General features: G+C 38.8%; 1 protein-coding gene across 1 annotated transcript; it reads right to left on the bottom strand.

Moving 5' to 3' along the window:
• Positions 1-33230: 33230 nt before the first annotated feature.
• TSPAN8 (tetraspanin 8) lies at positions 33231-65863 on the bottom strand. The gene is made up of 8 exons (XM_036252055.1): positions 65472-65863; positions 53264-53326; positions 47856-47993; positions 46360-46434; positions 46152-46259; positions 41351-41473; positions 38439-38522; positions 33231-34460 (listed from the first exon to the last, which is right to left on the bottom strand). The coding sequence occupies exons 1-8, from the start codon at positions 65529-65531 to the stop codon at positions 34407-34409; spliced, it is 705 nt and encodes a 234-aa protein (XP_036107948.1). The 5' UTR covers positions 65532-65863; the 3' UTR covers positions 33231-34406.
• Positions 65864-72089: the final 6226 nt, after the last annotated feature.

The following is a 72089-nucleotide window of genomic DNA, read 5'->3' as shown; positions in this document are numbered from 1 at the left end:
GAGGTCACAGTTCGATCTTGATCAGGGCACATGCCCAGGTTGTGGGCCTGATCCACAGTGGGGGCATGCAGGAGGCGGCCAGTCCACGTTCTCTCTCATCGATGTTTCTATCTCTCTCACCCTCTCCCTTCCTCTCTCTCTAAAATCAATAAAGAAAAAAATGTTAAAAAAGAAAAAAAGGTACCTAGACCCTAATGTTCATAACAGCATTATTTACAATAGTCAAAACATGAAACCAACCTAGGTGTCCATGGATGGATAAATGAATAAGAAGTTATTTTTTATATATATACATATATATATACACACACACACATAATATATATATTATACATACATATTATATATTATATTTTACACACACATATTTTGTTATATATATTATATATTATGCACACATATTTTATATATTATATATTACATACACATTATATATAGAATATATTACATATTAAACACACATTATTATATCATGTATATGTATATATATAAAATGTTATGATATATTATGTCACATTGTATATCATATATATAATGGAATATTATTATACTATTAAAAAATGAGGAAATCCTGCAACAACATGAATGGACCCTGAAGGCATTATAACTAAATGAAATAAGCTAGACAGAGAAAGACAAATACTGAAGGATCGCATTTATATGGAATATGAAAAAACCTGCAAAACTAATAGAAAAAGTGATCAGATTTGTGATTACCAGAGGCAGGGGAGTAGGGAACTGGAGGAATTGGAGGAAGGTGATCGAAAGATGCAAACGTCCAGTTATAATATAAATAAGTGCCAGAGATGTAATGTGAAGCAGGATCACCATAGTTAACACTCCTGTATGGTACATAGGAAAGTTGTAAAGAGAGTAGATCCTAAGAGCTTTCATCACAAGGAGAAATTCTCTTTTTATTGTATTTATATGAGATGATGGGTGTTAACTAAACTTTTTATGGTAATCATTTCACAGTATCTGTAAATCAAACAGTGATGCTATCTACCTTAAACTTTTATGGTGGTGTATGTCCATTGTCTCAGTAAAACTGGGGGGATGTAGCAGTACAGAGGAGAGAGATTTTTGACGTCACAGTTATGTCTAAGATGGTCCCCACAGCACTGGATTTCCTCGTGAGTCAGAGCATAATGTTTCAATTCTTCAGGATATTAGCTTTCCTTTTCATCTGACACCACCCATTGATAAGATTACTAAGGGAATAAATGGAATTATTCTTATTTCCCGAGCCTTTTATCCCCTTTTAAAGGGTCAAGTTCCTAGAGGATGGTAATACATGAACCATGGTGGAGCAGTTTGTGAAAATTTTTACTTGACCTGTAACTTAGCTTTATAAATAATTCTAAACAGTCATAAAATGACCATGCTTAAAAGATAATTGCTTATTGAGGTAGCAAATAAACTCTGTCCATGCAATTCAGCAAGAATATAATATCCAAAATATTTAAGTATTATTTAAAATTATGCTAAGTGTCATTGTTCATATACGTGGCTAGTTATATAACTTTATATTTTAGGAAGAATGCATTATGTATACTTTAGGAAGAAGAAGAAAAAACTGTCAGTGTTCCAGGATTTTTTCATTTTATTTATAATGAGGAAATGTAAGTGGTGGGCATAGAGGAGGCAGGTGGGAAAAGACATCATTAATGTAAATCAAGGAAACAAGCTATGAGGGTGAGAGATGCCTGTGTTGCAGTCCCAAGGTGGCTGAATAATGCTTTGCTGTAAGGTAACAAAGGAAAGGAATAAAAGACTCAATACACTGTGGTTACAGAGGGTTTTATCTTTTTGTTTCTCAATGGGATCATCTTCCTGGTGTCTCTCTTCCATTCATGTATTCCAAACTATGTATTGAATTTATTGGATGCCAGTAATTTGTTGCATATTGTATCACATGTATTAGATACTAGGGTACATAAAATACAAAGCCTGACCTCACAGTCCTGAAAATCTCATTAGTCAGGCACAAAGACATGTAAACAAATAGTTTTTTATTAGCATGCATTAGAATGAGGGAAATGTTAATATAGGTCTATATAATGCACTTTAGGCAAAATCTACAAAAATGAGCAAGGGGTAAGGAAAGAGCCTGTGAAGGGTTCATTAAAAAGACCTCTTGGAGTTGAATTTAATGCAGAAAACCAAAGAGTAAGTGTTTAATCAGATTCTGATAATGCTCTGAAAGTGATATGGGTCTTGGACATGTGAGACATGTGATTAAAGATGATGCCATGGACATATTGAGTGGGAGTTTGAAACCGAAACTCCCACGCCAATGTACTGTTCTCTGGGTAAAAAGGTAGAATGATTAAAAATGGACTAATCCAAATTTACCCACCCAGAAAGAGAAAAAAGAAAAGAAAAACAAATTTACCCACCCAGTCAAAAGTCTCCCTTGAGAATTTGAGACTGAATTTACAAAGAAATGTTAACATTTGAAATTTATACTATCAAAATTATTTTAAAGTACCGGAGCCCAATAATTAATATAACATTTTTTTCTCAGATCAATGTTATCTCTGAAATATTCCCACAACCCAAAGCACAAAGAGATGCTTGCAGGAGAAAAAAAAATCAAACTCTTCTAAAAATGAGGTCATGGTAATTTTTTTTAAAGTATAAAACAATGACAAAAGAGTTGAGAAAGGATCAACAGACAAATAGAGGCTCAACAAGTTGAGAGAACAAAACAATCTGAAAGAGAATAAAAAAATATTAAAAATGGTTAAAGATATAAGAAAAATCCCTGTAATTTTAAAGAAAGAATAAGACTACCATCAAAGAAAAATCAGATTATATAAAGAAATAAGCATTATTTCTATAAATGAAAACTATTTTAATTAATATTAAAAGCAAGATGAATGTGTTAACCAGAATATTAAATACAGTCAAAGAGAGAATTAGTGAATTAGAAGATACATTTGAGATTTTATAGTGCAGCTCAGAGAGCAAAAAGCAGGAAATATAAGAAATTAAAGTAAATTGAGAAAGCAAAAAAATATACACACATACATATAAAACAATAATTGTAGAAGTAAGGTGATCACATAATTTAATATTCTAAGCAGGACGCATTATAACATGGAATAAAAAGGACATTAAAAATTAAAATTAAAATTAAAATGATAATTTTCAACATTTATTTATTGGTTTTACTCTAATGGTTGACCTACAAATAGTTCTATTCAAAAGTATTTTTTAAAATAATATTCTTTTTAAAGAATAAAATAACATATCCGTGTAAACTTTTTAAAATGTGGGTTTTTGTTTTTGTTTTTTTTCATCTAATCTCTGTGACATCACATGGTAGAAGGCACTAGAGAGCTCTGTGGGGTCCCTTTATAAGAACACTAATCTCATTTATGAAGTCTCCACCCTAAAAACCTAAGTACCATTCAAAGGTTCAACTTCCTAATAACATCACAATGGGCAGTAGTATTTCAACATATGAATTTCAGGGAACTCAAACATTCAGATCATAGCACAGAGTTATATGTAAACAGACTTACTTGTTTTTTCAGCACATATGTGTTTTTTGATATTCATATATATCACCATGGTCCCTCTGATAGATGGTAAATATAAGAAATGGTTTGTTAAATGTTCATTATCTACTTCCTTGTAAAACTGAAATTCAGTACCTAATTTTTTATTAAACATGCTCTTTCATTTATTAAATTAGTTGCTACTGTAAGAACTTATTCAGAATAAAAAGTATACATATATATTCATCAGTTTGACATAGTCACAAAATATTCCAAAATTCCCATTTGCTAACAACAACCAGAATTTATTTCTCAATCACATTGTATGTTGATAGCTACAGGTCAACTATGCTGAAACTCTATAAGGTTCTGCTCCAAGTTCCTTCTCATTCGAGACCAGACTGAAGGAGAATCCTTACTTGTCCTATTATGCCATTTTTTTACATTGTTGAAAAAGGACCAGAAATATTGATCAGCAACATTAACATCTACCGACATGCACCCTTACAGTCACCAAATATTCAGTTCCCTCTTCTTTCCACACGCAGAATACATCCAGCTCTGCCCTAAGGGAGAAAACTCAAAAGTCATTTCCAACCATGGCAGCAGGTTCAAAGTATATAATCTCCAGGTAAGAACAACTGGTTCCTTGTTCTCCATGGTCCCTGACTCTTCCTCCTCTGAGGTTTTCCCCATTTACATTGTTCTCTTTAACCACATTTGGAAAAACATAGAAGAATATGATCCACTTTGGTGTTGAACAACATTCTTGGCCCACTCTGTCCTCATAGACAATTGGAACTCAGGACTGTTTTAAGTCTTGAGCAAAGTCTCTTTCATGTTCATCATTGCCAGTCTCACACATTAATAGACTATTTTTCTATTAATTCTAGTCTGCTTTCTGTACTGGAACCTACAGTCACAGTTCCTTTTAAGAGACAGTCCCCAAATTCTGATGAAATATCCCTTTGCTTTATCACCTTCTGTTCTCTCTCTCTTGATTTAATTGTAATTACAAGACTCTGTGCCCATCAGGTTTTAGTGGGAAAGCCACCCTCTTAATCTCTTTGCTCTAGTACAATTTTTTGTGTGTGAGCTATTAAGTATTCCACCTTTAATTGAATGAATCTTTACTCAAAAATATTAACAGATTCAGGAGTTTTAATAATGGGTATTAAAAAGTACTCTTACTTTGATCCTTGCCAGCCAGGCTGAGGTTTAGTCAACTTTTACCCCTCAAAGCTTTCAAAATCTTATTAATATTTGGGTCTATGAAGCAGCTGCCTTTTCTAACCTTATTGGTCTCTGAACTTCTAGATTCTTTATTTTGTTTTATTACTGCTTACAAATCTTTGCTTTAATGCATGCCAAATGCAGAAAAAAGCAACCAACACACACTAATAGTGTTGTCAACCTTTCCCCTAGACCTACAAGTTTATTAGGTTCATCATCTGTGTTGCAAATTATTGTAAAAACCAAATATTTTGCCATTCCATAAAATAGATCACCCCTCCAATAACTTTTCTAGTCTCTAACTACTGACCCCCAAATAAATGCTCTTGGGTTTTTTGTTTTTTGTTTTTTTTAGAGAGAGAGAGGAAGGGGGGGAGAGAAGAAGAGAGAGAAGGAGAAACATCCATGTGAGAGAGACACATTAATTGGTTGCCTCCCACATGACCCTGACCGGCCCGGGGATCAAACCTGCAACCAAAGTCCGTGCCCTTGACCAGGAATTGAACCTGAGACTCTGTCTGCAGGCCAATGCTCTAACTGTTGAGCCAAACTCACCAGGGCTAAGTGCACAAATCTTAAGATAGAGCTCACTGCATTTTACACATGCATACACATGGGTAACCATTTTTCAGATTAATATGTACAACACTGATTCATGCATTCATCAGCAGATAATGGCAGCCTTGTATCTTAGGGTATTTGATCACAACCTCTTTCTAATCATTGGATAATGACTAAGATATGTTAATATAGAGGCAACCCCTAGGAGGCCAGACTTAAAAATAAAAGTATACGCTATGGGGAAAAAAAACCTGAGCAGAGACATGAGTGACCACACACCACTAGGAAAAGAGATTTGATAAATTTAGCCTCAGCAGTTACTTTAGCAACTTTTGTTCACAAACAAAAATAAAGAGCAGCTGTAGTAACAACTTTCTGAATCCAGCAATGATACAATATGTTATCTAAAATGTAAACTTTTCAACAACTAAAAACACCTATGAGACAAATATTACCTTCATTCAGGAAAAGAAGAGGTCAATAAAATCTGGCTGAGTGTCCCCAGAGGTTAGATTTAGCAGACAAAGACTTCAAAGAACTTAATTTAAATATATTCAACGAGTTAACAAAAACTATGCTTAAACAATTAAATTGAAGCATGGCAACAATAAATCAATTTACAAATTTTAAATAAAAACATAAAAATTATTTTTTTAAAAAAACCAATGAAATTCTGTAATTGAAGAGTATAATAACTAAAATACTCAGTAGAGGGGCTCAACAGATTTGCAGAAAGAATCAATAAATTTGAAGAGAGATCAGTAGAAATTATTGGTCTGAAGAACAGAAAGAACTGAAGACTGAAGAAAACTGAGCAGTCAAGAAGACCTATTGGACATCTAGCATACTAATATGTGCATAATGGGAGTCAAATAAGAAAAGAAAAGAGAGGGAAAGCAGAAAAATGTAAAGAAACAATGGTCAAGAACTTTTTAATTTTGATGAAAAGCATTAATCTACACATCCAAGAGAGTTTGTTGTAAGAGTTAAATAAGTTAAAACAAATAGAAGAATCCTGGCAAATGGTTAAGTCCCCAAATAAATATTAATTATTAATTAATCATTAAATAGATTTGTAAACATTAAGCGAACATAGCTTATTAAAGTATGATTTGTACAAAAAAAAAAAAAAAAGATATAGAACATCTCTAGCTCCCCAGGGCGTTCCTTTGTTCCCTTCCCAACTATTATCTCCTTCCTGTAGGTAAACATTTATTCTGATCTCTGTCACCATAGATTAGTTTAAATATTGTTGAGTTACATACTGGTGGAATAATATAGTATGCTGTCTTTGTATCTGACTTCTTTCGTTCAACATTGTATCTGTAATTTTCATCCATTTGTTCAATGTGTCAGTGATTTCTTCTTTCATTGAAATGTAGTATTTTATCGTATGAATATAACAAAATTTATTTATTCATTCTACTTTTAAAAGATCATATCTCTTTTTAAATTAAATTTATTGGGGATACATTGGTTAATAGGATCATATGGGTCTGAGGTGTGAATTTCTACATTATAAGATTTATGTATTGTACTGTGTGCCCACCACTTTGGATGGTGGGTCACTCTATAAAAATTTTTTTAAATTTTTATTTATTGATTGTTTTTTTAGAGGAAACAAGGAAGGAAGGAAGGAAGGAAGGAGAAAAACATCAGTATTTTTTACACTTATTTATGCATTCATTGATTGACTCTTGTATGTGCCCTGAGCAGGGATCAAACCACAACCTTGGTTTATAGAACCCACTGAACTACCTGGCCTGGGCTCCATTCTTCTTTTGATGGATATTTTTGTTGTTTATAGTTTTTTATTATTAATGATATTACTATAAGCATTCTTGCATATGTTTTTGGTATATGTAAGCATTTGTATTAGCTATTTACTCAAGAATAAAATTCCTGTGTCATAGAGAATTCACATGCTTAGCATATTTTTCTTTTCTTAAAATAACAGAAATTTATTTGTTTACCCCTCTGGAGGTCAGAGTTCAAACCCTGCCTCTAGACGCCCAGCTGTCTGAATACGGGGCAGTCAGTCATTAGGGACCTCAATTTCCTGATTGACAAGATTAGCCTGAGTTATTGGGGCGGGTCCTGCATGCCGTCACGAGCTCTGTGTTTATAAGAGAGGCAAAGCGAGATTGGTGCCCGCACACGCAGCAGGTGATGTGAAGGTAAAGCAGAGAGATCTGAAGCTGTTGTCCTTGAAGACTGGAGTGACACTGCCACAATCTAGGGAATGCTGGCAGCCACCTGAAACTGCAAGAGGCAAAGAACTGATTGTCCCCAGAGCTCCAGAGACAGATCCTTGATATCCTTGGATCCCTTCAGTTGTCCAGAGTAGGACTTAGTGAAAGATAGTTTATTGAGCCCCTCTGCAAGCATGAACCGCAAATACACAAGTGCCCATCAGACTCTTGTGCAAGATTTTTCAGAACCGTCAATTTCCCAATATTATTGTTCCCGTTTACACTCCCCATCAATATAAGGATGTTTCAGTTGCTCCACATCCTCATCAATGCTTATTAATGTGTCTCCTTAATTTTAGTAAATGGTGGCATCTTATGGTGACTTCAATTTGCAATTCTTTGATAATGATGCATATATTTATTGGTAATTTTGATCATCTTTCATATTGCCTCTTCAATTCTTTGTCTATTTTTAAATTAAATTCTTTATCTTCTAAATGATTTGAAGGTATTTCTTATGTATACTATAGTCCTTTGAGTTGAAGTCTAATTAAATACAGTCCCCACTCTCAGGATTGAAAGACATGACTATACCTGCCTAGTGAAATTTCTGAATCTTTGTAGAACAGTGACTATTTTATTTCTTTCATTGTGTCCTTTTCATAATTATATTATTCTTGTTCCATCATTATATGTATTTCAAATATTTTCCCCAGTCTGTGGTTTACTTTTTACCCTTTAAATAATGTCTTTTAATTAAAAAAAGAGTTTGTGATTTATGAAAATATATTTTATCAGTCATTCCTTTTAAAATTAATGGTGTTTGAAACTGTGTAAGAAATCTTTGCCTATAAAGATATCCTGTTGTCTTATAGAAGTTTGTTTTCTTTCAGATTTAGCTCTATGGTCCACCTTGAATTAATTTTATATATGGTTTACAATAGTGGTTAAAGTTCATTTTTTACAACACGAAAATATAGTTGCTCCAATACCATTTTTCGCAAGCATTCCATGTGTAAGTTATTAGGTTTTTGTCTTTCAGCCTCAAACCCACCTGGCTTATACATCGCTTTGTGGTGTTGGTGAAGGGACTTTACAAACCATGTTTCTGCTTTGCTAGCTTGCTTGCTATTAGACTCTACCAGTAGGGGTCGATAGAGAGAGGCTTCAAAACTAACAGAGAAGGGACTTGTTTCTTCTGTCAGTTTCTAGGTCAGTTGTTTTTTGTTGTTGTTGTTGTTGTTGTTGTTATCATCATCATCATCATCATCATCATCATCATCCTGAGAGCTTTTGTGGCTGGTGGATTCTGTAAGTGGCAACCTGTAGTGGAAGAATGTTTTGACTTCTGCAACATCACCACCCCTGTCAGTGGCCTGGGACTGAACCCACAGACCTCTTCCTCCAAAGCTCATAAACACCAGCACCAGCTGAGCACCACCCCTCCTCAGGGCTGAGTCAGCCCCCAAAGCCCTTTCTCGAACTCTCCCAGCGTTTCTCTTTGATCTTGCAGCCGAGGGGTGGAAGCTGCTTTCTGCTTTCTGCAGTTGTTACACTTAGATTCTCTGCTTACCCTTTTAGTAGTTAACAACATTTTACTCTGTGAACAACGTTTTACATTAAACTTTCTTTGTTCAAATTACTGGTGTGGTTTCCAGCCCCTGACAGAACCTCTACTGATGTACCATCTGTTCACTCAGTGCATTGGGTTGGACTGTCACCGTAAATCAGGTGACTTCATATAAATGGGCATGTTCTTGGCCTCTATTCTGTCATAGGTCTATTTGTCTATTCTTGTGCCAGTACCATACCGTCTTGATCACTGTATTATTACAGTAGATCTTAATATCTAGTAGTGTAAGTCATACAGCTTTGTTTTGTTTTTTGTTTTTCAAGCATGTCTGGGCTCTTCTAGATATTGCATTGCCACCAGAATTTTAGAATCAGCCCATCAATTTCCATTAAGAAAAGTTGATCTTTTGATTCAGATTGCTTTGAATCTTTAGATCAATTTGGAAAGAAAGCACATTTTACAATGTTGATTTGTTTAATGATAAACAAGAGGATATATTCACAAACATGATATATCCTTCTATTTATTTACAACGTCGTTTCTCACAAAACAGTTTTGTGGTTTTCACTCATCTTTCATCAGATTTAATTCTAAGTATTTGATGTTTTTGATACTGCTATAAAAGATGTACTTTTTCATTTTATTTTTCACTTGTTTGTTGCTAGTATATAGAAAAATAAGTTTATTGATATTGTAAATGCATTTATTAGTTCTAGTAGTTTATTAGCTCTATTTTTTAAAAATTAGTTGTGATTCCCAAAGACTTTTTCCTTGTAAATTATGTTGTCAAAATTATCAGCATGGCCCAGCTGGTGTGGCTCAGTGGTTGAGTGTGGACCCATGCACCAAGGGGTCCCAGTTCAATTCCCAGTCAGGGCACATGCCCAGGTTTCAGGCTTGATCCCCAGTGGGAAGCATGCAGGAGGCAGCGGATCAATGTTTCTGTCTCTTTCTCCCTCTCTCTTCCTCTCTCTCTAAAAATCAATAAAAACATATTTAAAAAAAAAAATTATCAGCATGAAGTTGTCCATTATATCTTTTTACTATTTTAAAGTCTGTCTGGATCAGTAATCGCATCTTCTTTTTCATTCTTTATATTGGAGAAATTTTTCTCTCTTTAATTTTGATCAATACTGCTGAATGTTTACCAATTTTATTAATCCTGTCAGAGAATCAACTGCTCGCTTTGTTGATTTTATTTATTAAACATTTTTTATTTCTTTTATCCTTATTATTTTTTCTTTCTAATTTTTGAGTTTAATTTGCTCTCTTTTTATATAGTTTCTTGAAAATGGAAGAACCCTCAAAACATTGCTTTGGCTGCACCCCAACAATTTTATGTCATATTTTATTTTCATTTAGTTTGAAACACTTTCTAATTTTATGTTGATATTTTAAACATTATGAATCATTTAGACTATGTTGCTTAATTTCCATACTTTTGGGGGTTTTCTAGGACTTTTGTTGCTGTTATAAATTTAGTTGAATTTTACTGTAGTGAGAGAACTTTTAGTATAATTTTAATCTTAAACTGTATTAATATTTACTATGTATCACAACGTATGGTCTATTTTGGCAAATCATCCATGCATGCTTGAAAATAATGTGTATTCTGCTATTTCTTTCTTTCTTTTTTTTTTTTTTTGGTATGTGCCCCTAGCAGGAACTGAACCTGGGACTCTTTAGTCTGCAGGCCAACACTCCAACCACTGAGCCAAACTGGCCAGGGCGAAAATAATGTGTATTCTGAAGTTATTGGGTGTGCCCTGGCCGGTTTGGCTCAGCGGTTAGAGCGTTGGCCTGCGGTCCGGAGAGACCCGGGTTCGGTTCCCGCTAAGGGCACGTGCCTCGGTTGCAGTTTGTCCCCGGCCCTGGCTGGGTTGTGCGGGTGGCAGCCACTCGATGTGTTCCTTTCATGTCGATGTTTCTCTCTCTCTCTCTCTCTCTCTCTCTCTCTCTCTCTCTCTCCTTCCCTCCCTCCCACTCTATCTGAACAAAATATGGAAAAATGTCCTCCGGTGAGGATAAAAAAAATAAAATAAAATATATGAAGTTATTGGGTGTGATGTTCTATAAACATTAATTAAAGCAAGATTAGTAATATTGAGTTTCCTATAAACTTTTTTTGTTGCTTCTGTTAATTACTGAGAAATAGTTGTTAAATTATGCAATTCTGATTGTGGGTTTGTCTAATTCTTTTTTTTTTAAGTTCTACTATTTTTTCACAGTTACATTGTACAAATATATTTTGAATCATTATGTCTTGCTGGTTAATTTCATTGAAAGACATAAAACTGATTAATATAGAGAGAGAAAGAGATGGGAAGATTTAATAACATAAAGATAGCAATTTCTGCTGAAATAATCTATAAATTGAATGCAAGACCAAACAAAATCCCAACAAATTTTCTTTTAAATTGGCAAAAAAATTGGAATTGTCAAGTTCATCCTATAAATCATACAGAAGAATTAAAACCCCAAAATAGCCAAAAAAATTTCAATGAAATAATTTAAAAAGGAATGATTCATATTTTACTATTCTTATCATTGCAAACACAGAAATTAAATGAGACTAATGCACTAATAGGATAGATAAGAAAATTAAATGAATGGAAAAGAAAGCTTAGGAACATTCTCTCTCTCTCTCTCTCTCTCTCTCTCTCTATATATATATATATATATATGTGTGTGTGTGTGTGTGTGTATACACATATATATGTATAAAATTGGATGTGATAGAGAGGTATGATTACAATTTAGTAGAGAAAGTATGGTTTAATTATTAAATGGTGCTGGTACAACTAACTACACATTTGGTAGGGGGATATATATATATGCATGTATATATATATGTATATATATATTTCTATACAGAAAAATAAATTTGATGGATTAAAGAACTAACTGTGATTTCTGTTTGGGCAAATTACAGACTAGATACTTTGAATTAAAGTATTAAATTTCTAAAAATATATCTACACGTTTAAAGTCTTTTTAAATGCTTTGCTAAGCTGACAAAAAATAAATAAAATGCACACAGAGGTCCAAAATGATGGAATGCTAGAATCCTGTGATGCAATGTGTAACTGCAAGCTTTTATCCTAGGAAATCTGGCTAAATCCTGGAGACCCTGAGCTCCCACCATGATGGCTTCATGGGGAGATGACAGAAGACAGGCCTTGGGTCTAGATAAGTGCAAAATCTAACAGAAAACCTGCACATAAAGCTGGTTTCCCAGTGGGTGCCACCCTCCATGTCAGAATGAAGAGGAAGGAAACCTGCTATGTGGTTTACCCATTTGAAACTTTCTATTGATTGAAAGCAAAAAACAAAAATATCCCCTGAGGATTTGTAACAAGTCATCATTCACAGTGGTTTGTGGTCTGAATTCATGCTACCTGTGTCGTCTGAAAAACCTCAAACCACTCAGGTTGTTGGTATCTCCAGGAAACAAGCAGAAGCAAACACAGATCATCTTAGAGAAACTCAACTGCATGTGAAGCCGCAAAGAGCTCAAACAAATAAAATGCTAAAATTCCAAGGGAATGCGTCATCTAACAAACGTGCAATCAGCATCGGTGGTGGTACAATGAACAAAACAATTATTTTGAAAACAATATGTCAGCTTGGAGCTGGGCATTCTCCTGTGGCCCAGCAGGTCCACTCCCGGGTGTATTCTGTAGGGAAACTCCCAGGTATGGGGACAAAGAGATGTGGATGCGTACAAGGTTGTTGAGTACAGCCTGTTAGTAATTCAAAAGTTCAGTGAGCTGTCTCTTAGTAGGTGAGTAAACTGGAGCCATTCAACACATTAACTTAAAGTAGAAAAATTAACTCTCCTTGAATAAGTCTCAGTATCACAATGCTGAACTTTTGTAAGTCAGTTACAAAACGATGCAGGCAAGTTGACACCCTTCATCTCAATTTTTAAAACTCAAATTACATGGTCATGTGTATATATATTTGAAAGCCTAAAAATATACAACAAAATTTTAAACACTAACCTTTGGATGATGGTAACTTCCCAGGAGGTAAGGAGGAGAGAAGTTGTGGAAGCCAGGGGAAAGTAAGACTTCAGCCCTGTCTGTAATAGTTACATCTTTGTGTGTGTGTGTGAGACAGATATAAAACAAATAATGTATTTTAGTCATAGGAGGCTGTTTTAGTCTTTCCTTGTCTGTATATTTCAAATGTTTTAAATTATAAAATTTTAAGCAGAACTAAAAGAATAGAAAATCAAAGCCAAACTCATGTTGAAAAGGAGATATTTATAATTAATTGCTTTGCTTAATTTTACTCAACAGTATATAATTAATGCCAAATAATCTTTTCTTTAAAAATAAGTCTCTAATTGGGTGTTATTTGCGGCAGAAAACCTGTAACCTACTATCTAACAAATATGTCATTCATCACCATATTTCATTCAACTTTGTATCAATCTTATAGTCTAGTATTATCCTTTAAAAATATTTTTCAAGGTTGTTATTAAAATTTTCAAAATTCATAGGAAAGTTGAAATATTATAATAAACATATGTATTTTCTCCTACATAAAAATTAATAATAGTTCCAACATATCACTTGATAGTAATACATCTATTACTATTATTAACTATTAAGTATTAACATATTTAATATTCAAATTTCCTTAATTGCTCCACAAAAGGTTTTATAGTTACTTCATTTCAATTAGGATGCAGCTTTGGTCAGTTTGGCTCATCAATCAGAGCATCAGCCCATGGACCAGAGGGTCGTGGGTTCATGTGCCTCGGTTGCAGGTTAGATCCCCAGCCCTGGTTGGGGTTGTGCAGGAGGCAACCAATCTATATGTCTCTCTCACATTGATGTTTCTTTCTCTCTTTCTCTCTCCCTCCCTCCTTCCCTCCCACTCTAGCTCAACATCAGTGGAAAAATATCTTCGGGTGAGAATTAAAAAAAAAAAAAAATTAAATTAGGACCCAGAGTCCATGCATTATCTTTGGTTGTTATTTTTATTAGTTTTTAAAAATATTAACCTTCTCCACCTTTTTTTTCCCTTTAAGACCTTCATGATCATGTCTAGGTTAGTTATTTAGTAGAAAGCTCCTCCAAGAAAAGGTTTACCAGATGCTTCTGTCTTTACTTTGGCCTCAAGGATATATGAGAAGCTGACTCTTGATGGAATCTTCCTTCCAATATTAACTCAAATAAGTGTTAAGAGTTTACCTTTACCATATCCAGAAATAAAAAGAGAATCCAGGAGAGAAGTGTGCACAGGGCCAAGCACCTATACCTCGTTTTCTAAACTGTTTATCAAGTAATGAGAAACCAGTATTGAAGAGATGTGTCCACCCTGGAGAATGGAAGCTAATTGTGTACTTCTGAAGGTATCTTAGAGCAGAGGCTCTTAGCCTCCTTGCTGGTGGCCACACATGTCCCCAACACAGAGCTGTGCTCTGGAAGTAACAAACCCTTTACTGTGTTGTTAATGTGCTTATTGCATGCTTTTCTGTCTTGAATCTTTTTGTAAATTTGGTCCTGGGTAAAGGCTTTCGAGTGTCACGAGTCTGATTGTTGATCCAAAAGCAAGGGCACCACTGTCTGTAAAGCAGAATGGGGTCGTTGTAACACCACTTTGGTTTTGTCTGCCCTTCCCACCGTGGTGCCATCTATCTTATGGCTCCACCCCATGAATGTCACATACACTGCAAGTGATGTGTAAAGACATGATGAGATTCAGATTAAAGAGTTTGGGCAAGCAACCTCATGAGTGATCTTGTTTGTTTCATTTTATATCACATCAAGGGTCACATAATGTCAATTAGCCCTACTCTTAGTAATGGTAAGTTTGATGGCCTGGTATGGGCATTTAGAAATAAGTATCTGGCCCTGGCCGGTTTGGCTCAGCGGTTAGAGCGTCGGCCTGAGGTCCTGAGAGACCCGGGTTTGGTTCCCACTAAGGGCGCGTACCTCAGTTGCAGTTTGTCCCCGGCCCTGGTCGGTTGTGCAGGTGGCAGCCACTCGATGTGTTCCTTTCACGTCGATGTTTCTCTCTCTCTCTCTGTTCCTCTCTCTCCCTCCCACTCTACCTGAACAGAAAATGGAAAAATGTCCTCTGGTGAGGATTAAAAAAAAAAAAGAAATAAGTATCTGAATGGCCGCCATCAACAAATCATCAAACAACAAGTGTTGGCGAGGGTGTGAAGAAAAGGGGACTCTAGTACACTGCTGGAATGCAGACTGGTGCAGCCACTAAGGAAGACAATTTGGTGTTACCTCAAAACATTAAAAATAGAACTTCCATTTGACCCAGTGATCCCGCTTCTAGGAATATACCCTAAGAAGCCTGAAACATCAATCAGGAAGAATATATGTACCCCCATGTTCATAGCAGCACTATTTACAATAGCTAAGATCTAGAAACAGCCCAAGTGTCCATCAGTAGACGAATGGATAAAAAGCAGTGGTACATATACACAATGGAGTACTATGCAGCTGTAAGCAAGAAAGATCTCTTATCCTTTGAGACGACATGGAGGGACCTGGAAAGTATTATCCTAAGTGAAACAAGCGAAGCAGAAAAAGACAAATACCACATGATCTCACTTATATATGGAATATAATGAACATAACAGTCTGAGGAATATGGTAGACCCAGAAACATGGAAGTAGGGTACAGACTGACAATCCCCAGGAGAGGGGGTGGTGGGGGAGAGATAAACCACAGAACTTATATGCATGTATGCATGAACAATGGACATGGACAACAAAGCTGGGGACAGGGTGAAGAGGGAGGGGGAGGGGGAATCAGTGGGGGGGGAGGAGAAACATCTGTAACAAAAATAAATTAATTAATTAAATGTAAAAAAAAGAAGAAAAAAGAAATAAAGATCTGGAGGCTCGGTGTGCTCATTGGTACTGGAGTTTTCCTGCTTCTGTTATTCCTAAACCCTTGCAGTGAGTAGAACTAGGAAACATGTTCCCTTACAGCAGCAGTTCTCAACCTGCGGGTCACAACCCCTTTCGGGGTCGAATGACCCTTTCACAGGGGACACCTAAGACCATCGGAAAACACATATTTCCAATGGTCTTAGGAACCAAGATACTGCTCCTCTATCTGTCTCCAGGCGGGTCCGCCCACATGCAGATACGCCCACATACAACATGAGGAACTGGATTCAGGGTCGCAGCATTAGGAAGGTTGAGAACCACTGCCTTACAGTATAATTGCACGTTGATATTAACAATTCAAATTTACCATTACAGACTTTCAAACTTCTTTTGCTCTATGTTTATATCTTTTTCTTTTATGCTAAAAATCTTTGTTCACATTAATGCTAATATGTTTATTTATTTGCTTTATCTTATATAGAAAATAGTTTCAAAATAGCCATGTGAATACTACTACTACCAATTAACTTATTTAATGAAGTATTCCTTTGGATTTTGTTGCTGTTTATGTCCTTAAGATATATTACACTATGTACAGTCAGAGTACTATGTCAAAGTTACTTGAAATAAATTTTTGGTTATGTTATACATTTAGATACTATGTATTTATGTTAAATTTAGAGTTTACTTTTTTTTTTCAGTTTCATTTTGCATATGTAAAGTACTGACATAGTTTAAAACCATATTAGAAAGTCGAAAGAATACACTTTTGAAAAAATATATTCAGAAGATTCTCAGCTTCACTTCTATCCCTACCCCATTTCCATACTTCTATAGGAGTAAACGTTTTCACTAGTTTCTGTTTTATCCTTCTTTAGTTTTCTGTTGCACAATTAAACAAATAGGTATATGTGTTCCTATTTCTCTTTATTTCTTGCACACAAATCTAGCACAATGTAACATTCATTGATTTTTCCTTACAATGTAGCCTGGAAATCAGTCCATGCCAACTCAAAGAGGTCTTCCTCATTCGTTCCTACAGCTGCACAGTACCAGGGAGTGTGCCACAGTTTATTTAACTTGTCCCTCATTTGTGAATTCTTGGGTCACTAAAATGTTTTGCTATTGCAAATAACACAACAGTGAATAAGTGTTGTGTAAGTTGTTTCATATTTGTGGAGGTGTAACTACAAAGTAGATTTCTAGACACTGAGATTATGGGGTAAAGGGTCAATTGAATATGTAGTTTTGTCAGATGGTTCCAAAATTCTTTCCATAGAGGTTGGACCATCCCATAATCTCACCAGCATTATATGAAAGGCGTTGTTTTCTATATCCTTGACAAAAAGACACATAGTGAAGATTTTGGACGTTTGCCAATCTGAGAGGTGAAGAATGGTATCTCAGTGTAGTTTTAATTTAGAATTCTCTTCTTTTGGAGTTATTTACCTTTCTTTTTTTACAAACTGCCTAATATTTTTGTTCATGTTTCTATTGGGTGTTACCTTTTTCCTCTTGATTACAAACAGCTCTTTCTATAAGAAGGAAATTAGCACACTGAGTAACAACCACAGTTGGAGGCAAAAGTAGGTTAACAGTCATGAGTAATTTGACATAGTACTCTGACTGTACATAGTATAATACATCAACATAAACAACAACAAAATCCAAAAAAATACCTCATTAAATAAGTTGACTGGTAAATAAGTTTCTTGCATTATCATTTATTAATTATTGTATTACTTTCCATAAGAACAACTGTAAACTTACTTTTGCCACACCCTGTATTTTCTCTTAGCTGTTCTTTATCTTTGACTTTGCTTATAGTAGTTTGATTTTTTATTTTTTATTTTTTTATCCTCACCCGAGGATATTTTTCCATTTTTTGTACAGATAGAGTGGGAGGGAGAGAGAGGAAGGAAGAGAGAGAGAGAAACATCGACATGAAGGGACACATCGAGTGGCTGCCACCTGCACGACCAACCAGGGCCGGGGACAAACTGCAACCGAAGTACGTGCCCTTAGCGGGAACCGAACCCGGGTCTCTCAAGACCGCAGGCCGACGCTCTAACCGCTGAGCCAAACTGGCCACGGCGTAGTTTGATTTTTTTTTATGCCACTTCCTACACAGACAACATTATGAATATATTTCATGCAAGAATTCTTTATTTCATGGAATTAAATTTATTAATGTTTTGACTTCTTCTGTATTTTATGAAATCATTTAAAAGAATCTCTCCACTCACTTCTAAATTATTAAAGAACTTAATGTTTCCTTTTGCCATTTGTATGCTTTTTCTTTTCTTATTCACTAAGAGTTTATCATGGTATAATGTGAAGTGTGAACATAATTTTATCTTCCAACAAATTTTATTCAGTCGTTCCAACATTATTTATTAAAATTAATTTCTTCATAGTGATTTCAGATGCCACCTTTACCATAAACCAAATTGCCAGATGTATTTGGGTCTATTTATGAAATTCCCATTATATCTTATACCCTAATACCACATTGTTTTTATCATAGAGGGTTTGTAATATACTTTAATATTTGACAGAGCTAGTCCCTGTCATTACTCTTTCTTTTCCTACCTATTCCTGTATATTAATTTGTGCATATAAACTTTCAACTTAATTTATCTAGTTCCAGAAGAAATATTTTTTTATATTTTTATTCAGATTACTCTAAATGTATATATTATGAAATAATTGACATTTTTAAATATTGAGACTTTCTTTCCTAGAACAAGCATTGTCTTTCCATTTGTTCAAGTCTTGTTCTGTGTTTTCAAGTTTTCCTCATATAGATTTTGAATATTTCATATAAAGTTTATTTCTAAGTATTTTACCTTTTAAAATTTCTATTGTAAATGTGGTCTTCCAAAGTAACTTTTAACTGCATTTATTTTTTTAGTATGAAGACTACTAATTTCTGTATGCTAACTTTTTATGTTCTGTTTCCTTGTAAATTCTGTTATCGATTGTAACAGTTTCAGCATTGATTTTCTTGAATTTCTACATTAAGTAAGATATTGAATTGAGGGTTAAAGTATGTACTAAGAGAATATCCATAGATTTTTATTTCATTAATTATTTTCTGTTGTTTTAGGAATTGGAATTTAATATTATGGAAGGCATTTTTAGTGTCTATAGAGGTAATTATATAATTTTTTATTACTCCCTTAGTAAGTTAAATACATATATTTGTATAAATATATACATATATTTATGTAGATTAATATACATATGTATGTGTGTGTCTTTAATTAACTTGATCACAGGCACACACAAAAAGTAACTGGCCAAACTATATATCATTGTCAAGTCTATTTAAATCCAAAGCCAACAGCAAACATCTTTCTCTCCAGATGGAAAAGAAAGTAGTGGTTATACACTGCTGACTGACAAATGTTAAAGCTTGGTTTTAAAATGCAGCTGCAGGAGGGTGGGGGATGGGTAAAAAAGGTGAAGGGGAATACAGTCAATAGCATAGTGATAGGTTTGCACAGTGACAGATGATTACTAGAATTACCAGGATGATCATATTGTAAAGTATAAAAGCACTGAATCACTATATTGTACATCTGAAATGGTATGCAAATGAATATATTGCATACCAACTCTACTCTAATAAAAGTAAACAAAGTCTTACAAAATAAAAAATAAAATGTAGCTGAAAAAAATCATAAATAAAATGGATAAGTAACAGATACTTTTAGATAAATGAAATTGTATATGTGTATACAAGGAAAACTACACAACATTAATCATCTATAATGACATCGAAAAATGGGGCCAAGTATCATAAACATAATGTTTTGTCAAATAAATCAGACAACACGTAGTAAACACTGATATATTTCATTAATATAAAGTCTAGAAAAGGGAGAGAACATTTATGCTGTTAGAACTTAGAATTACAATTAATATTCAGGGAAAAGGGCAGTGACTGGAAGCAAACATAACAGAGGCTTTTGATGTAATGGAGGTGGTGGAGAAATGTTCTGTTTCTTGATCTCAGTTTCTGAAAAGTCTTTGATCTGTACACTTTTGAATTAGTTATTGCTTTTTTGCATAATAAGTTACTCAAAACTCAGATGCTTAAGACAACAATAATTATATTTTGCAATTTCTTGGGGCCAGGAGGAGAGGCTCAGCTGGGTCGTTCTGGCTGAGGGTCTCTCAGGAGGCTGCAGTCAAGCTGTTGGATGGGACCCAGTCGGCCGAAGGCTTCCAAGATGATTCGCTCACAGGCTGCTGGCAGGAGGCCGCAACTCTCACCACATCGATCTCTCCATGGGACAGCTAGAGTGTCCACACACTCGGGTCTGCCTTCCTCCACAGCAAGTGTTCGAGGGCAAGGAAGAAGCTGCCATGCTTTTCTGACCTAATTTCAGAAGTCACACTGTACCTCCCATCACTGTCCATTCAATAGAAACGCATCACTGAATCGGGCCCACGTTGAAGGGGAGCGGAATCGGGCTTTACCTTCGGAGGAAGGACTAGTAAAGAATGTATGGCCCTGGCCAGTTTGGCTCAGCGGTTAGAGCGTCTGCCTGCGGTCCGGAGAGACTCGGGTTCGGTTCCCGCTAAGGGCACGTACTTCGGTTGCAGTCCCTGGCCCTGGTTGGTCGTGCGGGTGGCAGCCACTCGATGTGTCCCTTTCACGTCGATGTTTCTCTCTCTCTCTCCCTTCCTCTCTCTCCCTCCCACTCTGTACAAAAAACGGAAAAATATCCTCGGGTGAGGATTAAAAAAAATTTTTTTTAGAAGAATGTATGGACACATTTTAGAGATCTCACACTGGTAGGTCACTTTTCTGAATACATACCATACTTCAATTAAAGTTAAAATAATACACTTTAACAACATTCTTTCAAATGAGCATTGTGAGGGATAAGTGTTTCTTCCCTTTGTCTGATATTTCTTCCATATTCAGGAAGCTCTGTTAATTTAACTTTATAAGGCTCTCAGCGTGTCTCTCCCACCCTTTTCCCAGCATCACCCTGTCCTACAGCCCTGCCCTCCCCTCCCCCAGGAAGGTAGAGTGATTCATATGCTGGTCATTAAGGATAAATAAACTGGGCTTGTTTGTCTTAATCCCTCCTTTCTCTTTCCCCTTTGGAAGCCTGAATGTCTCTTAGATAATTCAATCCGTGGCAGGATTTTGTAGTCTGGGGAGTGTTATCCAAAATTCAGCATTTGGTGTTTGTGCTTTGAACACTGAGAAATAAACTTGGGAGTAGAATTTGTCGACTAAATTAACATACCAAGAGGATTCTCACTTGGCTTGAATTCATGGACCATGGACTTGAACGTGGGTAAGGAATGCCCATGGTGATTCAGAAAATTTACGTCTAGCATGCCAAAGGGTTTTTACCACTGTGTGACAGGCATTTACTTGCTGCAGCTTGACCTTGGCAGGTGATTGTTTCTTATGGCCACGTCGTCCACAAACAAGAAGCTGCTTGGCAGAGGCCGTGTTACGGCAGAAAGGCGGTTGGCGGGAAGAGACAGACTGCAACGCCCTCACGGGATTAGGAAAGGACTGTTTAACGTGCACCGGGGCTGTCCCAGTGGAGTTACCTCCGAAGGCTGAGCCCCGCGCCGCTGCCTGCCTTTTATACATGATAAGCCTCCGGGCATTTGGGGGCCTTCTAGTCCCACTGTGGTTTAGGCATTGGCAGATGTATGGCAATTACATTACAAAAGCCAAGGTTGGGGTCACTGCATTGCCTAAGGGGCTGCACCTGGCTTGCGTTCTCCCAGGAGCCAGGGCGGGGTCTTTGCACTGCCAGATAAGGGGTCTGTTCCCGGCTTGCCTTCTCAGCAAGACTGGCACGTGGGCAGCTCCACACAATCTTCGCGCCCTGCAAGCCACAGCCAAGCATGGGGGTGGGAGGACCTGGGCAGAGGTGAGGAGGTACAGCTCCCATTTCAGGAAAGGTGTGTGCGCTAGACCATTCTAAGGCAGATGGTCGAGGCTTTGCAACCCTGGCCAGTGCCTCTTACTCCACAGGCACACCTGCGGCAAAAAATCAGCTCTCAAGAAAAGATACTCATTCCACGTTAGCAGTGGAAGGCAGAACAATGCTTCTCTGCTGTCAGAGCAACGCCGCTGAGTCCTAGTGCGCTAGAGAACACTGGTGAGAAAATACCTACGAACTGTTTATTCACGTCTCCTGAAAGGCAGGACTTGATCGGTTGTTCCCAGTTCAGCTCTGAATCAAGGACCAAGACAGAATCTGTGGAAGGTCAGATGTTGAATGTATGAGATTTGTACACAGGATCGAGAGTGGCAGATATTTAACGCACTGGGTGTGTGTCAAGGTGATCCTGTTATTGCAGGTGGTATGCAGTGCTCCGAGGGAACATGCCTGAGAACACGTGGACTCCAGCAGCACAGGAAAAGAGGTCCTGGGAGCAGGTACAAGTTCTCTCTGAACTCCTCTAAGGACATGCTTCCCAACTGCAGCTGCACCTTATAGTCAACAGTTCATTCGAAATCTCTAGGGGTGGGATCCAGGAGCTGGTACTGAGATATTGACTTGGCAAAAAGTATGCAAAATATTTAGCCCTGAGCCTGATAAATAGCTGGCAGCTACTAAATAAATATCAGTGCCGGCAACAATTTCCTCTGGTACGTGATGTGGCCTTTCATTTTTCTAGGATGTTTGAATAAGTTCCATAAGGAATTTTAATTATTTTATCAACATTTTTTCATAACAATAGGCAATCAAAATTGTAATTTAATTTGGCAATCTCAGAAAAGTCTGTGTGAAAATTGAGATACACACACACACACACACACTCACATACACATACATACACATTTAGTGGTCTCATAATTTCCAACAGTGTTCCACCTGTTTCCCCTCCACTGACTAAAAAATACAAGTTTCTCATTCTCTAACCAGTGTATACATTGCTACTATTTAACCATAAAGATGCAGGATAATTACATATGAGAGCAATCTGGATAGTAGGAAAAACAGAATTTCTGCTTTATATTTGTCAAATATATGCCCTTTCCAAGATATTTTTAGATGTTTTTATGGCTGGATGCGTCCCAGGAAAGAAAGTTGGTTCTTCCATCTGAAACTTGCTCTTTCTATCTAAGGATTTTTAGACCTTTAGATCTTTGGAAAGTACTTTTCAAAGTCCAGAATTTTAAACCACTGAGGGATCATTCATGAGGATAAAGAAGGTATCGGGAGTTCAGCCGGCATCACAGGAGCCAGGCTCACAGCCCGACTTACAGCCCCTGGCTCCGGCTTCCAGAACCATGAGACGCTTTTCCCAGGTCAGCAAGTCCTCACCACATCCTAATGCGTGTTACACACATTTGATACTCATTTCATCTCAGAGTACTTATTGGGCTTAGTCTGCTTGACTTGCCTGTCTCTATAGTAGGCATTTTTTTTTTTTTTGGTTATGGTATTAAAAACACTAAGTCCAATTGCCAGTTATTATGGCTTCCAGTTATGAAGTTACCAATGATTGCTTGCTTGTTTCTTGCATTCCTAAACCATTTCATCTCAAATTTTGCCATGAGCCCTAACCTGTTTTCCAAAATCACAATTTCTGCAGAGAACAACATGTTCTATTGGAATCATTTGAAATAGTGTCACAAATTACTCTTGGAGCTGTCACGAGCCAGGTGCAATGTCATGTTCGCCTAGTTACTGCTCTTGGCTTTGCCACAACTAAGTAAGTAAATAGACACGACTTACTGGGGTCTCACCTTGGCGGCAGAGCTGTGTCTCCACTCAGCGTGATGTGTGCTGTTTAACGTCATGCTGATTCCCGGGTTAAATCTCCTTTCCTTTACTGTCTGTCATTCTATGCGGCTCGGTTCCTGGCCCATTCTCCCTCCCCCGTCTTTTTGGTTCCACTGTTTAACATGAGCGCTGGACAGCAGCCTTGCAAAGAGCTTCTGAGCAGATTTATCATTTTGTGGAGGAGTTTGTGTCAAAATCCATTTCAAAAATTCAGAGCTTTGAAGATAAAGTCCTTGACGGCCCTAAACTTTTTTTTCCCCGAAGTGTAAAGAAGCTGCATAATCAAAACCAAAACTAGAGAAGTGAGTATTTAAATTCTAAGGTTAATTCTACTCACTCATATATTATAGCTGCTGACATTTATTGAGTACTAAGTCTACTGTATGTTCCCAGTATTGTACATTCATTTCTCATTTCATCTCACAAAAGCCCTATGGAGATTGTTTTTTATCCTTGATAAGAATGAAGCAGAGAAAGCAACGATCCCAGGAACATTCAGCTACTAGATGGTGAAGCCATGATTTGAACCCAGACAATTCTGATTCCAGATTCTATAGCTCTTAACCACCACCCATTGTAACAGAAAGAGGGAATCAAAGTGGTAACTAAATAAACTCCTCTCATGAAAAAATGAAGTGATGTTCTAATCTCTATGTATCTCTTGGAGTCAATTTAATTGGTTGTTAATTTTAGAATTTGTCAATTTTAATTTATGGATGTGGCCATTTTAATGACTTTAAAAATGTAAACACTATTTCTTATTCTTTCATTCATTAATCATGGATTGGGCAACCATCTGTCAGGTATCATAGTATGTATGTGTAGGAATAAAGTTAAAAAAATATATATATTTTTTTGCTTCAAATTTTTCCCAATCAGAAAATGGCATGGAAACAAAGCCTGTAATACAGTGTGATAAGTGTTATGACAAGGGCATACACAAAGCCTAAGGATGGGGGGGAGGAGACCACTACATTTGGATTTATGGCAATTTGTTAACATACTCTGATGTTCAAGTGTCACCCTCAACAATTCAACCACTCTGGAAATAATCTAAAACTACATTCTTTAAACAAATGATCTTTTCCCCCAAGAGATGTGCTACAGCACTGTGGTTGAAGGATGTAAGCTGTGGAACTAGGGTAGCTGAGTTTGAAACCTGAGTCCATTAATTTTGGGCAATTTAACCTCCCTGTGGCTCAGTTTCATTCTCTGTAAAATGAGGATAATAATTTTAGTAACAGAACTGTTGTGAGAATCGAGTGTGATCTATGTGAATTCCTCAGAGCAGTGCCTGACATACAGTAAGGACTTTATGTATCTGCTATTGTCATTATAATTATTGATAAATATATTGGTACTCAGTGAAAGAGCTTTGTAAGGTAAACATGAATACCTTTCTTCACTGGACCAGGTGATATTAAAAACATATATGTATTGAGCCTCTAATTAATATTCTAGGCATCATTCCAGGGTCTGGAAAACAAATTCCATTCAGGAGCTCAGGAGCATTCAGGAAGTTTATATAAAATGAAGGCCACAAAATACTAGCTAAAATACATTAGGAAAAGTGATATTGAAATACACTGTGCTATGGGGAAATGCACATGAATAGAAAAGTTGATTCAGCGTGGATGGGTCCAGAAAAGCTTCATTGAGAAGGTGACATTGAACCAGATTTTGAAGGAATCCAACCAGATGGGTACCAAGGTCATCCCAGGCACAGGGAGCAGCATGGCAAAGCTACGAAGGGATAACTGAAGAACAGAAAGTAAAGGACTCATGGGTACGCACGGAGGGGTCTCTGGAGATGAGCAGAGAGAAGTGGGATTAGTTCTTATGAAAAGCCTGTAGTCGATTCTAATGTGGGGCGAGAGTAATGTAACTCAACGTCTGCATTTTAGAAATATTCCTGTGGCACTGTGGGGAATGGATTTGAAGAGGGAACTAACAAGGGTAGAAAAACTCATCAAGAGATTATTACAATTGTAAAGAGAAATGACAATGTCCTCCACTGAAGCTGTCACTAGCAGGAAAGGAAGAGAGAAGATAGAACAGAAGCAGCAACAAGATGGGATGACTTAGACGGAGTCGACGAAGAGGAGGCGTTGAGTGTGTCGCTGAGATGCCTGGCTGGGTGACTGATAGGCCAATGCCACACGCAGAAGCAAAGGCAGAAATGGCTACGTTGTCTCTATATCTCGCAACTAAAAATTCAACTCAGAAGGGCAGTCCTGAGCAGGGATTTGAATTTTGAGGACTTGGAAGTTGACTGGGATTTGGGAATAGTTAGGATCGACAAGGAAGAGGAAGTAGGATAGAAAGAAGACTCAGACCAGAAGCCTGAGAAACGCCCACCTTCGCACGGTGTCGGGGGAGGAGGGCTGGAACCCAGCGAGGTGCAGAGAGAGCAGCTTGGCCGTGTGGGGACAATGGCGGGGAGGGAGGGACGGGTCCGCGACGCCAAGACACATGTCAGGAGCGTTGTGGTGACGGGAGGGCAAAGTGGACAAGAACAGAGTAGAAGCCAGCACTTCCAATGCGTAAAAACAGGAAAAAGTCGTTAAGTAAACTCTATGTTCAGTGCCCATTGCGGGGATATATAAGATATAGAGGTGGAAACTTAATCTGAGCAAGTTTCTGGAAATCTCGGTGCCCAGCTGTGGGGGAGTGAAGGAGTCAATCTGAGTACTTTTCATAACACCCACAGTTGCACAGATAGCACCCTAAGAAAGCCCTTTTCAGTCTCGTGGCCCCTTCTGGGATATATCCACACTTGAGGTAAAGATTTGACTTCTTCTATTACTTTGGTGCCACAGTTGGACCATGAGGCTGTTTGGAACACTTCTGTGCCTGCTCTAGACATAGCCGTCATTCCTTCTCCGAGGGCTTGCTGCCTCCCCAGGTGCTCAGCCAAGAAGTCTTACTTCACACACACACACACACACACACACACACACACACACAGAGAGAGAGAGAGAGAGAGAGAGAGAGAGAGAGACTCTCTCACATTTTCTCCTCTCATTCTCTCTTGCTTATAGTTTGGGTCTGGGAGATACATGTCCTAAGTTGGTGATGGACCAGCAATGCCCCTTTCTCTCCTCCTTGCTTCTCCCAAATATTTGGCTATCCCCCAAATTCATAAATCGTCTCTGAGAAGGACACACAAACTTGAAGGTGTACCACAGCCGCACAGGTGACATGGGTGAATGGAGCAGGCCGTGGTGGCTACGCAGCCCATTCAAGGTCAGGCATTATAGAGCTCTAGCCAAGTCCTCCTTGTGAGAGTGCAGATCCCGCCGTGCCAGATCTCCCAGAGTTTGATATGAAGAATGCCAGTGTTTAAGTGCCAGGAACCATTTAAAACATTTTATACGCAGTGAAACAACACAAAACACCCTGAAAGCAAATGCAGCCCAGATCCCATAGTTTAAGATGACTGCCTTAAAATGCTAAATTCTCAAATGCAAAAGCTAGAAGCACTGCAGATTATTCCTGCTTTCCACTCCGCACCTTCCTCCTTGAACAGTGTGGAAGTTTAAGGGTGGTGGTGAGAGAGAAAAGAGAGAAAGACCAAGTTAAAAGTGAGTAGTTTAGTATGTAAAAAATATTACACAGCAGCACAAGATAAAGAGGAATTCAAACCAAAAAAATGGCAGAAAACTAACCCTTATTATACATTTTTATATAACTAGTAGCATACATATATTATCTCATTTCATCCTTATAGTGATCCCAATAAGTGTAAATCATTATCCTCAATTTACAGGTGAAGAACTGAGCTTCAAAGAGATTAAGCAACTTGGCTGTGGTTACACAATGATGGAGCTGGAATTTAAACTCTGATATTTTTGTATTCCAAAAGTAATATTCCTATTTAAACTGCTTTCCAAGTGGCTGAGTGCTCACATAATGAGAAATGTGGGTTTTGCTAATATAAAATATAAATGTGTTTAGGGCCATCTGTTTCTCTCCAGTCCAATGCCCATTACCATTTTCCTTGGGGAAAAATATATGTTTGGGGAGCTAGCCCCTGTCACTATGCCAATGATATTAGTTCTTATTTGATTCCATCCAAGCTCTTCCTCCAAATCTCTTTGTTTTTCCATATTTATGAACCAATAATCAGTAATGTTACTTAAAATGCCTTTTTCTTTATATATATCCCTCGTCCTTTGATGAATTTTAGTATAATTTTTGGTACTAATAAAACTAGCATTCCTAATTCTAAAATTTGTAAAAGAAAAAAGAAAAAGAAAACCCATATGTCTACATTGCACACCTGTGGAAGATACAACCTCTACTCAACATTGTACTGAAAGTCTTAGTAAATGCAATAAATCAAGAAAAAGAAATAAAAAGGTATAACTATTGGAAAGGAAGAAATAAAGTTGTATTACTAGCCAATGACACAGTAGTATACATAGAAAATATACAACATAATCTACAGGTAAATTATTAAAATTAATTAGTAAGGTTAGCAAAGTTACTGAATTCGAAATCTACACACAAACATTGACTTTCTATATATATATTAATTTCTCTTAGAAATGTCTTATGAATTTTGTGTTAAAGAGTCTTGCAGTTGTTCATTAGATTTATTATTAGGTATATGATATTTCATAATTCTTTGTAAGTGATTTTTTTGAAATACCAATTTGTACTTCTTGTAGTTGACATTGAAAACCAAGTTTGCGTGTGATGAGCTTGAATCCAGCAACTTTGCTAAATTTACTTATTAATTCGAACAACTGAAAGATTTCTAACAGACAAATTATAAAACATTATTAACAGCAATTAAAGGGAATCTAAATAAGTGGATAGCTATGCCATGGTCGGGGAGACTCACTTCTGTAAAGATGTAAGCTACAGATTCAAAGCAATCTCAATAAAAATTCTAGTAAAAGTGTGTGTGAGTGTAGAAATTGACAAGTTATGTCTAAAATTTCTCCAAAAACACGAGGACAAAGAATAACCACAATGCCCTGGCTGGTTTGGCTCAGCGGTTAGAGCGTTGGCCTGTGGTCCGGAGAGACCCAGGTTCGGTTCCCACTACAAGCACATACCTCGGTTGCAGTTTGTCCCCGGCCCTGATTGGTCGTGCGGATGGCAGCCACTCGATGTGTCCCTTCCACGTTGATGTTTCTCTCTCTCTCCCTCCCACTCTATCTGAACAAAACATGGAAAAATGTCCACGGGTGAGGATAAAAAAAAAAAAGAATAACCACAGCACTTAACAACAAAGTGAGAGGGCTTATTCTATTTTATATCAAGCCTTATAATGCTCAACAGCAGGGTGTTGGTCCAAGGATAAAACAAAACAGTCTAGAAACCGATCTTGAGGCAATTTGGAACACTATCCCACCTTTGCCAGCCACTCATTGTTTGTCTAGTATGGAACTAACTCTCCAGGGAAGGTGCTTAGGAATGGTTGGTATTACCAACGGACATAGTCAGCTCAGTGTCCTTTCCGGGCTGGGGTACAGAAGTTACATTTTTTTCAGTGGTGCACAGCTCAAATTATGTGACTATTGTTCAATTTAGATGATAGGCACCAGAAAGAGTCTCTTTTATCAAATACAATAAAATTCTACTTTCATGCTCTATGTGGGGTTCAATACATTTAGTCACTTAAAAGATGCTCTTACATTATTGAAAGCTTAATTTAAAAATGGGAGCATCCTCCTGCTGTGGAGAAACCCTAAAAGTATGTATTCTTTTTTTCTTTAATATGTTTTTATTGCTTTTTTTTAAAGCGAGAGGGAGAGAGATAGAAACATAAATGTGAGAGACAAACATCAATCAGCTTCCTCCTGCATGCTCTTTACTGGGGATTGAGCCCACAACCTGGGCATGTGCCCTGACCAGGAAGGGAACCAGGACCTCTCAGTCCATGGGACAACGCTCAGACCATTGAGTCACACTGCCAGACTATTGTGTGTATTCTTTGTGTGTTTGCTAGATTTGTTCAAGAGCAGTTTCACTATAGTAGGTGGTGGGAAATAAAATATTTATTGGGCTCATTAAACTCCAACAGAATCAGGGGTGTATATCAGTAAGGAAGACAAAGAAAGAAAGGCCATTGACTAGACCATTAGCTGTTTCTGCCTCAGGAGGGCTTGGGAGAGATCAGACAGGATGGTAGGCACAGGGAAGGAGAGAAATGGACAGATTTGAGAAGCATTTGTCAAATTTCAATATACATTTTATATATCTAAATGAGTGCAATTGTACAATCTTAAACATAATGGAGACATTTCTACATTTTTCTTCATTGGAAGATACATTTCTACTTACATTGAGTTGTAATTTGATCACAGTTTCTTCTTATTTTGTTCTTGCTGTGTTCTTCCATAATTTAATATACTATAATATGTTTTTCAATATTGTGATTTGTTTTGGAAAGCATGAAGGTAAAATATGAGCTTATTCTTAAATCTGACTTTAATATCCTGCCTTCATAATCACCTTCAGTACCAAAGATCAAAATTAAAACTTCAGTAAACTGCCCTGGCCAGTTTGGCTCAGCGGTTAGAGCATTGGCCTCGGACCAGAGAGTCCTGGGTTTGGTTCCCGCTAAGGGCATGTGCCTTGGTTGCAGTTTGTCCCCGGCCCTAGTTGGGGTTGTGTGGGTGGCAACCACTCAATGTGTCTCTCTCACATGGATGTTTCTCTCTCTCTCTTTGTCCCTCTCTCCCTCCCGCTCTATCTGAAGATAAATGTAAAAATGTCCTCGGGTGAGGATTAAAACAAACAAAAACTTCAATAAACTGTCACAAGCAAACAACTGTCTTCTAGATAAAATTTCTCATTTGCAGTTGATGAAACCTATGTGACTTGCAAAGATTACAAAGCCATGTGGTTTGGAGCCTGGTCTAAAATGACTCCTGACCCCAATCCAGTTCACTGTCCATGATAAGAGGCACCTTACTGCCCCCTGGCAAGAGGATGTGTTGTTATTCAGACATGGTTCTCCAAAGCAGGGTTTCACCAGCACAGCACTATGGGCATTTTGGACACTATAATTCTTTGTTATGGGGGCCTGGTCCTGGGATATTATAGGATGTTCAGCAGCCTCCCTGGCTTCTGCCCAGTAAAGGCCAGAAATGTTCCCCTTCCACACCAGTTGTGACAATCAAAATGTCTACAGACATTGCCAAATATCCCGAGAGGCAAGTGTCTCCCCATTAAGAAAAACAGCCCTAAAATTTTCTCTCTATTCCTAAAATGTTTGAATTTTTGTCAAAATAGAAAGAATCCAGGAAACTATGTACCATTTCTTGTAAGAATATTGTCTGTTACACTTTCAACAATTTCATACCCTTTAATTGACAAGCTCAGCACTTGTGTGCTTGCTCTCTAAATCCCCGATTGCTAAGACCGTCTTCCCAATCTCTCATCCAGTCCTTGCCAGGTTCAGCTTGGCTTTGTATCAGTATATTATGTGCCAGGCTCCTTTGTTTCCTGGTTTCTAGGTGATTTCAGCCAGTGGGAGGTACTGGCCAAAGACTGGAGTAGGCAGGAGGGAATGAACCAGGGCACCTCGCCCTTTCTCTGTCCTGGCAGGAGCCCTTGAGTCACCCCCACGGCGCCTACCCTGAGACAATCTTCCTTCTGCCGTCTTCCACCAGGTGGCCCTGGCTCCCGGGCTGTGGCAACATTATCTCTGTCTTTCCAGCCCTAAGGAGGGTAGCGACTTCTAACTGTTCTAACTGTTGCTCATTTCTGCTTGATCTTGCGATCCCACCTGGCTCCTTCCATCATCTGTGTAAACAGTTGCTATGAACTGAACTTTGTCCCTTCCCTCCCCAAATTCATGTCTGGGCCCTAACCCTCTGGGTAGTTGTATTTGAAGTCAGGAAATAACTGAAGTTAAATGATATTGTAAGGTGGAACCCTGATTTAACGGGATTAGTGTTTCTGTAAGACACCAGAGTTCGTTCGTTCTCTCTATGCAAGAAGGTGATCCATCTGTAGCCAGGGAGAGAGCTCTCACAAGGACAAAATCTGCCGGCGTCCTGGTCTGGGACTTCCAGCCTCCAGAAGTGGGATAAACTCATTTCTGTTGTCAAGCCACCTAGACCACAGAATTTTGTTATTGTAGCCCGAGCTGACTACTACAACAGTTCCCTGTATTATATTTCAATTATTTAAATAGCTAGAGATTATTTTGCCCTGGCTAGTTTGGCTCCGTGGCTAGAGCATCGGCCCTCAGACTGAAGGGTTGTGGGTTTGATGCCCAGTCAAGGCAACGTACCCGGGTTGCAGGCTCCATCCCCAGGCCCTGGTTGGGTTGTGCGGGAGGCAAACAATTGATGTGTCTCTCTCACTTGGATGTTTCTCTCTGTTCCTCACCACCCCTCTCTCCCTTCCTCCTTTCCATTCTATCTAAAAAGAAAAAATCAATGTAAAAATATCCTCGGTGAAGATTTAACAAAATAATAATAGCAAATAAATAAATAGCTAGATATTTTTGTTTTCCTGCCTTCCCTGACTGACGTAGTTCTTTAAGTCGTTGACACCATGAAATATCCTAATATGGCCTGACACTATGCAAAGGCACTTTCATGTCCATTCCCTTCGTTCCCTCATCTGTTCTCCCAATAACACTGTAAGGAGGGCAAAATGACATGACAGAAGGGCACAGGTTTCGAGTCCCTTAGACAGTCACAACTCCTCCACTTAACTGGCTGCTTGGCCGAAGAAAGTTACTGAATCTCACTGGGCCCTGCTTGTCCCATCTGTAAATTAGGTCTAATGACAGTACTGACCTAAGAGGGTCATTCTGGACTACATGCGTCACCCTATGCAAAATGCTTAGACTCTTTTAGGCGTATAATAAACGCTCAATATATCTAAGTTTTATTTTTAGCTACCATTCTTTGAGTGCCTACTATACGCCAAGCACTCCGATAAGTACTGGGGACATGACGACAAATAAGAAATAATCAATGCCCTTAGGGAGCTGCCGTATACCAACACAGGCAACACATGGTAAGTGTATTAATATACATATTATCGGAAAGTCAAATAGAGCACGGTCCTCAGCCAAGGTTTGGGAGACAAGTGTCAAGGCTGAAATCCCGGTTTCGCCAAGTACTAATGGTTTGGCTCTGGGCTTGGAGTTCCAGTTCTCTATTTTCTCAGCAGCAAAATGAGGCTAACAATAGATAGCATTTACCTCACAAAAATGTGGTGAGAAGAAATGGGATAATAAAGGTAGAGTTTCTGGAAGACGGCATGTGCCAGAGGACAGTTACCTTTATCGTCAGTAGGGGACACAGAATCAGGTTGTCTAACCTCACCAGGGCTCCCCCACATTTTCCACTCTTCGCTGGTCACTCTGATCTACTTGACAATGACTGCCTTTCTCTCTCTTTCTCCTGCTCCGCAGAGGAGTACATATACAAACCTAGAGACGTCAAAGAATGTTTGTAGCAGCTTTATTGACAACAGTGCCAAATTGGAAGCAAACCCAATGCCCATCAACAGGAGGATGGATAAATACACTGTGATATATATTTGTATACAATGAACTACTACATAACAATTAATGAAGTTAATGAAAATTAATTTCAGTTGCATGCAACAGTATAGATGAATCTCACAAACAACATGTTGAAGAGAAAAAGCCAGAGTGTGTATTTTACAATCCCATTTGTAGAAAGTCCAAGAGTAGGCAAGTGAATCTGTAGTCATAAAATTCAGAAGAGCGGCTATCTTTGGGGAGGTATTTGCTGAGGAGGGTGGTGACATACTAGTAACTGTTGAACAACCAGCTCTAGAAAAAAAAACAAAAATCTCTGGTTTCATACCATTGCCAGTCCCCAGGGTGTAAATTCTCCCACCAAGGTGGATTTCAAGCTACTAATGTGACGTCACTGAGCAGAGCTGGGAAGAGTCGTATGTGGACAGGCTGCTGGGAGCCGGCGTGAGCCAGCTCTGACCCAGCACTGGTAGGTGCCATGTAGGGGCACTCTGCAAAGTATACACACACAGGTACATACTTAATTAAGATCTGTTCACTTTATTGTGTGTATATTAATACCTCAATAAGAGGTAAAATGCAAAAATGTCTGTGAGAATGAGAAAGATAGAAGCAGCTGTAACTATGTTTCAGAGGAAGGTCCAGGGAGATTCGGTGGCTGGAAAGACAGCCCTGGCATCTTCCTGTGCCCGTGACAGACAGAGAGCAAAGAGAGACACCACCGGCAGACACTGGCATAAAGAGAAAAGAGCTGGGCCACGCTCTCATTCTTTCAACCTGACACTTGGTTTAATCTCATCACTAGTGGCCGAGACACCACACAGAAGCCGGTGTTGCCTCTGACGAGCCTGGAAGCACCGCCCTGCCTGTCCCTCCGAGACGGAGATTACTCCCCTGGGTGGCTCCAGGTGAATGTTTGCAACACAGCATCACCTGAACACAATGATCAGACACAAAAAAGCACCGATGTAAAGAACGTTACATTTATTTTGAGTAGAAATGCATATTCGTATCATTTTCCTAGTATCACTAAAATCCTAAATATGTTCAATATGTCTGAAAGATCTCTATAGTCTAGCTAAATGAGACATTTTAATAGGACAGCTGCTCCTAACATATACAGCCCTCAAATATTTACTGTTACAAAAGCCGAAGCAAAATTTCAAAGGAGTTTGACTGATGGCAGCTCGACACATCCACAGATTCATTTGTTCCCAATCTGGCAGAACAGGACCATAGAAAATACCAGACCAAGTATCTAGAAAACAAAACAATAGAATTAACATGGAATTTAAGGGACAATGCTGGAGACATCATAAACAGAAAGAACATTATGTATATAAATATATAATCTTGTCTATCTGTTATCTCCCTTTGTGGGAAATTAGACTCCCACAGGACAAAACCTCCGAAAGTTCTGAGTATTCTGTGTCCTAATCGGGTCTTCAGCTGGCCGGGCTCCTCTGCCCTATCTGCTCGTCCAGCAGCAGCTGCCCGGAGCACTCCACCCTTCTGTGGGGCATCTGCCCTGGAGCTCAGGGGAGCTCAGGGGAACTCTGGGTGCTCAACACACCTACTGCTTCCATAAGAGGGTGATGATCACCTGGTTTAGATCATCTGCATAAAAATCAAGGAGTCTAGAATTTCTCTTGCCATAGTTAGGGCACTGCTGGGAGGAAGGGAAAAAAAATACATTTTTTCTTTAAAAACTTCTCAATCGATGGAGAATAGCTTAATTCAGACATTTCCTTTGAAGTGAAAAAACACAACTGAAAATCTGGAGCATAGTTTCCGGCTCATTAAGTGGCTGTCCCAAGAATGAGGGACCTCAAAACTTGCCCTGTCTTTGCAGTTGGGGACTCGCATGCTGCGGCTTTGATGTAGAAATGACAGACAGACTGATGTCACCGATCAAAAGGTTCCTCCGCACCAGCCTGCTCTGAGGGCCAGCAGGAGGGTGAGCTACCATTTATGCTGAGTCACCACACGTGCTCCTCCTGTATTGAGACGTCTGCTTAACAACACTTTCCTGACAATGCGTTTTAAATGAGAGCTACTGCCCAATATTTCTCTTCTTAAAAAACAAACAAACAAACAACAAAAAAAGCAAGTAGAAACTAATTCTCTGCAAAAATAGTGATTTTCATTCAGAGTGTTCTCAGTCATTCTTTTAGAATAACTTCAAAAAGCCTTGAAATTCAGTCTTTTTGCCTTGATCCCAAGCTTCAAGTCTGGAAGACAGGTATCAGGAAAGAAGAAAGAAAATGGGCAAAATACTGGGATAAGGCAACTATCGTCTTTCACTGTCACATGCTTGAAACAGAAGCCCACCATTTATCAGCAGACTCAACAGTGAATATGCCACTTTCTTGCATCTCACTGCCTCTGAAAAGAAAATGTATCATTGTTCATAAAAATAGCAAGTAATTAAAAAGAGATCCATTGTGTGGTAATGTATGTGAAGACTCAGGACAAGTAATGTGCATGAGTTCCCATACTCTGGAGAAGTCTAAAAAAATGTAAAATTATCATTTTTCTCTCTTTTAACTATGCTATTCTTGGGACCGTCTGTCAGGGTGACTTTTATCCCCCAGTGATGACTGTCAATGTCAGTGACTTTTTTCCTTAGTTGAAATGAGAAAAGTGCTGATCATTTTTCGTGCTTCTAAGTTGTTGTAGTCAAATAAAGAGATATGATCATCTGATTATTTTACTTGGAATAATGAGAATTCCAAAAATGTCTACACATAAAATTTTCTTACAAAACAAAGCATTTCACATAGATTCATAACATCCTATCTGAGAAGAATCCCTCAGGTGTGTGGTCTTAACAACAGAGCCGGTGCCTAAACAGACTAATGCCAAAGGTCTAAATGTCGGAGGGTAATTTTTTTCGTATTATTTTTTAATGAAGATAGTTTGAATATGTTTTCTGCATGGGGATATTTGTCCCTGTTAACTTCTTTAAAATATTTATTGGAGAGATTTTTCTCTGAGTCTTTGTGTTTTCTTGAATTTGAACTTGGGAAACAAGGCCTAAGTATTAAGCCTTGGAAGTGGGCCTAAGTGTTAGGCAACTAGGATTAATGACTTAAGACAGACCAAAGTGCATTTTTTTTTTTTTGATACAATTTTATAGACCGAATATCAGAGGAATATTTTCAAAGCTACAGTTCTTTAAATCAACTATTATATCTACATGCAGTCTAGAAATCACACTAACTGGCATGACTAAAAAAGTTATATTTTATGACATTAACATATATATAAATTCCCTACCTACAAAATGGGTATTTATTAAGGTATTTTCCTAATCACATCTTTAGAACAACCAATAAAATATCTAAATATGTAGCAAACACATGTATTATCCCTCTTGTAATCTTACTTCCCATTAGGTGTATTTAAGTTCTTGGCAATGCTTTTGACTATGATATGAGAGAGATCCATCTCCCCAGTTGATTATGTCTTTATTTTTTTCTGGCTTTCCTTTTGAGAAGTTTCTTAAAAGCATCTGTGGGCTGTAGCCAGTCTTAGTGAATTTGAGTCTCCTGTGAAATTTGACAGTCACAGTGACACTTGCATCGAATGCTTTGTTTAAAGCCTGCTCTTTCAACCATCCACATCAAGTCTACTCCAGCAACATGTGTTTGTGCTGTGTGACTTACGTTTATAAACGTGTGAGTATATATGTATGTGATTCCCCGCTCACCTCTATGGCCACTAGCTCATGTTTCTAAATTAGCATTAACCCAGATTACAAAGCAGAGAAATAAATGACATTTCACAAAGGCAGAATCAAGAGAACTAGACTTAATACATAGCACCATTCAACTTGGATCCTACATCGGACGTAAAGAAAGCCGGCCATGTTTCCAGCAGAGAATGCTTCATATTTAGACCTATTCTGGGCTACCAGGAAGTAATAGTCAATATCCCAATTTATTGCTAGTTGTCCCTACCCTTCTTCTAAAGGTTGGCTGGGAAATTCCACACCAGTAAACCGAAATGACCACTTAGAACACTAAATTGCTTCAGTGCTGGCTGAAATTCCTTTCTGGCAGTGATGTGGCACAAGTGAGAGGTAACCAGCCTCCAGCAATCCCAAGGGGGACACGGTGCCGCGTTCCAGGAGAGTGAAGCTGCGGCACTCAGCTGAGCTCACCCCTCGAGGCACTAACCACGGAGACACCCCGCACATCGTTAGGACTCTTGCCAATGCCCTGAACAGGATGCAAGTGAATTTGACTCACTTGATGTCTAAATTAACCAAGAGCTAAGATGATTCCAAACATGCTTCTCTGAAATAGTTTTACTTCATCATTTTGGCAAAGTTTTTTAGGCCATGTAAGAACTATCACTCAGATTCTTCTTCCTTTTTTTTAATGCCAAGAAAGGCCATCAAGATCAAAACCCTGTACAGGATCCCCCCCCCCCCCCCCCGCCACATCAATAGTAATCAAATTGATGAGAGTAAAATACATAAACCCCGAGAAGAGTTTCCTTAAAAACTTCAAGTGAGCCCATAGTCTTTACAGTGAGAAAATCAAAGGCAACTATTTTGAATTTTTAGAACTTATTAGGTTTCTCTAGAATGGAATAGCTCCTCATACTCTTGAGTTCAGTTTTTTTATTTTTTGTTTCAAAATCAGGAGGAGAAATAAAAAATGTAAAGATTGTGTTTGGATTTGTCTGGGGTTCTTCTAATTTTAACTTGTATTAGTTTTCTTTTTCTTTTTAAAAAATCTTAAGTGTTTCATTGATTTTTAGAGAGTGAGGAAGGGAGAGGGAGAGATAGATAGAAACATCAATGAAAGAGAAACACTAATTGGCTGCCTCCTGCAGGCCCCTACTGGGGATCCAGCCTGAAACTCAGGCATGTGCCCTGACTGGGAATCGAACTGGCGACCTCTCAGTGCACTGGCGGGGCTCTTGTATTAGTGTTCAATGGGAAAAAGATATCTGGGACTAAGAACTGTGTGGAAATTAACTCCATTTTTATTTCCCAGTAGAGAGATCAGTCAGAAATAACAGGCTTAGGGCTCCTCGATTCACACGATTGTAATTCCCTCCCCAGAACCAAAGTTGACAGAGAGTGATGCTGGCCCCTGGCACTTGGTACCCAGTGCTTTTCCGAAGCACCTGGTTTTTACTTGGCTCACCATAAGTATGTGTTAGGAGAAGTAACGGACAACGAGGGAGTAAACAGAGTCAATGTAGAGAGATTATACTGTACCTCAATAACAGCCAGTCCAAACGCTATTCCGATAATTATGATAGCATGTTTTTTAATCAAGTCTTTTATAAAAGAAACGCATGGCTGTTAAAAAAAAACACACACACAAAACATAAAAAGTTACCTTTAATCACATTTTGATGACCTTATCTGAATAAGATTCTTTTTCACTGGGTTGATTTTTTTACATTGTTACCAAGAAACATTCAACAAAAAGGAATTGATAATTTCCTCTACTTCAAGCTCCTCGCCTCGCTGAATGGTAGTAATTGTGGGTTGTTCATACACTAGAAAGCACTTGAGGGGCAACATTTGCTTCAACTATGTCACTGCTGAATCTAGGTATCTCTAGGTATAAATAATGATTTTATTTTGATTCACAATTCTAGAATTAGCATGTTGACTGTGTATATTTTTAGGTTTGTGATCTGTAGCAGAGTTCCCTGTTTGGGGTTCCAGCTAACAATAGTGAAAAGTTTCATTTTTCAAACAAGGTTCGTCAGAAATCCCTTTCTAATACTTATCAGGTTTATTTTTACCTTAAATTTTTTTTAAATCATATGTCCACTATTATGTCCTTAATTTAAATAAAAAAGAGAATTTGAGAAGTTACCTCTTTAGCACATTTTTAAAATTTCACACACACCAACATGCAATTTCAAGCTTAAAACATTTCCGACCACACTACAAATTCCAAAAAATTGTAAATTATATGACTAATTTAAAAAATAAAAATATTATACAATGTAATAGTTCTATTATATGTGTTGCTAGAAAATATATCAACCCAATAATAGTCTTTTATGTACAAAGAGCTAACAAAATATAGCTATTTGTTCAATAAAATATAAATTTTCCATAAGGCTTTTTCCCTTCGTTCCTGAATTGATTTCTCTAATCTCATCTGATCAAAATGGTAAGCATTAGAAGAAATGATTACATTATTTAAATTTAACTATGAGATTAATGATTTACTGAGTCATATTTGTAATGCTTAATGAGTTTTCTTCCCCTTCCCCTTTTGATAACCAGGTTATCTTGGCAAAAGACAGGGAGGAGGGAAAGAAACAAATTATGGCCATTTCAGATTTCTTATTTTTCCAGACTCCTCGCGAACGACACAGGGCAGATGGAAGTATTTTATGAATTTATGACCATCCTTTCGGGAAACCGGTGCAGCGATCAGCCTGCATTTGGCTGAATTACGTGTGATTTTGGAGGGAATGTCTACTATTTTTTAGGATAATGTGAGGGCTTTTCAAAATGTATCCTGAAGAAAAACATCTTTGTGTTGAATCTTTCACGGGACACAGCAGTCTGCAATTGAATTTACTATTTTTCTCATTATCCTAAGCAGAAACTACATTTGCTTACACCATATTTATTTCCCTCTTCCTTGTGGATATTGTGTCTCTAACATTAGGGAGGGGGGGAGGGAGCAGGGAGGAATATAAAAAGGAAGAATACAATTTTTTTTAACTTATATTACTTGGATAATGAAAGACAGGATAGCCTGTAGTCTGAGAGATAACTTCTCCCCAACATGTAACTCTAAATACTAGCAACAGCAATTCCCTTTCAGAACAGTCTCCTTAATTTTGGTAAGATTAGAATAAGGGATGTGACAGTCAGCAGGAGAGATGTTTCTCCTGAGATACTTTCTATGTCCCGATATAAAATTAACCTCAGTAGCCATTACTAAGGCAATAATAGATGGAAATAATCTATAATTATTAATATATAATTTATTGACATATGAGAGCTGTTATAATTATTAATGTATAATTTATTGGATTATAATAGCTATTATAGATCTCTCTCTCAACTAGACTCTAATCTCCTAGAGGACCCAGAAGCATGTCTGATTCTAGTAAGGGTCTGTCTGACACATAGTAGGCACTGAAGGATAACAGCAAATAAATGACACATTAACACCAATTGTTACTTTTGTACACATTCCTTTCAGGCAGAAGGAACACACTATATAAAACCCTGTGGCAATAGACAGATAATCATATCCTCTAGGAAGCCATAGTTTGAACCCCCAAAACTGAATTAGATGGGGTCCCATAACACCCGTGTCTGCCCCTATCCAAGAAATACCAATAGTTTATTACATTGAAGTTGCCTGGTTATCTTTCTCTCTTGCCTATTGGAGCATCAGCTCCATCAATGCAGACACTGCGCCCTAATCAAGAATTGATCTCCAGTGGCTGCTAGATAGTCTGACACGTAGGAAATGGTCAATACTTATTTGATGAATTAAGCAATGAGAAATATGACATGCACGTATTGACACCCACACGTGACATAATAAATGTGACATCTACAACACATGAAAGATAAACCCAGCTTCTTCAATTGACTTGAAATGTCTGAGGCAACTTCTAACCTGGAGCACTAATTAGACAAATCAGTAGGTAAACTTAACACCCAGAGCTGAAACCCCTAAAGGCCAAGTCCCTTTTTTACACCTATACAATTACTTGAGAAAAGGAATTTTTGATCAGAAAAAGAAAGCTTTACTTTTAAAGTTAAAGTGAAAATATAGATTTCTAGCACATATGTTAAAATAGAAACAAATGAGAATAATGATTAAAATCACCAGAGAGGACAAAATAAACTTTTATCTGTTAGTTTGCACTTCGCCTCCCTTGCAGCAGAATGTTACTTTGATCTACTGGAGTTGAGTTTAAATGATGCCAGACTCATAGAAGAAATGAAATACTTTCATCTTTTTTATATTGGCTTTTATCTTTAAATAAGGATTTCTTTTTTATTTGGGAAATTCCTGGGACTTTTTATGTCACGGTTCCTATTATAATTGCTGCAATTTAAATTTTTGTGAAGACTTTTCATTGTGAATAAAATGAACAGGACCCCTTACTGTGCCAAGTTTGATTTGTTATTACCTGTTTGTAAACAAGTTGTCCTTCATAAATTGTACAAGAAGTATTTGACTGATCTGGACATTTACACGACTCATAATTCGTTCCCCAGTCAGCAGCTCCATTGAGCAAACCACAGCATTGAAACTGTTTGATGAAAAATAGATATGAAAAGCAGGCACTAAAGAAGATAAAAACATTGTCAGTACATTGAATCATATTCTCCTGAAACCATTTTTAAGGTGTTTCTTTTAATGAAATATTGTGTATTTTCACCCACTCTCTGAATGTAAAAAGCAAAAATAAATAAATATTCCCTTTTGGTCTTAATATTAAAGAAGGAAAAACAGGTTGCAGGAACAAAAGTCTGAGGAACTTGGGAAGAAGATGAACAAGTTACCTTTCAGCTGTTTTTTTTTTTTTTTTTTTTATCCTCACCCAAGGACATTTTTGTAGTCATCTTCAGACACAGTGGGAGGAAGAGAAGGAGGAAGAGAAAGAAAGAAACATCGACATGAGAGAGACACATTAACTGGTCGCCACCCACACAACCCCAACTGGGGCCAGGGACAAACTGCAACCGAGGTACGTGCCCTTAGCAGACACTGAACCCGGGTCTCTCTGGTCTGAGGGCTGACGCTCTAACCGCTGAGCCAAACTGGTCAGGGCTTACCTTCCAGTTTTTAATGACAAAAAAAGGAGCAGAATCAGTTCTACTTAGCTTAGATTTTAGGCAAGAAGCTTCCAAAGAGTTCATGCAAGAGTCAAGATCTGTTTAAAAAATTTCTGCTCAAAAGAGATGAGAGATTTTAAAAATGAAATTTCCTTCTCATGATCTTTGATCACTTTTGGAGACTAGGAGGAAAGGGGCGAGGGGCTCCTCAAAAGCCAAGGACTCTCAGTGGGCCTCCCATGAAATTAAACTTTAGATGGACATCTGCACGAGAGGGAAAGGGGTACAAATGAGAGATGAAACTCTTAGAATAATGTCAGAAAGGTTAAGGGCTGGAATAAATTGAAACATGGTGAAACCCTAGGGGAACTTGGTCATGTTTGGGGAAGAAAAAGAAGGAAGTGACCAGCCCAGTAACTCAGAGCATTATTAGATGAAAGAGAGAAATAATTATCCCTCATCTTGTCCTACTTGCTCTATTAGAATAGGAGAAAACTCTTGGTGCAGAAAGGCAGAAAAATAAATGGCTGAAGAAAACAGAACCAACACGGGGTGGTTTTCCAGGCTCAGGTGCATTGCAATGCCTGGACGTGGAAAAAACATTCACTTACTGGCTGGGTGACCACATTATCCGTGTGACCTAAACCTCTCTGTGCCACAGTTTCCTCATCTGTGAAATACAGATAATAGTTGCTAATATCAAGAGTTGCTAATATCTATCAATTTGTAGATTGGTTGTAAAGATAAAAAAGAGAAAACCCACATGAAGACATGAAATGCTCAACCCAGTGACTGGATCATAGAAAGCACTCATTGTGTGTTAGCTGTCATTGTTATTTTTGTTTTGTCATGGTCACTGTTTCCATTACGCTCTCACCGACCGTCATCTATTCAACACTGGTATCAGTGATTTAGATAAAGATATGGAAAGTATCTTTTCAACTCTGTACCTGATATAGAGCTGGGAATGATGACTAACACAGTGGAGAACAGAATCAAGTTCAAAGATGGTCCAAACAATGGGCTTAAACTACCAAGTTTAACTGAGCACCTTGGCTCGAAGACTCAATTACACAAATGCAAGGTGGGCAAAAGTAGGTTTATAGTAGTGAGTACACAAGACAGAGTTTATTCTTATATTATTTATTAATTACTGCATTATTTTCCATATAAACAATTGGTAACCTAGTTTTGCCCCCCTCTGGGTATGACTCAGCAGGCTTTTATATGACAAAGAGCTGGAGATCTCAGGTGGTCCCGAGACCAATCAACATTAGCAGAGAGCAATCTGGAAATAACCTCTGTTCCTATTCCCATGGTAGAGAGACATCACTAATTAGAACATAAATCCCCAAAACTATAAACCCCACTCTAGGCACTCACAGATCAGTCCACAGTTGGACCCCGGTGTACCTCAGGATTCCTCAGGGGAGTAGAGTCATACAGAAGACAGTGTAGAAAGGCTAAACTGGGTATGATTTCTAGTCCCAGATCAGATGTAGGAGCAGTTAGGAAGCTGATCAGAACTTGTTGAAGGAGTTATAACAGCTGGATGAACAAGGCACTGTGTAGGGAATGAGACAACAATCTCTAGACTAATAGTCATCACAAGAATCCAAGGGGCACATTTCATTAGCACGTTAGCAAGGAATTTGTGTAGGAATGTCTGTCCATGTGTGGTGGAGCCCCAGGTCACCCAGCCAGAGTCTGAGGGAGAATTTTTTTCCAAAGAAGCATTACTTAAAAAAAAAAAAAGAAGGAAAGAAAGCCCTGGTGGATAACAGAAAGAAAAGAAAAAACAGAATGCACAATGAAAAGAAAATATGGTCCTATGAACACAAGGAGCTTCAGATACAGGATTAGTGCATAAAAGTGAAAGCAATTCAGAATTGTACTATGAAAAAGAGAACATTTAGAACCCCGTTGTCGGCACTGAGACCTTGGACACCAGACACAATGTGCAGCAAGTGTGACTCAGGACTCAACCTAGCGACCCAGTGGTTACCCGCAGTACATTTGGCTCCAGGGAGAATCAAGGGCGCTCAGTCCCACCCAGCGCAGGAACGGAGTTGCCTGAATTCTCCCTGCTTTAAACCTTGATGAAGCTGGGTTTCAGAGTAGAATGAGCCAAGGGATGCAGCGCTGGGGAGCTGGGGAGCACGACCAGAGACAGCTAAACAGGGACTGACTCGTATCAAGCTTTGGCTCTTGAAAATGATGCTTTAGGCAGAATTTTTACAAGCTGGAGTCTATCCAAATGGGAATTGGGTAATGCTCCGGAAAAAAAAGTCATCTGATAAATAGCTCAAGAAAGGATATTTGAACTTGAAAAGCAAATCTTTTAGAAGTCACATGATAGCCGTTTTCAAAGAAAAAGTGGCAGCATATAGACCATCCGTAGATTTTCTTTTTCCTCTGAAACTCCAGAAGAAAGAATTGAGACTGAATGATGCCAATTCTCAGGAGACAGACTTTGTTTCCAATTCAGAAAGAACACACTAATTATCAAACTTGGATATAAGTGGGATGGGCAAATAGTGGTAAACTTTCAGCTCTTCAATATTTAGTTAGAGGGTGTATGACCATAGATGTAAGATACTTCAGTCAGTGAGAAGTCAGGTGCAATGTTCTATAAAATCCAGCTCTCCTCTAAGATTCCAAGAGTTTCTACGACATATGTGAAATGAATGTTACACGTAGTTAACACGATGGGGATTACAAATAAAGAAGGTGTAGTTCTGTCCGGCCGGTATGGCTCAGTGGTTGCGTCGACCCACGCACCAAGAGGTGGCTGCTTTGATTCCCGGTCAGGGCACATGCCCGGGTTGTGGGCCCGATCCCCAGTGGAGGGGCATGCAGAAGGCGGCCAATTGATGTTCTCTTTCATCAATGTTTCTAGTTCTTTCTCCCTCTCCCTCCCTTATCTTTCTAAAATCAATAAAGGAAAAAAAAAATGTGTTTTTTTTTTTTTTTTTTAAAGGTGTGGTTGGAAGGAGTTTCACAGAGTAAGTAATATTTTACTCAAGCCTTCCAGCACATGGAGTATCTGGACGGAAGACGTGGTAAGTACATCCCGAAGATGGGGAACAGTGCACAGGGAGAAAGGCAGGGCTGCCTCACGCACCCTGAGCAGACAGACCCGGCGGGACCAGAGTGTTTTCGTTACAGAACTGTGCTTCAGAAAGTTGTACTATTAGGTAGGAGCCGCATAGAAAACCTTCAGTGCCTGCCCAAGTTTTGCCTTTACCCTAAAGATAGCAAAGCAGCCTAAATAAATAAACTAACAAATGGGGGTTAGTGTACTGATTCAAAAGAATTAACTAGTCAGATTCAAATTCCAGCCCCATCACTTGTTAGCTGTCAGACCTCTCTAAGCCCTAATCTCCTCACCTGTCAAATGGGAATAATGAGGAGAATTACACTGTCCACCTCATAGAGTTGTTGTAAGAATTAAATGAGCTACTAAATGTAAAGCCTGGTACCTAGTAAGCAGTAATAAATGACAGCTATAATTATTTTCATGAGAGAGGGAGAGGGCATGGAAGGAAAGAGACAGAGAATGAGAGACAGAGAGAAAGAGACGCTCCAAATGCCCAAGCACACTATAAATATTAAAACAATGACTGGTTTGGCCCAATCAAAACTTAATCTGTCATAAACTTATCTTCTTTTTTTTTTTGTTTAGTCCTCACCCAAGGATATTTTTTCCAGATATCTTCGGATAGAGTGTGAGGGGGAGGAGAGAGAGAAAGAGAGAGAAACATCAGTGTGAGAGAGACACATCAATTGGTTGCCTCCCACACAACCCCGACTACAACCCAGGACAGAACCACAACCAAGGTTTGTGCCCTTGACCAGAATCGAACCCACAATTCTTTGGTCCTCGGGCCGACACTCTAACCACTGAGCCAAATCGGCCAGGGCATAAACATATCTTCTTAATCTCTGTCCTTCTGAAATGCTTTAGAACTTTGTAAGATGCTGGAAAGAAATTAGAAATATTCTTGGATTTTTCTTATTGCATAGAGACAGAATAATCAAGTCTGCAAAATGGAGACCCTTTTCAACCTTTAAGGAATCCACCTATTAAAAATTAAGTAAACACACAAGAACCATGTCTCACTCCCCAAATGACCTACAAATTCTAATTACCTCTTTCTGAAACTTAATCAGGGTATTCTGGAATGCTTTAGCGTTATCATCTGTTCCACTCAAAAGCTCCACATTTTTCTGGAGAGTCTCATTCAGAATATGCTCAGACTGCAAATTTAAAAAATATTGTAAAGTTATTCGTGTCAGAAGGTAGTCTTTCTATTTCTCAGACTTTCCCAAAATTATCAATTATCATGTGTGTACCCACCTCAGATTTGAAAGTAGCTCCTACGATGCCTGCCGCCACCTGCAGAAGCAGGATCAAAAGCAAGCCTATGAAAAACTGAAAGAAAGAAGAAGGAACACACATGACTCCAGGGCATTCAGGAACATCTTGGGACCTGTTGGCAAGGCGCTTCGCTCTACAGTCTGGATCATGTTACAAGTTGAAGTAGTAACCACTCTCTCCATGTATTCTACCCTTTGCCTCAAGAAGCAAATTTTGGGACCATTGCTACACAGAAATATTTGCTCCAACGACTGACCACAAGAAATGGTTAAAAAGAAAATGTCTTCATGGAATGGTAGATGTCAGTAGATGTTGAGTAGGGGAAAGTTTAAAAACTTAAATGACATTATTTAAATGTTATCTTTCTCCTCTTTCTTTCTCAAACACAAACTTCAAAACAAACTTCAGAAATGACTACAAAACAACGTTTCTACCACTGTCAGAATCACCCGGGTCTGGTTATAAATGTAGATACCTGAAACCTGCCTTATACTTTTGGAGAATACAGCCCACAAATTAATTGATTTTTAAAGCAAGCTCTTCAAGTAATTAAATGATCAATTGCTAATGAGGCCATATGAACCTAAAAGCAACACTATGGATGCTAACAGAGTTCTGTTAAAACTCTGTCCTTACCTTCCCTCGTAATGAACAAACACTTCAAAAATATTTCTTTCAGGGACTGACACAATACTTACTTTATGAGAGAAACAAGTTTAGGTGAACTCTGATAAACTCTTATGTCAGATTTATATCTAATAAATACTTGATGATTTTTCTAATGTTTTTTTAATATCCATTTATTATTTTCTACTATACATTTTAAAGCGGAAGTCTGTGGGTTAGCCCAACCGAATCCATCCTCCTTGAAGCTTTCTAAGTGACAGATATGATTATCTCACTCCCTTGCAATTTTCTTGGCTTAAAATGTGATTTTGCCACAGTCCATACTCAGACTCATCTCCATTATTTACCACAAATAACCTCTGCCACTGTAGCCATACCCAAGACCTTACAGTTCCCCAAGCAAGCTAGCAATGCCCAAGGCCTTGTAGTTCCTCCAAAAAGCCAGGTTTTTTCCCTCCTGGAAAGCTCATCACAATCTTATCCACACAGATGACCTTATTTACTTCTGCCTCTGGCTTGAAATTCCCTCCTATATCCTCACCCTTTTCTTCTTGGGCCACTCCCCCTGCAGCTAATTATTTATTTGTCCATCTTCCCCGATGGGTTCTAATGGTCTTAATGCCACTGCATCATTTAGCACATTTAGCACATTATCTGGCATGTACCAGGTACTCAGCAGGAATGAATAAATGAAGGCTGAAATTTGTCTTTTCTTAGGGTATCCTTGATTCCAAGCCAAACATATTACTTCCACGATCAAACCCTCTCAACGGAAGCCAGAGTTGCATCAACCTTGCAAGTCCTTTTGGCAGACGGGGGTGGGTGCTGGGACCGGCTGGAAAACTCACCAACAGGAGCATGCAGCGACTTTCTCTCATGGCACCACAACAGCCCAGGAAACCCAGGATCATGATGGTAGCACCCACGGCAATCAAGATATCCACAGCGACATAAGGGTTCATGCCAGATTCCCCTTTGCTGATAAACTGAACAACAAAAAGAGAAATCAGAAAATCCCTTTCCTTGATGTGTTTTACTCAACGAAAATCCATCGGGTACCAACTATGTGCCAGGCCCTGTTTCAGGACCTTGAGATGCTTCAGTGATCTAAACCAGCAAAAATCCCTGCCCTCAAGGAGCTTACATTCTATAAGGTGTTACTTATCTGAATAATGTTTTCAATGTTGTACTTTCTAAGGTGCTATATTGGATATTGGATGAAAGCAATGTAACAGGCTTTTGAAGCACCATTTTAACTTTAGAAGGACATGTACTTCCACCCATGATGTGCTCTTTGGTTTGCATGTTTTGTGTTTTAGACATAAAAGCAGCACTGTAATGCATGTGATTTTTTATGGCAATTAAATTAATTATAAAGCCCAAGTACCTCAAACCAACGATAGGCCCAACAATATGAATGAATCTCAAAAAACATATTAAGCTAAAGAAGTCATATTCAAAAGAGTGACTACTGTGTGATTCCATTTATATGATCAAGAATAGGTAAATCTAAGCTATGGCGATAGACATGAGAGCAGGGCTTGACTTTTAGCTGGGTAGGAAGGAAAGGAGGAACTGACTGCAAAGGGATGAGGGAACTTTTATGGGTTAATAAAATGCTTTCTATATTGAATATGATAGTAATTCCACAGGACTATAAATTTTCCAAAACAAACAAAAAATGTAAACTGAGAGAAAAACGTCTAGTGCCTGATAGTCCATATCAATTCTATCTCCTTGTTCCCAGAAGATATATAATCTATGGAGTCTTCCAGAAACTCTCCATTTTACCCGACTATTAAGTAACAGGATGCTGAGGGGGGAATCTTAGTGCCCTGTGTGGTGGGTAGGCCATCCAACCTGCATAATCCAATTCTCTTCCCCGCACACAAACTCTGGTTCATCACCTTCCAGACACCCAGCCTCAATCCGCCACGTGTCCTCCAGACATGTCCAGAAACACATCATGACCGCAAAGTGCAACCTCGTGCCTGTTACACCTGGTGCCGCCTGCAGCCCGTCTGCCTGTCTAACCTCTATCTCCTGGTCTGTTTCTAGGCGGGGCATTAGTTCTTAGACTGTCTCAGAGACTCTGCCTCCTAGAATCTTCTACACATTATGTAGGTCAGCTCCCTTAACAGGAAATACAAAAAAACACCACTATGAATGATCTTTGCATTTTATTTTATTTTATTTTTTACATTTATCTTCAGACAGAGTGGGAGGAAGAGAGAGAGAAAAACATCAATGTGAGAGAGAAACATCAATTGGTTGCCACCTGCATGACCCCAACTGGGGCTGAGGACAAACCGTAACCGAGGTACGTGCCCCTTGGCTGGAATCGAACCCGGGACTCCTTGGTCTGTGGACCGATGCTCTAACCCAGCGGTTCTCAATCTGTGGGTCATGACCTCTTTGAGGGTCGAATGACCCATTCACAGGGGTCGCCTAAGACCATTGAAAAACACATATTTCCAATGGCCTTGGGAACCGAGACAGGGCTCCTCTATCCGTCTCCAGGCGGGTCCGCCCACATGCAGATACAGCCACATACAACATGAGGAACTGGATTAAAGGTCTCAGCATCAGGAAGGTTGAGAACCACTGAGTCTAACCGCTAAGCCAAATCGGCCAGGGTGATCTTTGCATCTTAAACGACTCTTTCAAAAGATTCATAGCCTAGAGGGAAACTTTGTTCAACAATCAGGAAGTGGGACGGAATGTGCTGAAGTTGTCAGAGCATTAGAACAAAGACCTATATTCCAGCAGGTCCTAACACATAACTGAGTCTCCAACACTGGAATAGGCACACGGTACTGGCCCCGGTTTCCCACTGATGGGGACAGGAGTCAGCCTCTGTGCTATCTAAGGCCTCCTTTGTCTCTGAGCATCTGTCCTTACTGATAACGTTTCAATTTCCATATTTAGAAACCTTCACATTTACATATGGCCTAAAGATTTTTTGTTCCTTTTTTCATGCTTTGTGTTTGTGAATTTGTTTGCTTGTTACGATTGGAGCTAAGAAATCAGTTTTGTTAATAAACAGGCATGTCAAAATAGGAAATAACCAAAAAGAAAAACACCACACACACACAAAACCAGCATTAGGAAACCTGCTCTGCCCACTCACTATCAAATACGCTTCACTAGACCCGTGTGGCCAGTGTGGGCCAAGCCTGGGGCATCGAAGGGGGGCCTCACTCACTGAGTCATCGGAGCTCTGCTCAGACAGCCCAGGCAGAGAGACAGCAGGTCAAACATCCAGCGAGACCTGGGCGACGCGGCCAGCGTCTATTCAGTGGGTTAATGAAGCTGGTGAGCCACAGCCAAAGACTGGTCAGAAAGCAGTGTGTCGGTTTTCTGAGGGTCTCTGCTCTAAGACCAGCCCAACAAGTGGCTGTTTTTATTCTGAAAGCAGTGGACATCTAGTTCAAGTGTTTGTTCCAGGAGAGGGGCGACAGAGTATTAAAAGCTGTCTGCGTGTGTCTTAGGACAAGGGGAGACTTTGTAAAGAAAGAGGAACAACTGGACCGGGAAGAAGGGGGTCAGGGTCCTCTTCGGATTCTCAGGGATCTCCTTTGACAAGGCGGCTGCCCAGATGATTGGCCTCACGACGCTGAGTTCATCCTGAGGGAGAACAAATTCTCCCTGGGAGATGCTTTCGTACGAAGAGATCCGCTGAGAGATGTTCACGGAGGCCTCCCTGACACCCTTCTTTTCTGTGTTTCTCTGCTCAGGTTTCTTCTAAAATTGCAACCAGTGGTCCCACTAGTAAAATGCAGTTCTTTGCACAGTCCGGATTCTTGGTCACTGACTTCGGACAAGTATAAATCGAGCCAATTTAACGTAAGTCAAGCTGGTTAACGCTGTCCTGGCAGATGCTGACTTTTGTTCGGGGTGAGAGGCTGACAGAGCACGAAGGCAAAATGTAACTAAAGATGCTGTCCAGCTCTTTCAATGTATTCTTATCCCCAGATGTGAAGTAACACCCACTCAAGGACAACCGTTCTCCTTAACACATTCAATCTGTGTAATTTCTTAATAGACTAAACACCAAATTTGTTCACCATAAGCACTGGGGGAAAAGAAAATGTTCCCATGTCAACCAGAAATAATAAGGTAAAATAAGATAAACTAAAATACAGGCTGTACATACATCTTAAAAAGGCCAGGGCACTCTTTAAATAGGTGGCTGTTAATCTCTGTGCTTAATTTGAGTCCCAAAGTCAGACATCAGTTTCTAGACAACAGAGATTCTGTAGCTCTTCAAATACCAGTAACAGGCTCAAAGCTCAAAAGCTCAAGGCCACTAGGAAGTCGCAGTTACATTTATCATCATAAAGCAATAAATGAAATCCTGGTGGACCAAGATGTTACCGACTAGCTGCCACACCTGTCCCTCACCCAGTTCCTTCAACAGGGAGAGGCACAGGACGAGGAAGCAGCTAATTCCCACTGTGATTCTCTGGGTTCTCGAATGGTAGGAAACATAATTTTAAAATAAAAGAAATAAAAGTAAAAGAGAGAGGGAGGGAAGGAAGAAAGGAAGGAGGGAAGGTCTAGAAAAGCTGCCCATTCAGAACAAATGTTAATTTTGTTCTAATCTTTCTTTCAACTAGGCTATGTCCAAGGGCATTTAACTGCACCACCCTATAAAAAGAGTCCACAGAAAATGCATTACTCGTACAGCACAGGGAATATACTCAATAATACTGTAATTAGGTGTGGTGTCAGGGAGGCACTAGACTTATTGGGGGAGTACTTTGTAAGGTATATAAATGTCTACCCACTATGCTATCCACCTAAAACTAATATAATATTATATATATATATTTATGTACATATCCTCACCCAAGGACACTTTCCCATTTTTTGTTCAGATAGAGTGGAAGGGAAAGAGAGAGAAACATCGACGTGAAAGGGACATATCGAGTGGCTGCCACCCGCACGACCCAACCAGGACTGGGGACAAACTGCAACCGAGGTACATGCCCTTAGCGGGAACCGAACCCGGGTCTCTCTGGACCGCAGGCCGACGCTCTGACTGCTAAGCCAAACCGGCCAGGGCTGAAACTAATATAATATTGAATGTCAACTATAAAATTAAGCAATACAAATAAATAAATTAATTAAAATGATTCATTACCTTAATTGCCAGCTTAATAATAACGTTATAATTATCAAATAAAAGCCAGCATTCCTCTTAGAGAGAAAACTTTTTGGTAAAATACTCTGGAAAGGCCCTGGCAGGAGAAAATGTGAGTAGGGCAGGAACGCAGACAATGATGACTAAGAAAACCGCTCCGAGCGCAGTAAGGACACAGTCCGCAGGGTGGAGTGCCCCGGAGCAGAAGGGATAGAGCAAAGTGGAAGCAGGGAACCAGGAAATGGTGCCAGGCATGAAGTTGGTAAAACTAATAGAACAGCCATCCCCCGCCCACCCTTTTCCCCATGCGCATTCTTTCCACATTTGTGACACTGTGGCGAGAAACAGAAACAGCGCGTGTGGAATCCAAAGATTGGAGCCAGAACCAAATGTATGACCTGAATGTCCTCCAGACCTGTGGAATCTTGGTAAGAGCTTTGCCACAGGACATGGCATGGGGTGGGGTGGGGGCAGGGAGTCATGCGAATCCTATCTAGATAGCAAGGAGCTGGACGTCTCCAGCCAACTGCTGAGTTAGTTACACGGTATGACCAGCCTCTTTCTGTTATGAGGAGTTACCCCCATTGCCAGTTGCCACAGGTAATTACCAACCACCTTTGTACATTGCTCCCCTTAAAAGACAGACTCAAAATCTTCTCCAAGAGAACGTCCTACCTTCTTTCCTTTTGGACCACCACTCCACTTTGGGATCAGCCAAGTTATTGTCAATACCTTATACTACAAACACCGTTCTTGGTGCTGGGGAAGGCGGTCTAGACCCTCCAGCCACACTCCATGCTGGCCTTAAGGACGTAACGGAAAAGGCCAACTTCCACTTTGTCCCCTTCCCACCTCCACTTTCCTTGTGGTCTTCCTATTTTTGGAATAACACCTCCATTCTCCAGAAGACTTGATCCATGCCGAACACAGTCAGGCACAGGGTGAGTACTTTTGATTAATTAAATTGAATTAAATCATAAAATCACTTACCAATGCAAATAATTATATGAGGCACCGAAGAAAAATGCTATAGAAATATGTGTTATTGTCATTACTTTAATCATTATAAGAAAAGTAAAATACTTTGGGACGGAAGATTTATTTATTTACCTCTTGACCATCTTTGCTCACTCGTATCCATATTGCCAGCGCCAGGATCAAGATACCACATAGCTGAAGGAAAAGAAAAGAAAAACATATATTAGAGTACAACGAAGACAAACTACAACTCTAATTCTACATACCCCTAGCCATCCGGTTACAACGGTCTGTCATTAATTACACCATGCCCCCTAACAGACAGGAATGAGGCACATTCGTGTGGAGATCACCGCTAACACGGTCCACGGTAACTGGGAGGTTTGATAAGAGGAACTGTTTCTCACCCACAGCCCATTTGCAGCTCAGGGACAAAAAATCATCTCCACTCTGGGGGCGGGGAAAGATGATTTTCTGCGTTTCAACTCGAACTAGGTGATTTTGCTAGATTTTAACATGTAAAAGATAAGTCACGGTAGTCTACAGACAAAATATCCTCATCAGGCCCTGGGTTTGTCTCTGAGAAGCTTAGACCAATAAAAGGAGAATAACTGACTAATTTCCAAACATTCCTTCAAGAAGCAAGTGGGGATAGACAAGGAAAAGTAGAACATCTGACAAAATTGGCAGTTAAGCAACAAGCATTCATAGCACTTCCTGTACCCAAATAAATTCTTTTAAAATAAGCTTTTCGGTAGTAAAGCATATCCAGAGAAGAGGAACAATGAGGAACAGCACTTAAAGTCTTAAATTCCTTTAATGACTTTACCAGATTATTTAATTTGGACCAGGGCCAACACATAAAATGTGAAACACATTTTACTTTCGTGTAAGGAAAACCCTTGCCTTTTAGGTTTGTTTTTTTTTTTTTTTTTTTTTGGTGTTGTTTTTTTTTTTAAGACATGTATGTTGTGGCCTCAAAAAAAAAAAAAAAAAAATTCAAAGATCTATTATTAGATAGAGATGTTGAGAACAAACTTGGTAACATACCCAGCACAGCAGGCCTTGGAGAACCTTCTAGGCTATTCTGGCCGCTGGTACTCTGACACAGAGCTGCCTGTGTCCTCCGAGCCCCGTGACCGTCCAGCATCATTGCTGTCGTGCACGGCTGAGCCATGTGTCTGGAATCCCAAAACAGCAGTTTCATTTTTAATGGCATCTCATTAAGTTTGTTTGGAAGTAGAGTCGAGGGCTTTGTTAAAGAATAGGAGAGCCATGAGTAGCTGAATAACCAGAGAATCCGTGTTCCCTAAAAGATCTCCAAAATCATCTAGGTTCCAACCCTTCATTTCACATAAAGAAACTAGAACCCTTGACAGATCAGTCACATGGTGAAAAATCCAGCACCACTTCTGATCTCACCCTACCTCTGCTCCATGCTTCTATTCCTACAAAATAAGGAATGCAGTGGAAAACTAAAGCTCTTACCAAATCAGCAAATAAGCTGAACAATTTCACTGTCTTACTGGTATGCACATGCACACACTATAAAATACACGCCATTGAAAAAACCTGAAAACCCTCCTTATTTCCTCTCCCTGTTTCGACTCATTCTAATCTCATTTGCAAATGAAGATAAAATACTCATTTTAGCAGTTCTTTGTTAAGAAATAAGTCTGTAATGATTTATGTCAAATGATAATAAGACTCTCTGGGATTTTCAGTAATTTTATAGCAGCTGGATTTTTCGTTATTTGATTTGTTCACTGATATTTTTTCTTTTTCTTCTTTCCCGGGAAGATTTGCATTGATTATCTTAATAGTTGCTCTGGCTTTTAGCTTTAACTGAAAATAGTACTCATTATATAAATAAATATTATGATTATCATCCTTATCTGATATTTATTTATGAAACTAAAAAGAAAACTTTAAGAACCCTTAGAGACTAAGAGTGTAATATTGTTTAAACATTTACAATTTGCTTGTTCACTTTTTCAATGTATTAAGACATCAAATTATTCAGAAATCTTATTAAATCAACCATATTTTCCCCTCAAATGATAAATTTTAGTCTTCTCAACCACTGAATGTTATCTGTAACATTAACATTTAAAGGGAGGATATTAAAGAAACAATGAGATACCACTATACACCCATTAGAATGGCCAAGGTCTGCAGCACTGACAGCCCCAGATGCTGACAAGGATGTGGAGCAGCAGGGACTCTCCTTCATTGCTGGCAGGGAGCAAAATGGTATAGCTCCCGTGGAAGACAATTTGGCAGTTTCTCACAAACTAAATATACTCTTACCATATGATCCAGCAATAATGCTCTTTGGTAGTTACCCAAAGGAGCTGAAAACTTAAATCTGCACAAAAACCTGCCCAAGGATATTTATAGCAGCTTTATTCATAACTGCTGAAACCTGGAAGCCACCATGATGTCCTTCAGTAGGTGAGTGGATAAATGAACTATGGTACAGCCAGACAATGAATTATTATTCATGGCGAAAAAGAAATGAGCTGTCCAGCCATGAAAGAATATAGAGGAAACTTAAATGCATATTATTAAGTGAAAGAAGCCAATCTGAAAAGGCTACATACTGTGTGATTTCAACTATGTGACATTCTGGAAAAGGCAAAACTATGGAGTCATTAAAAAGATCAAGAATTGCTGGAAGGAGGACAAAATGAATGGGGCAGAGCACAGAGGATTTTTAGGGCAGTGAAAATACTCTTTATAATAATATAATGACGAATACATGTCAGTGTCATTATACATTTGTTCATACCCATAGAATGTACAGCACCAAGAGTGAACCCTAACATAGATTATAGTCTTTGGGCAATTATGATGTGTCAATGTTGGTTCATCAATTGTAACAAATGTACCCCTCTGACTAGTGGTGTTGATAATGGGGGAAGTTATACATGGAGGGAGGGGGCAGGGGTATATGGGAAATCTCTGTACCTTCCTCTCAATTTTGCTGTGAATAAGACTACTCTAGCAAATTAAAAGCTTTTAAAAAAGAAAGAGTATTCAATTATTTCAGAAGTCAAAAATATTTTGCCCATCTTCAATCTTCACAATTACACAAATGTTCTTAGGGATTTTGAAGTTGACCAAACTATCATTTCCATCCCTTCTTCAAACTTTATCATAAAAACAAAAAGAAACAAATCTTTAAAACAGATACTCCTCCTGTTACTGAAGAAGTTCATATGCAAAAATCAGAGACTTAATAGCATGCAATCATTCATAAATTTGTTAAATGACTTTAAAAGTAAATTGATTTTCTGTCAAGAACAATCTTCTAGTTACATGATTGACATTAACCTATTTTATCCCAGTTGTTTTTAGATTGGTCAAAACAGTTCTTGGAGCACTCTTCCAGTTTGTATTTATGGATTTGTTCCCTATTTTAAATAACTAGGAGTATAAATTAAGAAAAAAGTGTCTCGTTCTGTCTTTTCTGTTTATAAAGGTGGTAAAAGGAAATAGGTGGATATGTGGAGCCCCCAAGCCAGTCCACAGTGGACACTGCAGAACTGACTATGTCTACCCCACACACACACACACACAGTGAGTCATTGTGGTTGTCACTCAGCTCTCATGGGACATTTTTCTTTCTTTTTCTTCAAATTATGTTTTATTAATATTTTTAGAGAGAAAGGAAGGAAGCGAGAGAGGGAGAGGGAGAGAGAGAGAGAAACATCAATCAGCTGCCTCCGGCATACACCCCGACCAGGGATCAAACTTACAACCTGGGTATGTGCTTTAACTGGGAATTGAATGGGCGACCTTTGGGTGTACCAGTCGACATTCAGCCAACTGAACCACACTAGCCAGGGCAGGACATCTTTCTTTTTATGGAATTAGGATGCTGTTGGTCTGTGCCAACATACTAAGTAATGAGATAATTTTGGTTTGCTTATGAGCATGCTATGGACTAAATTATATTCTCCCTAAATTGGGATGTTGGAGCCCAACTTACAATGTGACTGTATGCTGAGGTAGGGCTTTTAGGAGGTGAAGTCAAATGAGACCATAAGGGTGAGATCCATATCCCATATGATTGCTGACCTTATAACAAGAGGAAGAGAGAAGGAAAAATGTCTTTTTCTATGTACACACGCAGGGAGGAGAGGCCACGTGAGGACACAAAAGAAGGCAGCCATTCGCAAGCTGGGAAGAGAGGCCTCACCAGAAACCCATCGGTTGGTACCTTGATCTTGAACTTCCAGCCTCCAGAACAGTGAGAAAAAAGATTCTGTTGTTTAACCTACCACCTCTATGCCATTTTGTTATGGCAGCCCAAGCAGACTAAGACCGGGCAGGAAGAAATGGGAAGCACCATCCAGCACACAAACAAAGGGTATAGAACAAGCTAATCAATCCTCTTCTCTGATAACGTGTCCTCTAACCATGCCTGCTCCTTCCCTCCCAATTCTATCTTTTGATTTGGGTGTTTATCAAAGTGTTTTTTAAGAGTGCCAAAAATGGAAGAAGTCCTGGCCCAGTGGCTGAGTTGGTTGGAGCATCATCCCATACACCAAAAGTCTGCAGGTTCAATTCCTGCTCAGGGCACATACCTAGGTTGTGGGTTCAATCCCCAGTAGGGATGCATACAGGAGGAAACCGATCAATGTTTTGCTCTCACATCAATGTTTCTCTCTCTCAGTCAATCAATAAAATATATATTTGGGTGAGGATTAAAAGAAAAATGGGCCCTAGCCAGCTTGGCTCAGCCATTAGAGCATTGGCCCAAGAACCAAAGGGTCGCAGGTTCAATTCCTGGTCAATGGCATGTACCTGGATTGCAGGTACAATCCCTGCCCCGGTCAGGGTCGTGCAGGAGGCAACCAATCGATGTGACACATCAATGTTTCTCTCTCTCTCTCTCCCTTCCTCCTTCCCTTCCACTCTATCTAAAAATCAATGAAAAAATGTCCTTGGGTGAGGATTAAAAAAAAAAAAAAAAAGCAAGAAAGAAAGAACGAAGGAAGGGAGGGAGGGGGGTGGGAAGGAAGGAAGGAAGGAAGGAAGGAAGGAAGGAAGGAAGGAAGGAAGGAAGGAAGGAAGGGAGAGAAAGAAAGAAATTAAAGAGTATAGTGCCATTAGTGCCATGCTAGGAGGAAAGAAGCATGTACTGTGAGCTATATCATTATTGGTTCAGAATAGACACTTTTAAGATAAACTTAAGGGAGACCTTCCTATCTGCTCCTGAGAGGTTACAAATGAATAAGAAAATACCCAAACAAGATTTGTTTTTACTATAACCCTGGAATACAAGAGATCACGAGTATAGCCCTAACGTTTTGGGACAGTCTTACTGTTACTAATTTTCAAATTTCCTCTATTATTAAACATTTACTCAAAGGTCTAGTTTAATTGCATTGTAGTGAGATAATATAGCCTGTGAAATCATTGCTCATGAGAATTTTTGTATTAATTTGATCATCATTCCATTCTGGGTTCTCTCCATCTATTATCTTCTTTTGACTTTCCTCTGGCAGTTTCTCAGTGTGGGTTTCTGTATCACTGTCTCCATGTAATGTGATTTCTAGAGTGCATTTTAATTCTATCATTGTGTCTCTGGTTTACTTGAAGCACTTCTTTATTTTATCCATTTCCCCTTTCATCTCATCCTATAGTTTTCCAGTTAACTTTAACTTCTCTGACCTCCAGCCACCATTTCACAGGGGGTTATTGTTTGCATTGCAATGTGGGTACCAATTTTCTGATAGTTTTTTCAGGATGCTGGAGTGTTTCTTTCAGGGATGTGTGCTTGTCCCCTAAGGCTTCAGGGTGACATTCCCCTTCACCGGTTCAATGGTGTTTTTCATCAGGACATACATTCCCTGTTCATTCTCTAATGAACCTAATCTAATTTCCCATGAGCTTGCCTCACGCTCTAACAAGGGTCCGTGATTCTCAGACCTCCTGCTGGAGGGGAGGCTGCTGTGTGTGTGCTCGGCAGGCAGGGCCTCCCGCAGCCCTGACTCGCAGAGATGGCCCCAGCCTTCACAGGGTACCTGGCTTTCTGATGCTCTAACGCAGTGGAGTAAACGAAACACTTCCGTTCTTAGCAGGCTCTGCTATTACGGTTTTTCTGTCTTTGGCAAAATAAATGACATTTTGGTTTTCCTATCTTCCCAAGATGAATGGCACTTATTGTATCAACGTGTGTTACGTGTGCAGTGACATGTCCCTATGGCTGCATTCACATGCAGCTTCTGAACCTAGGAAGTAAGCCAAGCACCCAGCAGAACTGCTGCAAATCCTAATTTTAAAAATCTCTAAATTTAAGGGAAAGAAATCAACCACATTTCCTTCTGACACAAATAGGGCCTGGGTATGCATGCTTTGGGTTATCTTTCCTGTACTGAAGCATAAAATCACTAAAATTTACATAACTTCAAAATAATGAATGTTTAGCATTTGATTAGCAGCCTAACATTACTGAAGTACTTTCAGGAATGGCTTTATCACTTCGTTCCAAAGTACTGTCTCCACAAAGTAACACCTACAGACCTCACACACATTTGCAAGGCCTGGGGCAAGAGGACAGATAACAGACCACAGGTCTCTGCACTAAGAAGTTACAACTCAAGGTGATCAGCATACACAAAATGGGTCCTATCTTCCCACCTTGACAAACGTACCCACTTAGTGACCTGAAAGACAAGGTTTTATTCAGAATTCTCAGCGTTCGCTACCAGAAGGGGGTTGGGGTGGCAGGGGAACAACCAGCCCGGGCCCCCACCTCTCACGTCCTGTTCTGTCTTGAACTCTGAGGGATATAACGGATGAGTATGCATACCCCAGCCTGCAAGCCAGATCTGTTTACAACCTGTTCTCGTTCCTCGCAAATAGCTGCTCTGGATCACCCTTGCGGAAGGATTTGTACAGACCCTGGAAACAGGTTTGGGGCCATTTGGGCAGGGAAATTGTGGACATAGGTACTCAAAGTAGAGGCCAGGTTTAGGGTGAGCATATTCCTTTAGCCATACAGATTTCTTGGTCCATGAGGCCAGAGGAGGGCACTTAAATTATATTTGAGCCCTGGCCGGTTTGGCTCAGCGGTTAGAGCGTCGGCTTGCGGTCCGGAGAGACCCGGGTTCGGTTCCCGCTAAGGGCGCGTACCTCGGTTGCAGTTTGTCCCCGGCCCTGGTCGGTTGTGCGGGTGGCAGCCACTCGATGTGTTCCTTTCACGTCGATGTTTCCCTCTCTCTCTCTTCCTCTCTCTCCCTCCCACTCTACCTGAACAAAAAATGGAAAAATGTCCTCGGGTGAGGGTAAAAAAAAAAAAAAAAATTATATTTGAGTTTTAAAAGCCCATCATGTATGAAATACTATCACACCAGAATGCAATACTTTAGCATTAAAAAGCAGTATGATGGCTGGACTTGGGGGAAATAGCACTAATCTGAACTATTACTGTACGTCAACCCTTGGTTACAGGCTTTCATAAAGCATCTCAGTGAATCTTCACAAGTAATCCTGCTTCGCGAAACTATCGCCCGCATTTTACAACTGCAGAGACTGAGGCACAGAAAAGTCAGGGAACATGTTCCAGGCCACAGAGCAACACGGAGTGAACTCAGGATTTGAATCTGTCAGTTTACAAAATATACTTTTCTTTTTTTCAATTTATGATGAAATGTATGCCTTATCATAACTCTTGACATCTTATTTCCCTCTCTGTTTGAAAATCCAACATTGGAATTATTCATCACTATACAGTGGTTTTATATTTTTGTCTCATAAAAATGCCTGCTCAATGTTGGCTGTACTGTCTGCTCCTTAAACATTGATTCAGTGTTACTCTGAGTTCTTTACAGGAATTGGATCACTTAATCTTCACAACAACCCCAGTTTTACAGATGAGGAACACTGAGGCCCAGACATGCTGACTAATCTCGCCGAGGTCACAAGCTGGCGACGAAGGAGCTGCGGTTAGCTTGAGCTCTCAACCACTGGGCTCCGATGCCTTTTGTCACTGTTCTAGTTCCAACTGATGCACAGCGGAAGGCAATCGCTGTTTCCAAAGCTCACATTTCTGCCATCCTCGAATCTTTATCTTGAGGGATTTCATCGGCTGACAGGATGAAATATAAGTGTGCCCTATTTTTAATGTAGCCCTATCTCCTAGTTATGTCTGCTCTGCATCAACTCTTTTAATTGCTCTCAGAATCTCTAATCAAGGGACCCAGGCACCACATAAAATACAATGATGAACATCAAAACGCTGGTGTCTGGACACTCTCCAAATTCTGACTTCCTACTGCTCTCTTCAAACTGCTTCATGAATGGGCTCCTTTCACTCGCTGATCCATTTGGTGCTACACCTTGGCCCCTCCTTCTCACCTCACCTCATTTGCCATTGGTAATACCCCTTCACTGCTTTCCTTCCTAAAAACGGGCCTCTCCATAGGTCTCCGCTGCGCCCACTGGCCCGAGGCCCTTTATTCCGTGCTTATCCGGACTCCTAAGACACCCCAGGCACCTACTCTACAATATTCCCAAGCCTGATTGACCTGAGAGGAGCATAAGAAAATGTGGGCAGTTCATCTGCTTTGACACAAGACTCAGAGAAATAGGGTTTGTACCTATAATCTTTCTCTTTTCTACAGCATCTCCAATTAACTCTAGTTCCCATCAACCTCCAGCATGAGTGATTAGAAGTCATCTTCACTTCCACGTGTTTGTCTTCAATTGCTAATTTAACAAATGGAAATGACTGCATATTTACGTGGTACATCTTAAATTCTCTCACATCTTAAATTCTCTCACAAAAGAAACTGGTATGTGTAACTTAGTGACCATATGCATATCTTACAGATATTTCAACATCTGGCCCTACTTTGCAACGGCTTAGTTTCACAAGTTATACCGGAAAGAATGCATTTAAAAACATGAGGGCCTGGATATCTACAAGAAAACCACATCAATGGGACTGTTAAAATGTTGTGTAAGTAAACATTAGGAATGTGACAAATTGCTAATTTCCTATGAAGGACTGTAAAATTCCAACTGAGAACTCCGTGCTGTGGGTAAAGAGTAGAAATAAGAGTGGCTCCCTGACCTCAGAGACTGCTCCTGCTGTCTAGGTTTGGAATGAAGAGATGTTGCCTGTTGGCTGAGAACTTATCATTGGTCTTTACAACTGTAGCTCTCACCCAAAGATTCCATTTCAAGATGCTCATACAGAGATTGTAGATCCCACCACTACGCTAATGGTAAGAACAAGGCTTTTAGCCCAGGGAAGTTAGAAATGTCTAACTGAAATCTGCAGCATCAGAGTTTGTTTTCATTATCAGGAAAACAAAGCAAATAATGGTCAACCAATGGAAACCAATGGTCAAGGAAAAACATGGTACATATATCTACAACTCACTTTGAACTCTAATCTTAAATATATACTCCTGAACCTATAACATACCCCTTTCTTAGACTGTCTATACAATAGTGGTTTAAAATTCAGATCGATTTCAAATTCTGGGTTACCTATTTAATGAAATACTGACCTTTGAGTATACAGTATTGAATACAGTATTTTGTATTCCGCATTTTTACAAAAGAGATATATTTCAAGTGTTTTATAATTTCCTAATGAGGATTGCTACTGGTTTGGGTACTTTGGGACATATTATTAAAATATGAGCCATGCATTTATTGGCATGTTCATATTTTAGTTTGTTTAAATTGGCCACACATATTCTGTATCATGAAAAGACAATGGTTAGAGTTTTTTAAAAAAAAACTGGTATCAGTACTTCTTGGAGAAATAGCTGAGTCTAGGCTGGGGCAAAAAATAGGGAAATTTGCCTGAAACATCTTGTCATGCTAAATAGTGAAGAAGTTAGGACCATGTCAAATGAACACAAGAACCAACTCATGATGCTCCCACTGGCCCGAGATGGAATAAACGGCACATCAATGAGGCTGAAAACTCTGATGACATTTAAATTTATTATTTCATAAGCTATTTAGAGAAATACTTGCTTTTCACTTGTTGTATGATACTAAAAAATTAACTCTTCACTTTGAAATCTGTTAGGTAAAGAGTAAGAAACATTTACTGGGTACCACTGGCAACCAATCAATTAATAATGCATTTCTCTTTATTGAAAGTATTGTAGCTAATAAATACAAGAAAAATAATAGAAATGTAATATCAGGCATTTGAAACTTTTTTTTTTAATTGATTGAATTTTATTTTTTTTATTGTTGAAAGTCATTTGGAACTCTTAAGGAAGTAAGGATTTAGGTTCTTCAGCATCATTGGCTACTAACATCATAAAAAGTGACATCACCAGACAGGTGACTCCTAGTGAAAGAACACAGTATTACTTATAAAGTAATTGTATCTGCCAAAAGCAATAATCTGAATCTGTTCAAGCTGCCAGATATGACTACTGAATCAGATAAAATACAGATGATGGGGAATATGTTAAACTACATACACCATGGGTATGAAAATAGATGGTGAAAACTGTGGACAAGACAACACACACTAGTACATACAATTTCACGTAAGAGAAAAAAGAGATAAAGATGGAGGGATAACCTAAAGATGAAAGTTGATGTAAAAGATGTATCAGTGTGTGCACACACTGTATGGGCCTTATTTGGATTCTGATTCAAACAGGGATATTTATGAGGCAATGGGGAATTTGAACCTGGATGGATATTTGATAATCAATTAAGAAATTCTTAATAAGTTTTTAGTATGATAAGAACATTGTGGTTACATTTTTAAAAATAGTGTGTATCTCTAAAAGATTTAGAGATTTAGTGTGTACACTCTAAAAGATTTAGTGTGTATCTCTAAAAAATGTATCTTTTAGAGATATACACTAAAATACTTGCAGATGAGATGATATATCCGAGATTTGCTTCAAAATAATATGGGGTGGGAAGGTAGATGCGACTATGAACAGGGAAGACTGGCCGTGGTTTCATGGCTATCAGAGCTGGATTATGGCATCGAGTACCCTGTCCTAGTTTGTGAATGTTTAAAGTTCTCCATAATAAAAAGCTAAAAACAAACCAACCAAAGTACACAGGCATTTCTTTGTTTATATTCTACTCTCAATGTTTAACCAACTTTAAGTATTCGGAGGAAAGAATGTATCAGGACTAACTTAAAAAACTGGCATTTTTCAGGAGCTCCACTTCCGATCTGCAAGGCGGCCCATTTCTCTGGAGAAGAGAGGAGGTACAAAGGACAAACCTTCTTTGTTTTATTTTATCTATTTATGTACTCACTTCACCTACATATCATCTATACTCATTAGGGCTTCTGGACATTGAATGGAAAGTCGTTCTATACAATAGACCGTATTCTTGTAGTTATTGTTGATTAAGCACATCATTATTTTATTAGAACAGAAATTTACCAACATTTAAATGCCACTGCCAATTTACTAAAGGTAACCAGGTAAGAAGCAAAACCACAACTCTCTCCTGCTTATACTGCTTAAGCCAGTTTTTAAATCAGTATACAAAATGATGTTTTCTTTTGAACAATCTAAAATTGTACCATATATCGTACAAATACTAATGTCAGTTTTCTAACATCCCTGCCTGCCCTTTATCTTATTGCCTTTCCATATCTTATTTTTCCATTTTCCAATGTTAGGGTCCATTTATCTACTTATTTGCTGTCTTATGTCAACAAACTTTTAAGGGAAGCATAAGACCTTGCTAAAACCGAAAACCTGTTGATTAAAAGGTGGGGTGATGACACACCAGAATCCCGATTCTAAACTGTTGAAACAAACCGAGTGGCTTAGTTTAATCTTTTCACGCTAAATACTTTCATTGTTTCCCTCTCAAGTTCTTTATGACCCATTGTTTTTTCTTTGGGTCTCTGAACATAATCCTCTTCTCCGGTCTGTATCTGCTGACATCCCACCATCCACCTGTTTCAACCCCAGAGGTAAAAGCTAGGATTCAGGGGCTTGGTCTCCGTCAGGATGGAATCAGATCAGATCAGGGTCCTAAACCTGGGGAGGCCTGAATGATATACAACTAAGAATAATTGTCCTTTAATTAAGGGGTATTTTTTTCTCTGTGATTGTTTCGCAACAATATCAAAACATTTATAAAATGTTTATCCTCACAGATCCTGAGGTGCACTTTTCCCAGTCATTGGCTCTTTTTCTATTACCGAAATAACCAAAGAAAAAACAAACAAATCCAAACAAGTAAATGGAAAATACATTCTCCTCCTCCTCCTATTTCTCTAGTGCAGAGTCTGCTCTCGTTTATGATATTTATATCAAGATACTCTTTCTTGCATAAAATTTATAATTAAAAGAAAAACACTTACCCAGAACAAGAAGTTGAAGACAAACATGGAATATTTTATACAGCCACTCACACCTGCCATGTCGGAAAAGGATCAGGAATCAGATGCTGTGAATTTAGCTGTTCGCTACAGGATTGTCCTGCAATATGCTCTGGAGTAATTTGCCTGCAGAGATTTCTGTGCCCACAGCTTCAGAGCAGAAATAGAAAGCAAAGAAGTGGGGTGGGGGGTGAGGGGTAATCTAGTTATTAAAGTGGATAAAAAATTAACCCACACATTTAAATATCTCAAGGGCTATCTTTAGGCGAGTATGTTCTTTTGCTTGTCATGGCTCTGGGGCAGCGGGCCAAGATATTTATGATCCTTTCTCAAAAACTGCCTCCTCTAAAGTAAACAGATATCAAGTTAAGGGAGTGGCACTGAACCCCAGAGAGAATGGCACAGTGATACTAGGTTGTTAGATTTCAGAAACCACAACCGGACTTGCCTGCCCTCTATTTCAACTATACGGAATTAAGGTTGCCTTGCTCTGAGATAAAGGGACATTGTGTCTCAACTCATTTTTGCATTGCATTTTCTCAAGAATGCAAAATTTCTTTCAGATGCAATAAAATACATTTAGAAATCTGCTAAGTCAAGGCTTAGACATAGCAACCTTTTATCCTTAACTCCAGAATAATGGTAACAACCATTACATGTACCTGCCTTTCAAAGCTAAATTTATTTCAAAACAAGTTCACGGAGCTTCCTTAAATGCAGTGCAGTTGGGGAAAGTGGGGAGGGAGAGGCTGCCCTGCTTATCATAAGGACATTCTGTTTTTATCTTTGTTTCATTACCATGTAAAAGGGGGGGAAATTGTCAGGAATCCTTCTCTGACTACCCTTACTGCTTCATTTTACAATGTGTAGCCATTTTGATAGTTCAGTTTGTTTTTAAGGTGGACACTATCTTCCCTTCCTCTGATAAGTTTTATGTCTAGCAAAGCTCCTCACCACCAACTAAGTTTCTGGATTCCTGGTCTCTTGGACAAAAAAAAAAATTCAAAATGAGAAGGTGGTCATAGTTCAATGACCAAAGATTGTACAGTTTGTTTCCAGTACTAATAGAAGGCAGCTGTTTCAGGTAAAGGCAAAGTTCTCTGACCTAATTAGGGAGGTGTGGACTACTTTTGTGTAAACAGTTTGGATCATAGTAGTCTCCACATCCTGCCTCAAAAAGAAAGGTCCCCTCCCACCCTGAAATAAAAGAACTCTGTACTTCAAAAGGTTTCTGAACAAAAAATTATTATTTAAAATTTTTGTTACACTCTATACATTAAGCAAGCATGAACTTCTAAAAAATTTGAAGAGTTAAAAAAATATTTTTCTAATTTTTACTGACATACAAAGATGCTTTTGAAACAATTCCACTATTTGACTATAAACATGTTTTAAACGTATTAGCAGCAATAACATTAAGTGTGAAGGTCAAATTTAGAATTAATTCAAAAAATAATTGCTTAATATTTAAATCACTAACATTATCGGTGTTCTGTGCTGTTTCCTCCTAGAAAATGGAAATCCTTTTGAAATTTCTACTGAGATATCAGTATATATAGGATTATCCATGGCTAAAAGAAGAGAGTGTTTTTGACTGAATGAAAACCCAAATGGATTTGGTTTTTATTTATCTAAAGAAATATATAGATTAAAATGCTGTTTTGTTGACAAGTATGAACTGAGTGCCTACCAAATTTCAGTTTGGAATAGGTTTTTTTTTTTGGAGATGCTGAATCTCCTTAAAAAACAAAACAAAAAACTAGTCTTTAGTTTAAATCATTATTGAACTCTGAAACACAAAAATCAATGGATGTGTTTTTACAGGAAGAGTACTCCAGGTAATAGACACCCTCCCCTCCAGTCCAATTCAAAATCTATATGGAATAGTTCACTCCCCTAAATTCCTGTCCCGTAAGTTTGATGAGACACATTTGCCCAAGCTAAATACCATAGAGTCATTTTGCATTCCTTCTTCTTTCTTGTCTCATATCCAATAACTTCACACAAACTGTTGAGCTTCTAAATTTTCTTCAAATCTGTTTCCTCCATCTCATTCTTTTACCACTGTCATTATTCAGCCTTTTACCATCTCTTTCGTGAACCATTTCAACAATATCACAGGTAGTTTCCCTGACAGTTTCTTCTCCCATCCTATTTGCCCTAGCACTCTAGAATGCTCTCTCGACACTCGAGAATTTTTTCTTTTTCTTTCCATAATTCTCTTTGTAAAATACTTATTGATCATTTAATTTCCCTGATTAGAAACCAAGCTAAGGATGCTTTCCTGTTAGCTACTAAAGAAATTTCAGATTCCTTAGAGTGCCACTGAAAACACACGGCCAGCAGACCCCTACCCATCTCCCAGAACTTCCTCCTGCTCCTTTCTGCCCAGGCAGCCGCCACTCCTTGGCTCCAGAACCATACAATTGTTCCACAAGACTAGAATACATCTGGGTATTTGATGCTTCTATGCCATGTCCTTCCTTCTGCCTGGAACATCCTCTCACGTCTTCTCTGCCTGGTGAATTATGTCAACACCCCTCAGCGCTGGGCTCAAATGGCACTTCGCCTGTGGTACCCTCCCCAACCTCATCACTGCCCTCGCTCTGAGCAGACCTACTTGCTTCTCAACACTCAGGCCCATTATAACTGAGAAAAAAAACCTTTAGTCTAAAATTGCCATCCCTTGTAACATTGATTTTTCTCTCTGGCCTGTTTGATCTTTTGTGCCTGAAAGACCAAGATCCTGACCTACTTATCTCTACCCACATAGCAGCTGATATTGAAGATAAAGGAAGGTGTGTAACTGCAGCCAAGATTCCCAGAAAGTTCAACTAAAGATTCCTTCATAGAGTTCTAGGGAACTACCAACATATTACCCCTCTCCCATAAAAAAGTAAATTATCTGGTAAAGTAGTTTCTTAATTCAGGACTTGTCAGAACCCTAACTCACTAATATTCAAGAACATGACAAAGTACACAGCAATTTTCAAACACATGTGACCCCAGGACATATTTTTGAAAGACATATTCTCGGAGCAGCGTTACGACACTTACTTATAAAAACACTAACCTAGACAAACTCTCAGATTTTAGGGATTTTGGAAAGCTCGGAGAGATTGAGTAGCCCAAGTTTACAACACTGGTTACTGTCAGAGCTCTTTCTAGAAATGAGGTCTCATGATGATCAGATCAGTATTCTTATATCAACAATATCTTGAGTTACATTCTAAGATTATGGGTTAGTTATCAACCTATCTTGAGAAACTGTCTTATTTCAGACAGTAGAAGGTTGGGTGTCAGGAGGGATTGGAGAGTGTTAATAATAAGTCAGGAAGAAGAGGCGTGAAGAGTGGGATATCACAAGAAATAACAACTAAAGGAAAGAGCAGAAGAAAAGTTTCAACAAATTTAGATAGCCCTGCTGGTGTGGCTCAGTGGACTGAGCATCATCCCACGGACTGAGAGGTCCCGGTTCGACTCCTGGTCAGGGCACATGCTCGGGTTTCAGGCTCAATCCCCAGTAGGGGGCTGCAGGAGGCAGCTGGTCTCATTGATGTTTCTATCTCTCTATCCCTTCCTCTCTCTAGAAAATCAATAAAAACATATTAAGAAAAATTTAGATAAAATTTTCCTAATGTTTCCATCATGTCAATTACTATCACTCACAGTGAATATACAGGGTAAAGTAGGAGGATGATTTGAGTCTGATTAATTATGAAAATTCTCCAAGAGGCAGTCTTGTTGAGCTAGGTTTTATAGCAGTATGGGGACCCTGACAGGAGAAACAGAGAGACTCCTTGTGCACAGAGTAGAGGAAAAGGCATGAATAGAACATGAGACACCCTATGTAAAATCTGGCATTTTCTCTAAGTCATCAAGCAAATCAGGCCTACCTTTGGGACTTGAACCAGAAAGCAGGCATAGATAGTGGCTCATACTTTCATCATGGTATCAGGTTTCCCTGTATAAAATACACCCAATAAGTCACTCAACAAATGTACTGAATGCCTACTATATCCAAGGCCCTATACTAGGTGCTGGAGGTACAACAGTTCAAAAAATAAGATAATTATTTGCCTCTTGGGGGATTGTATTATATATACACACAAATATATTGGGTAACTAGATGTTGGAAACAAAAATATAACAATGAAGATTTTGTTTCCAACATCTAGTTACCCAATATATTTGTCAGTGGAATGGATACTGACAAAACAAATTATGTGTTTTAGAGAAAAGATTATATTCTCTTTCATTTTATCTATTTCTCCCATTATTATTGTTACTCTGTACCTATATGGGAGTTTTTATGGCATTGTGAACATTCCATTCATTTTCTCAAAGGTAGGCAATAGCAAGAAAAGTGATGTTACAGTTTCTTTTACTGACCACTGTCCTTGTGTGGGTATAAAAATGCATGAGGTCATGAGGTCATGCATTCTAAACAATTAGAGTGAAGAGAAAGATCTGGTACTCTTTAGCATTTCTCGTTTTGAAAAACGATTTTTCTTAATTTTGGAAATTGAGGTTGCTCACTTACAGGTTTTATGACCCTTTTTTACTGGGGCAGAGACTTGGCTCTTATCCTCCAGTTCAATTCCAGCATTCCTGAAACCAACATTCTTCTTATCTTTCATTTGAATGCATGGTCTATGCTTCCTACCCTGTGTGCTTATGGAACCTGGCTCATAAAAACCTTCTGCATATTCCCACTGGAATGGGAAGCATCTGCTGTGAAAATGCTCCCTCTCCTTCCTTTGCAGAATATATTGAAACAACAATATCTACTTGTAGTATTAATTCCAGCTCAAAAATAAAGTGTGACTTGAAATTGTCGTGAAATAGCAATATGTGTCCATGAAGAATGGATTTCCAATAGCCTTCCTCTTTTATAGGTATGTTTATTCTAAAATGTTCATCATTTGCACCTGGATATAAAGTTCCTAACCATATAGGTCACATAGGAAAAATATGAAAATGTGTATGACAAAGAAAGTAGACTTTAGATCACCAAAGTCTATTGTTAAGAGTTTATAAGTAAAGGTTGAGGCAAATGATTTCAAATGCAGTTTCTAACACAGATGGATTAAACATGCCCATGGATTCTTATTAGACTTCACTGCAGGGTTCATAGTCTTTTTTATATTTGTAGCAGTTACAGCAAGATGAGAAAGAGGCCAGCTTCTGGGTGGGGTGCAGGGTCAGGTCGATGGCTTGGCAGCTCCTGCACTCAGCTTTGCCAGCCCTTCCTGAAGTGATCTGCTTCTTAGGACTGATTCACCTTAAGTGATCTCACAGAAGCCAGAATGTCAATTTCTTAGTTTATCATGAGAAATGCACCCATTAAGTCGTCCAAGGCTAAGTAGCGGCCGATCAGAAAATTCTCTTCCGTTAAGAAAGCAGCACACACAGATGGTTTCTTGAGGGATAAATTCAGAAAAGGAGTCAGTGAAATCACTGCCCAGATTTGATAGGCTGATGAGTCTAGAACACCCCAGGGATCCAAAAGCCAAACCCTCCAAACAACACTCTCAGTGGGGGCAGCATCCAATCCTCTCCTTGAATATCACCGACACACCCCCAGCCTCTTTGTCTTGCTGCTTACCTTCTCTGACTTCTATTCAGTCCATGCCCCTCTGTGATCACAGCCTACACCCAGACAAGGGGACATACAAATGGACTAGACATCCATTTACCAGACTGTAATTACAATTTGGTTCTTTAATTGCATTTTAGATATTTCTGAAATGCTTCACTTAAACATGACTGCTCTCTTGGTCCATTCCTATAGATTTTATTAGTTGATTTCTCAGAGGTCAATCTTATTTTCCTTCTCTCTAAATTGGTATGTGCGCCCACGTACAGACTGTAATACTCAACACAAGAAGAAAGAATACAAAACAGAGCTTTGTAATCACCAGCCCAAGATCACTGGATACTCCAATTTTGTGCTGAATATTTGCTTGGTTGTTTGCTTTTTAAGTTTAAAGTTTAAATGCCAACCTGCTTTTCTGTGAGTTCTCTCTGAATCAGTCCTTTGTTTGGTCAGTTCACAAGGTACACATTAGCTGCCAGGCATGGTTAGGCTCTGAGGTTACAGTAATTAAGAGGCAGGGAAGAGACTGCAGGCCACCAACACAGAATTTAAAAGAAAACAGAACAAAAAAGAGGGGAAAATAGAATAGGGTGGAGATGTAAATGTTCTATCAGACACCAGCTTCTCAAACTAAAGGAGTCAACATCAAAGTGTTACAATGAATTTAGCGCAGGCTTATCCCATGACTGGTCTGAAATAAACATAGATATTTTTTTTACTCATAATGTTCATTAGGCTATCACAAGTGATTAATTCTAAATTAGAAAGGTTTATTCATCCTCACACAGTGGGAATGTATTGCATGGCTATTCTGGTTTCGGGGGGGGGGTGTATAGTAACAGGAAGTCACTGTAAAAGGTCATTGATCAGAAAATACCAAACTTCCACTTTACACCTTTCCAAGAAGCAACAATATGCACCCCAAATAAGCTCAGGGAAAGGAGAAAATAAGTCACCTTCTGGTTTAAATTATTTTTAAACCATTGAGGCTGCTATTTAGA

Source organism: Molossus molossus, unplaced genomic scaffold (assembly GCF_014108415.1).
Source record: "Molossus molossus isolate mMolMol1 unplaced genomic scaffold, mMolMol1.p scaffold_m16_p_10, whole genome shotgun sequence".
NCBI classification, from domain to species: domain Eukaryota; kingdom Metazoa; phylum Chordata; class Mammalia; order Chiroptera; family Molossidae; genus Molossus; species Molossus molossus.
Note: the sequence above shows the minus strand (reverse complement) of the source record. Positions and strands in the feature narration are given on the sequence as shown.

Coding starts and splice junctions, on each gene's coding strand:
- TSPAN8 (XM_036252055.1), bottom strand. CDS start 65,531: ATGGCAGGTGTGAGTGGCTGTATAAAATATTCCATGTTTGTCTTCAAC. Junction 46,435..47,855: donor GTCGCTGCATGCTCCTGTTG/GTGAGTTTTCCA, acceptor TCTTTCTTTCAG/TTTTTCATAGGCTTGCTTTT. Junction 38,523..41,350: donor GACAACTTGTTTACAAACAG/GTAATAACAAAT, acceptor TTTTTTTAACAG/CCATGCGTTTCTTTTATAAA.